Source organism: Arachis hypogaea, chromosome 15 (assembly GCF_003086295.3).
Source record: "Arachis hypogaea cultivar Tifrunner chromosome 15, arahy.Tifrunner.gnm2.J5K5, whole genome shotgun sequence".
In the NCBI taxonomy this organism is placed as follows: domain Eukaryota; kingdom Viridiplantae; phylum Streptophyta; class Magnoliopsida; order Fabales; family Fabaceae; genus Arachis; species Arachis hypogaea.
In genome coordinates, this window is record NC_092050.1 from 25,151,471 (window position 1) to 25,223,559 (window position 72,089).

Here is a 72,089-nt window from a genome sequence, read left to right on the forward strand (position 1 = left end):
GAAAAGAGGTTAGAGAGAGAGGGGATTTCGAAATGAAGGGGAGAGAGTTTGCGCTTCGAATTTTAGGGCTCGTTACCGTCGGATTTACCAGCGAATAAATTCGACAGTAACGCATTAGGGGTCACCAAAATGCAGCGTTCCGCTAATTAGGTTTATCGGCGAAAAAATTCGCCGATAAATCCCACACTACATTTTGTGCCAACTTTGTTCGTTTTTCCTCCAATTATTACCGGAAAATTTACCGTTGGTAAAGTATGCCTGCTTTTATTTGTGACCACGCTTTCATAAGCGTGACATCTAAATTGTGGCCAAATTTTAAATCAATCATCACCCACATAAAAGCGCGGTCATTGATCTCTTTAGGCCACGTTTTTAAAGAATGATAAGAAAAAAGCATGCCGATAGAACTTTTTTCTTGTAGTGAATGCACACTATAAGAAAAACGTTGAGTACCATTAGATTTACCGTTGAGAAAATGAATAAAATCCAATGGTAATATAATTACCGTCGAAAACAATCAGAGACGGTATAAACCTCGCTGGTAAATGTTTACTGTCAAAATTTTTTCGTCCAACGATACTTACTGTTGGATTTTGCAACAAATTATCAGCTGAGGCAGTCTCGCGCCAAACTGCATCTGGATCAATGACTGAAGTTGTAGAGCCATCGGTGGCGTCTTTCCCACCTTGCTAAGACTACTGAGTCGCGGCCTCTAGTCTGTGTGTGTAAAATTCTTGTGTAATTAACACAAGTTATTGTGATTAGTACGATAGATATACAGTTAATTTCTAATAATTTTATAGCAAAAGATAATAAGATGTATGTTTACTCACATAATGGTCCTGAGACCACTGATCAACAAATGTCTCTTTGTTCTCCTTCAGCGTGTGGGTGTACTTGAACGTCTCCGCTAACATCACCTCGCGATCTAACGACTTCGACTACACATGTTGCATTGAAACGATATGATTAGGATGCCTAGTAATGATATGAAGAATAATATAACTAAGTTATTAACAAAATGAAAGTCACTTTACATACCAGCCTGGCCTTAGTCTTTATGAAGGTCGCTAGGCTGCCAGTATACTTGGACAACCTGGCCGAGACCCTGTTAGCTCTGTTAGTAAGAGTGTAAGACGCCGATGCTGGAACCCCTTATCGGCCTCCTAATGAACAAACAGAGCCTTCTTTATGTCTGGTTGGAGCCACTACGTCCGGTGGCCCTGCCGCTGACGAACATCATTCAACATCTGCTGGAGTCGCCGACCCATTCTATGGTCGAATATATTCCTGATGGTAATCAAAGCTAAACTAAATTAAACTAAAATTAAACAATTATCAAACAGTCTCAACAACAATTTCTCAACAAAACAGTTATCAACATAGCAATTAACACAATTAGACAATTCTAAACACTTCAACAATTCAAAACCTAATGTATTAAATCTAACCTAACTTAATCAACCTAACTCCATTAAGATTAGAAAACTAAAATGAACTAACTTTGAAACTGATTCAAAATTAAAATTGAAATTCTATTCAAAGATAAACTAAATTAAACTAAAATTTAACAATTAACAAACAATCTCAACAACAATTTCCCAGCAAAACAGTCATCAACGCAGAAAATAATAAAATTAGAGAATTTCAAACATGACAACAATTCAAAACATAATGTATTGAATCTAACCTAAATTAATCAACCTAAATCCACTAAGATTAGAAAACTAAACTGAGTTAAATTTGAAATTAATTCAAAATTAAAATTAAAATTCTACTCAAACCCAAACTAAATTAAATTAAAATTAAAAGAATTAGAGAAGAGTTGCTCAAGAACTTGTAATAAAGAACAGAGCAGGAAATAAGGGATGAGGTGGATGTTGCAGCCTTGGTCGCCAAAGTTACGGTGGCCGCAGTTGATGGTGACAGCGAAGGAGAGAGAAAGAGAGAGAGGGGAGAAGGAGGCATCGGTGGTGGGGGTTGACGGTAACGGAGATGGGGTGACGACGGCGGTGGTCTCGGCGGCGATGGCAGATGACTGTGACGGCTGAGCCGAAACGCGCGAGAGAGAGAGGGGGATGGTGGTGAGGGTTGGAATAAGGGGGAAGGAGTTCGTGATTTGAATCTACGCCACTTTTACCGTCAGATTTACCGTCGGAATTACCATTGCGGGTCACCAAAACACATCGTTTCACTAAATTGAGTTACCGTCAGAAAAACGATAAAGGATGCGCCAATTTAATTTATTTTTCCTCCAAATATTACCGGCGGATATACTGTCGGAAAATAGAATCCGCCGGTAATTACCTAACCTTACGAATTCAATGTGGTTACCACTAGTAAATCAGACGGTAAATCTGCCACTACTCTGCAACGTTAAATCCGACGATAAATTCGACAATACTCAATATTTTTTTTGTAATGGCAACTTCAAAAACTAATTTAAATATTAACTCGCTGTTAAATTCCATGAATTGTAAATAAATAACGAAATATATAATCATTCATATACTAGGAAAATAATAATATCACTTTTAAATTGATAATGTCACTCTCTTTTAATTATATTTTTTATATTCTTCTAAAATTATCCTTCATCTTTATTTTTCATATCAATATTTTCTAATATTTTTTGTCATGTCCATAAGAATTGTGAATAATTTTGGAATAAAATAAAAACTATAATTAAATAAAGTAGCGTTATGAATATAAAAATAACATTATCATCATCTCTCTATACACAGTACACTAAGGCTGTATTATTGAGGCTTTTTGTTTGGCTTGCAAATATAGAAACAATTTTAATTTTAATTGGGCATGGCATGTGAATGTATCCGGTATAATTGCAACCGAAAGATCCTACAAGATGTAGTGTGAAAATGTGAAAAGTTTGGGAAGGTTGCAATTGGTCGGTTGCTTATAGTGTTTTTCACTGCAAATATTTTTCTATTTCAGAGTGATTACTTGAGAAATATATACGGTGATGAAGATGGGAATCTCCTTCTCCCCTTCCATAGAAAATAACCAGAAGAAGAACCAAATAAAGTCGCTGATGTCAAATCCGCGTTTCGCATCTTACTGCTTCTTTTCTAAATAGTAAATAATACAGGACCGCAGGTCCCCATACGAATTATTATCAGGGGAGGGATTGAAATACAATTAATGATTTTTTGTATATATATATATATATATATATTTGTGCATATGTTGTTAACAAATGTCCAAAGTACACTGGTTAAAAATATTACAAATAATAAACTTTAATAAAAAATATCATTCTTTTTAAATTTTTAATTAATTAAATACATTGATAATGTATACTACACAAAAGTGAGCAAATCTATCAATAATAATAATAATAAATCATTGAGAGGGAAAAATTATCAATAATACAATGCAACTAAGTTTCTAACTGTTTACATATAATTCTCTTATTATTTCTGTAATATAGCTACAACAAATGATGCTTTCTGCATTTTGATGTTCATTATTCTGCTTCCCTCTTTTTCCGGGAATCTGCTTCCCTTTTTATTTATATATGCTGTCGAGGGTGGATCCACCAACAACTCAGACAGGTCATACATATTAAATCTGTTACTGAAGAAGTGGTTGAGGAGGTGGAAATTAAAAATCCTCAATTCCTCTTAGTTGAATTGATAAAACAATTTTACTGTGAAAACATTATGATTTTCGTTGTAGAAACATTAAATAGAATTACTAATAATAGCCAAATTCTCTGAAAAAATCCTTTAAATTTGTAAGAGAAACTAAGAAATTAGTTAGATTAGTAATTTTTATTCTGTGTGAACTTTATTTGTTTGATTAAACGGTGAATGAAATCTCTTTTGTCCCTTTATCATCTTACTTATAAATTGGGCAGTAGTAGCAAGTAGCAACTGATTTTATCGTTTCTTTTTAATTTCAGTAATGTCAAACAAGAATGGACTATCATGGTGATTTTCATAACGCCTTTGATAGTTTGATGGATGCACCATTATTATATTCCAGCTATTATTTTATAAGCAATAATTGTTTTTTACTAGAAAAAAATAAATAAAAAAGGAAGACTTTTTAAGGTCATACTTGCATATTAAATGAAGATAATAATGGCCAATGGGGCTCAAGATTGCCCACTGCAACGTGCTTGTGTTGCAGCGGTGCTCATGCGAAAACTATGTTCATACTTTGCTCTGTGACAGTAATAATAAGTAAATTTAAATTTAAACTTAGGACTTGACAGGTATTATCAAATCTTCTTACCATACACTACTAGTCTAATAAGTAATAAGGGCTAAAATTATGAATTTCTCTTGTATTAATCCCAAGGAGCTAAGTAAATGAAATATTTGCGTTCGCCACTAAAATATAGATGAATTTACATCATAATTCCAAAGAAGGAAAGAACAAAAAAAATCCCGAAGGAAGATTAGTGAGCATTTTACACAGACATAATAAAACCAAGTCTATTGAAAAATTGAGGAATTTCTAATCCCTAATAAGGATGAACATTTCTACTGAGTGCGGTGGTACTAGAGAAGAACCCAAAGAGTTCTTGCCTATACGGCAAGTAAGACCGCCGTTTACCACTCTCTTTCCTCGCTCTGTTCATAACGTAATGCTTCTCGTGCGCCGAAGAACTACTAGACGACGACGACGACGACGTCGTTTTACCCTTCGTCACTTTAACTGCCTTCTTAACGGCGCCGTTTCCTGATCCCGCCTTCTCCGTCTTCGCCGTCGACGGCGGACTCAAGAACACGAATGCGTCCTTGCCGTCGCTGTTGCTCCGAAGCTTATGGTCCCTCAGCTTCCACAGCTTCGAGAACCCTGTCGAATTGCTCTTCCCCGCCATCTTCGGCGACCACTCGCAGTACGGTCCCTCCGTTGCTGCAGCCGTCGAAACCGCCGAAGACGATGAAGCCTCGTCGCGCTGTTGTTGTTCCATGAAGACCTTCTTCAACGGCGGCCGTAGTTCTGCTCCCCCGGCGTACTCGTCTGAAAAGAGAAGATTCTGATCGAAAATCGGGTACACCGGCCGGATCTGGCCGTTATCGAATACATCATCAGCGGAAACCGGCGAAACCTCGGGATTCGAAAACACGAAGCTGAACTCTTCCTCTTCCTCTTGTTCTTCGTTTACTTGTTCTTGTTCTTGTTCTACCTCTTCGGTTTTAGGTTTCTCGTCGTCGTAGATTCTGAGCTTGGCCGCGAAATCGTTTTCAAATTTTGCCGATAAATTCGGAAATGGTATAACCGAGACAGCTTGCATCGCGTTACAGGTAGTGTGAATACTGAATACTGAACAGTGTGTGTGATTTTTTGTTGGAAAAAATTTCAGTTATTGAAATGGAAACACGATAAATGGGTGATGTTAATTGTGTCTGTGGAGGGTTGGGTTTTAAAGGAGGTGGTTGGGGAGTACGATGAAGACGTTTGCAAGTTTCTCTTGGAATTGGAAGAGCCTTCTTTTTTGTGTTTAAAAATATCAGACGGTTTATTTGGTTTAATTTTTGGGGTTACTTGGTTCCGTTTTATATGTGAGGACTGTGGAGGAGGGTCTTCAATGGTGTGTGCCCTTTGATTTTTAAGTTTCTTAATTGGGCTTTGATTTCACACGCTGCACGTGTTGAACTATACACGCGGACCCTCAATCAGTAAGACAGGGAGCGCGTTACCTTCTTCGTACCTTCCAGAATGGACCACGTTATGAAGCATAACACAATTTTGCTGAAAATTTACTTTTTTTTTTCTTTTTTTTTTTTAATGTTTATGGTATGTTTCGATGAAATTTAACTTTGCTAGTTAGTTGGTGGATGAAAACTTGAATGGTGAATGCTATGGTGCCTAAGTCATGTTGCCTAACTTACTAAAAAAGCAAAGAAATAACATTTAATAAATTTTAAATATTTTATTTTTATTTTATACATTTTATTTTTTACTTATAAAAGCAAGTTAGGCAATTTAGGCACAATAATAAAAGGCACCATAGAATTCACCAACTTGAATACACAAGCTGAAAATCTTGCAGAGGAAGCAAAGGGACTTTCCATGCCGCAGAGCTCACGGGTTATGTAATGGATGTTAATATTGAGTTGGCTGTGATATCAGCGATGACATGAGCAACAAGGTAATTGCCTAGATAACTGCCTTGTTAGGATCATTTTATTTAAAAAGTAGTTTGTTAATTATTTTATGAAACTTAGTTAATTTATTTGTCTAATAAGACATACGAATGCTTTTAGAGATTATTTTTCAAGTTTAGCTAAACTAAGTGTACACAAATTTATATAAGAATTTGGCCATCAATTAACCACTTAATACTTTCTCATACAAAATAGTTTCCATACTTTAATAAAATTTTATGCATAATATAATAAAATATAAATAAAAATACACAAATACAGTTAATTTTATTATTTATAAAAAATTAATTACTCTATCAAAAAATTTATTATTTTACTATACAAAATTTAAATATTTTATAATTAATTATTCTGATATAAATTATATATATTAACTAAAAATAGTATTATACATACAAGTCTTTTTTTTAATCAAGTCTAACAAATTATTTAACATAACAAAAATTAATTATAACTAATATTATTTTAAATTTTATTATTTAATTTAATTAGACTTAATTCATAAAAAATTTAGATGTGTACCATTATTCATTAAATAATTTAATATCTAAGTATTTATAGTTTTATAAAACATTTCATACCGCAAAATTTTCCTTTTATACAAATATTTGAGATGCGTAGAAATCTATTAACAAGATTTTTTTGGTTGACATGTGTTAAATCCAAAACTTCTCTAATAATTAATAGTATATCTAGGAACTTATTTATCATTTCACCAACCTCGGATAATCATCCCAAACTTAATAATCTATTTTGTTTTTAATAAAAATTACAAAAATAAAGCACTGGGACTTGCGTGATGAACATGCAAAAGCTTATCCAAAAACAGAAAAGTATGAACAGACTCATTCATTAAGTTTCTGGATGTCAATAATAATCACCAGGTGACGCGCTCATTAATCAAATTTTGTGCGGATAGAAGCACATATGCTTTACTTGGTTAGGTGGTATTGTGTTTCGTTGACTAAAAAAATTAATAAATTAGTAACAAACATGCTTTGATTCTCATTACTTTCTATCCAAGAACTGCGCTGACCTATGAAACTTCAGTGGTCTTAATCTATATGTTTATTTGCATTGGGTATTTATATATATATAATACACTCGGCAATTCTAGAGTAAAAGCATAATCTTCATTGACTTTCAACTTCAACTAACTTTATGAGAAAAAGAGAAGTTTCTGCTTCTAGATTGAACGACCGCGAGAAATTGACCAATAATATTATGAATTCCAATCGAAAAACAGGGTCAATAGGATGGACATTTGTGATGGTGACGATATGTACAACAGGCGATAATTTCCTTCATCCATACCCGTCTCTCTTTTTTTTTTTTTTTTTTTCCCCATTTCTATATCAACATAGTTGATCCATACCAATCTTTTGAAAGGGATTTTTTCGGTAAAACAAATAGAAAAGGATAATAAAAGGGTTTCTGAAGAAAAGTAAAACATGACAATGAATAGTAACAGTTATTCTAAAAGCAGTGGTAATTTTAAGTTTTGAATTTTTTAATAATGAATGTATTAAAAATTTAATATTTGTAGTTTATTAATAATATTTTTTAACATAAATGCTTTATTAATAATTTGAGAGTAACTATTTCATTTACCGAAAATAGAAGTTTTCTTTTACAAATATGTAAGAGTGGGTAACAAGTCAAATAGAAAAATAATAAGGGTTTGAATCATAATTAATCCTAATTCTCAATTCCCACTATTTGGTGAAGTATAATTACTTTTTTCTCTCTATCCTATTAGATCCAAACCATGAGAGCCAATACTTCTAACTTTATTCGAGGAAGGAGAGGAAATGGTGTTGTTTGATGATAAAGATATCTACTGGTGGGGTGTGTTGAGACTTGTCACTTCTTTCCGTAGCCTAGTTGAAAGATTATTGGCCTATCAATCTTTTAATGTTGGCACTTTGGAATAAACACTATATTCTAATACTTTATTGCGAAGAGATGAATGATCAGAGTTGAAAGAGGTGTCTCTTGGACCTTTAAGAATTATATTCCAATTTGAGAAGATGCATGCATATATGCTTACAGAGGAGAGTGAATTCTCTGATGTTCGTATCTACAACTATATATATACATTTTTTAAAATTATAGTCTAACATTTATAAAATTAAATTAGTTTTACAAAAAAAAAATTTGTAGCTTGACAAAAATCTCTGACTAAAAAGATCAAGATATTTATAGATAAAAAATTAAATAATAAGATTTTTAGTTATGATTTTTATATGAAAAAATCTAACTTTTTATTAATAATTAATTTTATCATTCGTTATCTAAAATTTGAAACAATTTAATGTATATACTTTTATATTTAATTAGGTGTTAAGTCTATTTTTTTTTTTTACCAAAGATAGGAGACTCGAATCCGCAACCTCTTAATTGAATATGAGAAGACTATGCCATTTGAGCTATAACTCATTGGCAGGTGTTAAGTCTGTTGCACAAATAGAAATAATTAATTTTTATACTTGTTATTTAAAAATAATATTTTTTTCTCTATGTATATAAAAATATAATTAGATATTAGCATAAAAAAATTATATTGATAGTTATAAAATTAATTCAAAATTAATTTTTTTAAAACAATTGAATCTTGATTCTAATTTTTAATTATAACATTAGTATTCTCTCCAAATTATATGTAATAAATATTTGAAAGAAGAGAAATGAAAATATAGATTAAAAAGATAAGTGGTGAAAATTTAAAATTAAATAAAAAATTAAAAAAATATGTATATAATAATAATAATTTTTATTTGAATTATATTATTTTGTTAATTTTATTTTCTGTAGAACAGAAAGGTAAAAAAATAGAGAATGAAAGAAAAGAGAGAGAAAGATAAAGATGAAAAATGAGAGTAAATGTGAGAGTTTGTTAATTTTAAAAGAAAAAATTTTATTTTAATTGTAATAAAAAAATATCAGATTACATATTTTGATTTGACAAAATTACTAATATAAAATATAAATTATATATAGAGTAAAAATGATAGAGAGAAATAGAAAAATAGATAGAGGTAGATGAGAGAATTTAGGAAGGGAGTTTATTAATTTTGGAAAAAAATATTTTCGCTCAATTTTAATAAAAGAGTGTCATGTGACACATTTGATTATTAAATTAGATAGTAATATATGATATATAATATAGATATATTTTAATTTCAATTTTAATATTTTAATTTTAATTTTAATGCAATTAAAGAATGTCATGTACATTTTGATTGTCAAATTAGTAATTAGTCATTGATATTAATATTAATAATGATATATAAAATAGATAGAGTGGTTGAAGGAATAAGAGAGATAGAGAAAGAAAGAGGGAGGAGGAGAGAACTCTTTAATTTTAGAGGAAAAGATTTGATTTCAATTGCAATGAGGGAGTGACATGTGGCACATTTTGGTTGTAAAATTAGTATGGAGAAGGGAAGAATCATTTAATTTTGGAGGAAAAAAATTAATTTCAATTACAATGAGGGAGTGACATGTGGCACATTTTGGTTGTAAAATTAGTAAGGAAGAGAGGAAAATTCCTTAATTTTGGAGAGAAAGATTTAATTCCAATTATAATGAGAAAGTGACATGTGGCACATTTTGATTGTAAAATTAAAAATATATAATAGATTTTCGAAACATTGCATGAAAGAGGAATTAGACTAGAAGGCTCTTGAATCTATTGCAGATATTTAGATATTAGTTTTCTTTTGTATGAGGGGAATCGAGGATATGATAGTATACAAAGTCAACTAACTAAGCCTTTACAAAAAATTCTTGGATTATTGGTAACAACAAAAGAGTGATGAAGCTGCAATTGAAGTATGAAAAAATTGGTAATTTTTTAACTATTGTGCCTATCTACGTCATGAGACTTGAGGTTGCAATCAACAACTTCATGATGCGATGAAAAGAAAAGTGGAGAAGGAGTTATATGGAGAGCTTAGTTGAGGGTTGATTAGATGGGAAAGAGAGAGAAAGCCACAATGAACATGGAGAGATCTAAGAAATCTTTGTTTGTTAGTCTCATTAAAAGGGCTTGCAAGCTGGTTTGTCCAAGAAGATCATGGTAGAGAAGGAAGACAAGAGGAGGAAATCCACAGTTGCCCCAAAATCTTTAGTGTTTTTCTTTTGGTTTTATTATGAAAATGATAATGACTAATTTTTTAATGACAGATTTGAAAATGTTGACTTGAAATATTGGTTTTGTTGAGTTGGAGTTGAAAAGAGGGGATCTGTGATGGGTGGCAAACTCCAGTTTTTAAGAGAGGTGCTGTCGAAATTTTTCTAAAAATTTGAAGGAGTTTTAGTTATGATTTCGAAAATGAATTTGATTTGAATTAATTATCAGATGAGATAAGTTTTGAATACTTTTACGAATTTTAAAGAGAGTCGGGTTCCCTTGATTTGGTCAAATGGTTATTTTAATTCATTTGATTTTTAACAATAACGAAAAAAATTTGATTAACTAGTTAAAGACTTTAAAACAGTAATTTAAGTATAATTTCAAGAGTTTGGGAACAAGTGAGTAAGTTTGAAGGTTATGCTTGAATTAAGATGTAATTAGTGACAATTGGTTTGATGGAGGTTTGATGGTGATTTCAATATTGAGGAAGAGTCCGCAGGGGAGTATTCGTTTAAAAATGATCTCATAAAAAATGCAACGGATGATTGTGAAATAGAATTAGGCAGGGAAAGAGTCAATTCAAAACTTTTTCAATCCAAATCAAGAACCCTAGAAATAGACTGTAAGGAATGATGCATTACACCAAAACAAGCTCAGTTTATGTCAAGGAGTTACACAAATCACGTAGAGGAATTCAAGGTCAGGAACTATGATGTCAAAAATTTAAAAAATATCAAGAATATAGTCATATCATGATATACATTAGACATGAAGCAAAAGAATCAAATTACATATTTAGCTTAGTTCGAATCGTAACTTTCAAAGTTCAGGCCGCTCAAGATTTAAGAATCATGCATCGTGCCGAATCAGGTTCAAGATCAAATCAATGAGCACAGGATTCATGAAGAAGAGTAGTATAATCAATGATAAAGACATATATTTTCTGAAGCAAACTCTCAGAAATACAATCAAACAAAGTTATAGACGAATAATAAAATACGGTCGGAGAATGGTCAAATCATGGTTCAAGGAAGGAATCCGAGTCAAGGAACTTCAATGAGGATAGTAAAGAAGAAACGATATGCCAACCTAAGCGATGTAAACAAGAATCATAAATCGAAACCAAGCGCAAAAAGCAAACTCTAGCATCTTCGAACCACATGACTCGCATTGCCCATTACTTATCAATTCCAATTCGCCTATAATAACCTATAAAAGTAAAATATGTACATAATATAGTTAAAAGAAATCATATCTAGGAGCCTTGAAGAATAAGCCAAACAAAAACGAAAACAGAAAAAATCGTGTCACACTTGCATGGATAAGTGTAAAACGGATAGGCAAGATCAAAAGAAGGCCAAAAAACATAATATACATCAGAGTTCCAAAACACAGATATCAAGCTCTAGATTCGACCTGCGAAGTTAAGGCCGGCCAAAGTATATATATATATATATATATATATATATATATATATATATATATATATATATATATATATATATATATATATATATAAAACCCAAAATAAAACTCAAACTACAGAATAAATACCTGTTTCTCCAAGTCAATCTCTAGGAGGGACAAACATAAAATATATACTAGGGGTGTTCGTGCGGTTTGATTCGGTTTTTGAGAGAAAAGTCATCCGATTCAATCGTTTAATTAAACTGCGGTTCGATTTGGTTCAGTTTTTTTATCAAGTCCATCCGAACCAAACCAAACCAATTAAAATCGGTTTGGTTTGGTTCGATTTGTTCGGTTTTTCAATCAATTCAAAAAAAATACTGGCATACTATTTCAAAAAGTCATAAAATTGAAATTGACAAACACAAATACACAATAGCTTACAAAGTCTTGATCCAATGAAATTTATCGACAAAAGAAATTCAAATAAATTGTACTATTTTTGGGCCACACTCATGTAAACAACATAGTTCTACAGGGTTGACTTAAATATCTACTCAAGATTCAAGAAACAACATGAAAAATCAGTTTAATTGTATTCTCTTGTATAAAGAGGACAGAGCTTACACTTCATGCAAAGTGCTTATGTTCCCTAGGGATGAAGGAATCTCTTCGTCGAATTGATTGTTTTCCAAGTGCCTTTAAATATAGTAATAATATCCAGATAGTGAGCTTCATGGCATGAATACATCAAAGTTCTCTGATTTCAAACATTTAGATCATGGAATTGCATATAAAATGAGTTACTTACAATGTTTCTAACAGTGTTAGTGAACCTAGGTCAGGAATGTGTCCAGACAAACTGATATTCCCAAGCCAGCTACAAAAAAAAATGGTTTTCCAATTAGAACTTGTAAATACCAGAGTCAATGAACTGAGATTTAGAATTAAGCACTTACATATTAGTCAGAGCTGTCATATTGGCAACAAAAGGAGACAAAGATCCTGAAAGCTCCATACTTGTCAAATACCAGCAACTAGTAATTCATACCATAACAAGATGTACTCAATCAGACTCAAATAAATTAAAAACAAGAGCAACAATCAGCAAAAATAAAAACCAGCAAAAACACAACAACAAATAAATTAAAAACCACAACAATACCAACAACTAGCAACAATACCAACAATAAAGTAATTCAACAAAAGTAATTTAACCAGCAATCAGCAACAATACACTGATTTCAAATCTGCTCCAAATTTAATTCTTCAAATCTGCTCCAAATCTGATTTCAATATCTTCCTATCTAACATCAAACTGCATAAATGAATCAATAACCAGCAATGAATCAATAACCAGCAACAATAATCAATAATCAGCAAACAATAATTTAACCAGCAACAATAATCAATAACCAAGTCAGCAAACAATTCAACAAACAGAACAAAATCAGCAACAATGAATCAAATTACCAAAATAAATCAATAATTTAACCAGCAACAATACCTAACAAAATAAATCAATAACCAGCAACAATGAATCAAATTAACAATGAATCAACAAGTCAGCAAGTCAGCAATAAAGTAAACAATATCAATGAATCAATGATTTATCCAAATTACATACCTGACTCGGTGGCTCGGGCTCCATATCTGACTTGAATCGGTGGTTGGGTGGGAGACTTGAATCGGTGACTAGTGGGTGTTGTGTTGTGGGTGGCGACTGGCGAGGGTTGTGGCTCTGCTACTGCTGGGTGCGAGGTAACGAGGGTCGGGCTCTACTACTGCTGGGTGCGAAGGAGGAGGCTCGTGCTCTGCTACTGCTGGCGCTGGGTGGGTGCAAGCCTGCGAGGGAGGAGGGTCGTGCGCTGTGTGCGAGGGTCGTTTAGGCTGTGGTGCGAGGGTCGTGCGCCACTACAGAGAGGAAAGCGCAACGGTGAGAGGAGAGCGCGACTGTGAGAGGCTGAGAATGAGAGCTTTGGATTGGGGGTGGGAGGCGTGGGGTTAGGGCTCACTTCTGCTCAGTAATCGCGCTCAAGGGAATTGGGGTTTGGCCGTTTGGGGGTGGGGTGGGGGTGGGGGGAGTGGGTTGGTTTTTTAGGGTATTTTTACTAAACCGGTTCGGTTCGATTCGGTTAGAGTTTTTCTGGTTAGAACCAAAAATCGAACCAAACTGCAAAAAAAACTGCAAAACACATTTTTTTTGTTTTTTCGGTTTTCGGTTTTGTTCAGTTTTCGGTTTCTCGGTTCGGTTGGTCGGTTTAGTTCGGTTCGGATCGGTTTTGAACACCCCTAATATATATAAAGGAGAATCTATATATATATTTATACATAGCATAAATACAAAATACAGCATCCCAAAATAACTAACCTTCGCTTGCACAGGAAACTCCAGACGCTCAATGAGGTGCCTCTTGACCTGCATCTGAAAAACAACAAAAATATGTATGGAATGAGAACCGGAGGTTTCCAGCATGGTAAAGGTTCCCACATAGTTAATATAAAAGGTTCTGAAAAATTCAGTGGAATTCCTAGTACTCCGACACTCAGATTTCAGCTTAAAGGTCCAACTAAACCTGAAATTAAGTAAGTTATCTAAGGTATTCAAGTTCTAACTTTAACTTAACACTTTACTTTCTGTCTCCTCCAATCCTCCAAATCACCGATGGAACAACCCCCCTCTCATACCTCCGCCAAGAGGGTCTCTCAGAAAATATACACATACAATTCAAGCAAGGAAAACACAGACAGAAGTGCAGTTACAGCAAATAGAACAAGTAGCAGATAAGTAGAGTTTAGCAATTAAGCAAACTAAAACAATGCACACCCAAGCAAAACATACAAATGCACATGATGTATGCCTGTCCTATGGCTGATGAGACTCATCTGTCGGTTATATAACTAACCCGACATGTCTTGGTAGTTACCCATTGGACAGTCCCTCTATGTGCGCATCCTCAAGCTCAAAAATAATATCCATGGAGTCAAACTCCAAGCTCAAATATAATATTCCGTGGAGTCAAACTCCAAGCTCAATAGTATTCCATGGAGTCAAACTCCAAGCTCAATAATATTTCATGGAGTCAAACTCCAAACTCAATAATATAATATTCAAAATCCACATATATATATATATATATATATATATATATATATATATATATATATATATATATATATATATATATATATATATATATATATATATATATATGCCCATGGGAAAACTCGGAGAGTTAAAGTGTTCGGTCACATCTTGTGATAGAGGGTCAACAAATAATCTCAAATACACAAGCTACATAATAATCTTTATCTTTTTAAAATAACACTTGAAATCAAAACTCCAATTTTTATAGAAATTTTGCCAGTATCTCCTCTAAAACTTAAACTTCTGCCATCCTTCAAGGGTCTAAACCACCAAACCAAACACCTCTCAGTCATTTAAATCATTTCCAATATCAAATCATTTCTAAACCAAACCAATTTTAATATTAAATCTTTTTCCAAAACCAACAAACTCCAATAGCAAATTATTTACAAGAAACCAATCCTCGTTTCACTTCAAGATTCCGGGGAGCATTTCAAAAAGCATTTGGAACTCAATTGAGCTTAAGTTCCGCATACCATCCACAAACCGATGGCCAATCGGAGAGGACAATTCAAACCCTAGAGGATATATTGAGGGCTTGCATTTTGGATCAACCAACGAGTTGGGATCGATATATGCCGCTAGTGGAGTTTGCATATAATAATAGTTACCATGCAAGCATAAGAATGGCTCCGTATGAGGCTCTGTCTGGGAGAAAGTGCCAATCTCCGCTATGCTGGTATGAAGTTGGGAAAACAAGTTTGTTAGGGCCTAAGTTAGTAGATGAAACCGCCGAACAGATTAAGAAAATCCGAAACCGAATGCTTACCTCTCAGTGTCGCCAGAAGAGCTACGCTGATCAGAGATAGAAATCGTTAGAATTTGATGAAGGAGATCATGTATTCCTAAGAGTTACTCCAACAACAGGAGTGGGTAGAGCGATCAAGGCAAAGAAATTAAATTCTCGTTATATCAGTCCGTTTCAGATCCTGAAGAGAATCGGGCTGGTGGCCTATCGTATAGCTCTACCACTGCATCTTTCGAACATGCACGACGTGTTTCACGTGTCGCAGCTTCAGAAATACACTTCTGATGTAAGCCACATTTTAGAACCTGAATCAGTTTAATTGAAAGAGAATCTGACGCTTCAAGTGACTCCGGTTCAAATTGACGATACTAGTATTAAGCAATTACGCGGAAAGGAAGTCTCATTAGTAAAAGTTGCTTGGAGTCGAGCTGGAATTGAGGAACACACTTAGGAACTTGAATCAGAAATGAGAAAAGACTACCCCCACCTATTTTCAGGTAACTGAATATGAATCTTGAGGGCAAAATTCTTAATTAGGAGGGTAGGATATAAACCCCGCAAAATTAATAAAATATATTAGCCAACAAATTAATTTTTATTCAAAAAAATTAGAAAAATCAATTTTTATAATTTAGAGGAGTAAAAATATTAAGGGATAAGTATTGTTTTGGTCTCTAACGTTGAGGGTCAGAATCAAACCGTCTCCAACGTAATTTTTTATTTAGAATCATCCTTAACATTTTTTTTTCGTATTAAAATCGTCCTTTTAACTTTTTCTGGACAAAAATGCCCTACACTACCATCAGCACATTTACTTCCACCACCACCAGCACCTTTATCTCCACCACCAAGAAAGATAACATCAATGAAATCAACGCAAATTCAACAAATCAAATAATCAGAAATTCAACAAATCAACACAAATTCAACAAATTCAACAACCAAATCAACACACAACAACAATAAAATCAGAAAACAACAAATCAAAATTAAAAGCAGAGGCAGTCACAGAAGCAAAAGCAAAGGCAGTCACAGAAGCAGAAGCTCCAGCAGAAGCTCGAGCAGAAGCACAAAGCAGAGGCCAAAGCGAAGAAGAAGCAGATGCAGAAGCTGAAGCAGAAGAAGAAGCAGATTCAGTAGAAGAAGCAGATGCAGAAGCCGAAGCAGAACCACCGGCGCTTCCTCGACGGCAGCTCCTGGGCGAATAGGCGGCGACGGCTCAGCGGCGTGGTCTCCCGATGACAACGCAATAGTGGTGGCGAGCCCTAGCAGTGTCGGCGTGTCTCCTTTCCCTCTTCTCTTCTCCCCTATCGCAGCCTCTCTCTCCTTTCTTCTTTCTTTCGGCGACGGCGATGGCAGCTCCACGCTTCGCCGGTGCCGTCCCCCTCCCCCCCTTCCCCTTCCCCTCCCCCTTCCCCTTCCCCCTCTTCCTTTCCCCTTTCCCCTTTCCCTCCCCTCCCCCTTCGCGTTTCCTCCCCCCTCCAAAACGCGTTTCCTTTCCCCCTCCCCCAAAACGCGTTCTTTTCTTTTATTTTTTTTAAATTTTATAATTTTTTATTAAAAAATACGATTTTAATACGAAAAAAAAGTTGTTAAGAATGATTCTAAATAAAAAGTTACGTTGGGGATGGTTTTGATTCTGACCCTCAATGTTAGGGACCAAAACAATACTTATCCCAAATATTAAAAATACAAATTTTGACACTAATTTTAAAGATTTTGGCCCGAAATCAGACTAACGAGCCGAATCAGTTGAACCAGGCCCAAGGCCCAACCCGTTCACTCCCTTATAAGTGGCTTCAACCACTTTTCCCTCAATGAAAGGGAAATTCACGTTGTTGAAGGGACAAGAGAGAAATTGACGTAAAAGAAAAACCTAACATCTCCGAAAGTTCAATCGCCTATAACTTTCAATCCGGAGTTTCGATTGATGAGTTGTCAGTGGCCACGTATTCGTGTCAGAATTTTCTTCAATTCTATCCGAACAAAGTGGTAAGAAATTTGCATTTTTCACCCAATTTTTCTCCTCCTCAATTTTGTGATTTTTGAGTTCGGGTATTGAGAAATTGAACGATTTTGATGGTTTAAGTGAACTCTAGCAGCGGATAATCACTGGGTTTTGTCTAATTGACCCGTGGGTAAAGTAAAAAACTATTGAACCCTTGTGAATCATTGAGTTAGTGAACCCTATGATGATTATAATGATATTGTGTGAAATAAATTGTGTTCTGGTTGATTTGGAGTTCAATTGGGCGATTTGGAACAAAATTCGGGTAATTAGACTTGAGGAATTGACATTTGGAAGCTTGGAACTTGTGAAAGGAGAGGTTTTTGAGGTGTTTCGAGCTTAAAGGGGAATCGGCAAAGGTATGGTTTTGGTTTCTCTTAGTTAATGTTTAATACCACGTGAAAACTTAGGCTAGAAGACCTTAAAATATGAATGAACTGAATGAATTATTGATGGATTGTGTATATGAAATATGATGTGTGATTCGGTTTCTTGAAAATAATTTGCTATTGGAGTTAGTTGGTTTTGGGAAAAGATTTAATATTGGAATTGGTTTGGTTTTGAAATAATTTGATACTGGAAATGATTTGAATGACTTAGAGGTGTTTGGTTTGGTGGTTGGGACGCTTGAAGGGTGGTATAAGTTTAAGTTTTAGAGGACATACTGCCAAAATTTCTATAAAAATTGGAGTTTTGATTTGAAGTGTTATTTTAAAAAGAAAAAGATTATTATATGGCTTGTATATTTGAGACTATTCGTTGACCCTCTGTCGCAAGATGTGACTGGGCACTTTAACTCCCCGAGTTCCCCCATGGGCATGCACACACACACACACACACACACACATATATATATATATATATATATATATATATATATATATATATATATATATATATATATATATATATATGTATGTATGTATGTATGTATGTATGTATGTATGTATGTATGTATGTATGTATGTATGTATGTATGTATGTATGTATGTAAAAATTTGAGCTTGGAGTTTGACTCCATGGATATCATGTTTGAGGTTGGGGATACGCGCACAGCGGGACTGCCCAATGGTTAACTACCAGGACGTGTCGGGTTGGGTATATAATCGACAGATGACACTCATCAGCCATAGGATAGGCATATATAATGTGCATTTGTATGTTTTGCTTAGGTGTGCATTATTTTGGTTTGCTTAATTGCTTAACTCTGCTTATCTGCTAATTGTTCTATTTGTTGTAATTGCACCTCTGACTGTGTTTTTCTTGCTTGAATTGTATGTGTATGTTTTCTGAGAGACCCCCCTTGGCGGAGGTGTGAGGGGGGTTGTTCCACTGGTGATTCGGAGGATTGGAGGAGACAGAAAGTGAAGTGTTATATTAAAGTTAGATTTAGAACTTGAATACCTTAGATAACTTACTTAATTTCTAGTTTAGTTGGATCTTTAAGCTGAAATCTGAGTGTCGGACTTCTAGAAATACCTCTGGCTTTTCCAGGACCTTTTATATTAACTATGTGGCCACCTTTACCATGCTGAGAACCTCTGGTTCTCATTCCGTATATATTTCTGTTGTTTTTCAGATGCAAGTCGAGAGGCACCTCATTAGCATCTGGAGTTTTCTATGCAAGCGAAGTTTGGTTGTTTTGGGATGTTATATTTTGTATGTATGTTATGTATATATGTATATAGATTCTCCACTGTATATATTTTATGTTTGTCCCTCTTAGAGGTTGACTTGGAGAAACAAATGTTTATTATGTAGTTTGAGTTATATTTTGTGTTGTATAAATATAATTTTATACTCTAGCCGGTCTTAGCTTCACAGGTCAAGTTTGGAGCTTGATATCTGTGTTTTTGGAACTCTGATCTGTATATTATGTTTTTAGCCTTCTTTTGATCTTACCTATCCGTTTTATGATTACCCATGCGAGTGTGAAATGATTTTCTGTTTTTTCTTTTGCTTAGGTTCTTTTGAAGGCTCCTAGATATGAATCCTTTCAAATATATTTATATAAGTCTTTTCTTTTTGAGGTCATAATACCTCGCCACCTCTGCTTTACGACTAAGTGTAAGGCTATGTGTGGTAGGGTGTTACATTATGGTATCAGAGCAGTTCGTTCCTGTAAAACCTGAGGGATGGATTGACTATGCTTCTGGGCATACTCTGAGTGTGTGTATATGCTAATTAGGATATCTAATTTATATATGTGGAATATTTGTTTATGAATACGCATTTGGAACTTTGAAGCATTAGACTTGAGATATTGAGACTGATCACCTTAATATCACTTGTTTGGTGTGAACAGAAACCAAATGATGACTCGTAGACGCGAACGCAGTCGAGGCAGAGGCCAAAATATTAATGCGGAATCTGAAACCGCTATGAATAATCTCGTGAACTTTACGAATGCTCTGGAGAACATGGTGACTGCTATGCAGGCAACAGCTGATTCCCTTGGTCAACAAGTTAATAATGGAAACGGGGATAACGGCGGAAATGAGCCGATGACCTTAGCAACTTTTTTGATGATAAACCCACCAACCTTTAGAGTAACCACAAATCCAATATAATTTGACAATTGGTTTCAGGTAATGGAACGAGCTTTGCAAGCGCAACAAGGGCCTGAAGATCAGTGTGTTGAGTTTTCTACTTATCAGCTGATGGGTGAAGCTCAGTATTGGTGGTAGGGAACCCGACGCCTTCTGCAGCGAGATAATGTTGCAATCCCTTGGGATATATTCCAATCTGAGTTTTATAAGAAGTATTTCCCAAACTCAGTAAGGACGGCGAAGGAGCTTGAGTTGCTACAGCTGAAGCAGGGTCTTATGTCAGTGGCAGAGTACTCCAATCGATTTGAGAAATTGTGTCAGTTCTCTAGGATTTGTCAGGGTGCTCCGAGGGATTTTGAAGAATGAAAATGCATAAAATACGAAGGTGGTCTGTGGAGTGAGATCCTAAGTACAGTGGGCCTAATGGAGATTAAAACTTTTTTTGAATTAGTAAACAAGAGTAGAGTTACTGAGGATTGTGCGAGAAAGGCGGTATTGGACAAGGGTGAACACCGAACCTTTGTTAGGAGAGATCAGGGGAGGAACTTTACGCCTAGAGGAAAAAATTTCAAGTGAGGAAGCTATGTTCCACAACCACATCAGAGCCATAACACCTTCTGAAGGTTAAAAAATAACAACAACCAGTGAAGAGGCAAAGGAAAGCAGATTCAGAATCCTCCCAATAACTTGACATGTAGGAGATGTGGGGCATATCATTCTAACACCCCCACAGAGCTGGACTGGTTGTATGCTACTACTGTGGTAGAGACGAACATCTGTCCTGGAATTGTCCAGAGAGGAAGAGACAGGAAGCTGAGAGAGTTCAATAGCAGGGACGTGTGTTTACCATGTCGACGGATGGTGCTAAGAGGTCAGACACTCTGATTAGAGATAAACGTGAAATTGGTGGTAAAATCTTAATTGCTTTATTTGATACTGGGGCATCTGATTCATTTATATCGTTTGAGAAAGCCAGTGAGTTAGGATTGAAGATAACCATGCTAACCTATGATTTACAAGTACATCCTTTTGCCTCTGAATTAAGCACCAAACTTCTGTCCATGATTTAATTTGTCTGCCAATGACTGGCCTTGATCTCATTCTGGGATTGGATTGGTTATCAAAGAATCATGTTCTGCTCGATTGTTTTGAAAGATCACAACAATTTATGCTGAAAGGTTCAGAAGGACCGGTGGTGGTGAATGGATATTACTTGAATTCTGTCATGGTGAATTGTAGTGAAAGTGAGTGTTCGGGATTCATACTATTGGCTGCCAGTGTGTCAGGCGATGAACAAAGTTCGAATCAGATTCTAACTGTGAATGAGTTTTAAGAAGTATTCCCTGAGGATATACATGAATTTCTTCCTTCTCGAGAAATCAAATTTGCGATTGAGCTTGTTCCTGGAGCAGGACCAATTTTAATTGCGCCTTATCGAACGTCGCCTTTGGAGTTGGCTGAACTTAAGGCTCAACTGGGGGAGTTAATGAGTAAGAATTTCATTCGTCCAAGCGTTTCTCCGTGGGGAGCACCGGTGTTATTGGTGAAATAGAAGGATGGAAGTATGCGACTGTACGTAGATTACAGACAACTGAACAAAGTAACTGTAAAGAATAAATACCCGTTGCTGAGAATTGGTGATCTAATGGACCAATTACAAGGAGCTGGTGTCTTTTTCAAGATCGACTTAAGGTCTGGTTATCACTAGATCAGAGTGAGAGATGAAGATATCCCGAAAACCGCTTTTAGAACTCGATATGGTCACTATGAATACAATGTGATGTCATTTGGGTTAACCAATTCTCTCGCTTTCCTAGATAGATTCATCATCATCTTCATTGATGATATTCTAATCTACTCTAAGACTGAGGAGGAGCACATGGAGCACTTGCGGATCATGTTGCAAATTCTGAAAGAGAGGAAGTTGTACGCGAGACTTTCTAAATGTGAATTCTGGAAGAATGAGGTGAAATTTCTGGTCACGTAGTGAGTAAGCAGGGAATAGCTGTAGATCCTTCTAAGGTTGAGGCAGTGATGGATTGAGAACGACCTACATTAGTGACGGAGATTAGACACTTCTTAGGTTTAGCAGGATGTTATCGGAGGTTTATTAAGGGATTTTCACAAATTGCATTGCCTTTGACAAAGTTAACTCAAAAGATGCACCATTTGTATTTTTACACAACGACAATTTTCGGATGAAGAGAATTTTATGTGAACAGAACAAAGGGGATTGTATAATTTATTTTAAAAAATTAATAAAAATAAAATGATAATTTTTTTTGTTCATCGTAGCATACTTTTTTATAAAAATGGATAATGGTTGATTAATAGCTAATTTCTAGTATTCATATAAAATATTATTTGGTCCATCCCTGCTATTATAGAACTGCGACGTTATATTTTGGACAGGCTTTTGATTTAAAAAGTAAATCTTGGACCTCAACGGCTCGAAACATGATTCTCAGAATTCCAATACTAGAACGGTTACATCATGCAACAATAAATAGAGAATAAATATGAGCAAGAGAGACATCAAAAAATTAAGAGAATCTCCACTTGAGAGAATTGATTTTTTGGAAATTTAGTACTAACTTGAGCGTCGGAGTCTTTTTTGCAGATCTTCAAGTTTGGTTTCAGCCTCAACTGGACAGACGAGGAACTCACAGCATAACTCATAGGAGGAAGACGATTAAAGAGCTGCCTTCTGTGCTGACAAGCTATACCTCGGAGTCCCACATCAGGCCAGAACATTGGCACCCACCGTGGGGCCAAAGATTTATCTCAGATAACCCCACAACGACCCCTTTTTGTCGTTTTGCAGGACTATGGTTAATGACGTCCTCCTTCTCATCCCACTCATGACGAGCTCGTGGCCATGAACGCAACCCTCCAAGAAGAAGTCAAGAAAATGGCTGATCTCATAGCTGGTAGAGCCAACGGAAGCAAGAATGAGGGAGACAGAAAAGATGCTAACAAAGAAAACGATTATGAAGAAGAGCAGTCACAAACAAATACTACTCTAGATCCAAAACCTTCAAAGCCGACGAGGAACAAGACAAACCCTTTTTCGAAGGAGATAATGGAATTCCAGATGTCGAAAAATTTCACGCTTCCAACAACTTTGAAGCCATATCTTTGGTGACCCAAAAATACATGTTACAAAATTTGATTTTTTAAATCGTACTTCTGACCCAATTTTATGTCATTCTTTCCCTACCTTTTTGGACAGAGCTGCTTTACTTTAGTTTTTCAGTTTGCCTGCAGGTTCAATCACCAGTTTTGATGAGTTTACTAAACTTTTCATCAATCACTTTCCAGCATCCAAGATCTATGTCCATGACTCTGACTACCTCAGCACTATCAACCAGGGCCAGAACAAAAGCCTAAAAGATTACATGACAAGGTTTGCTAACGTGGCAATGAAGATCCCTGATCTCAACTCTGACGTACATCAGCATGCCCTGAAGAGTGGCCTCCGACCTGGAAAGTTCCAAGAAACGATTGCCGTCGCAAAGCCCAAAACATTGGCCAAGTTCTGGGACAAGGCAACCGGACAGATAGAGATTGAAGAACTTCGGGAGTCCAAGAGAGCTGAAAGACAAACACCTAGAAGGGATGAGGATAAGCACATAAAGCCAAATCACATGCGAGAACAAAAGAAGCCATTCAAATTGACACTTAAATTTGACTTATATACACATTTCAATACGAAAAGAGAAGACATCATCAAAGAAATCCTTCACGCAAAACTCATAAAATCACCTAGTAAAGCAGGTACCTACCAGGATCAGAAGTACGTGGACAGAAGTAAGCATTGCACGTTCCACCAAAAGTTTGGAATTACTACTGACATGTGTGTGGTCGCCAAGGATCTATTAGAACGACTAGCACAGCAAGGATTATTGGGCAAATATGTAAGCATTCGAATACAAAAATATATCACAAGCCTGACAATAGCAGATCACCAAAACAAAACTCTGGGTACCAACAAAGAGCAATGGCCCACTTCTAGTCAACCACATCCAGTAAGAAAAATAATCAACTACATATCAGGAGGATTCGCATGTAGCGGAAAGACAAGCACAATAAGAAAAGGGAGTTACAGGACCATGCTTACCCTGCATGGAGAGTCAACACCACAACAGCCGATTTCTCCTACTCCTAGTATCACTTTTACAAGTTCGGATTTGCAATCTCAAAGTGTAACCTCGATGACCCCGTGGTGATTTCAGTAACCACCGGAGAAATGACAATCCAAAAAGTCCTCATGGATCTCGAAAGCAGCATTGGCGTGCTTTTTTTATCTACCTTTAAGAAAATGCAGTTAAACGAAAAAGCACTCCAACCCTCATCTGGTGAGCTAGTTGGCTACTCCCGAGAAAGAGTCCCAATAACAGGTTATGTATGGGAGCGGACCACCCTAGGGGAGTATCCTCCCTCAAAGACTTTGGACATTCAATATTTGGTAGTTGACTACATTAGTCCATATAACATTATACTAGGGAGACCCTAAACTCTTTTGGAGCTATTATCTCTATGATTTAATTGTGTGTTAAGTTCTATGTACAGGATGACATTATTGCAACTGTTCATTTTGACTGCAAGGAGGCAAGACAATGCTACAATGTGGGGCTCAAGATCAAACAAACCGGAAGATCAATTCCGATGATCAATTTGGTCTACAATACAAATGACATGCCGAAGATAAATGAGCTAGATCCATGACTAAATGGAGAAGAGTGACCTTCCCTAACTGATGATGAATTGCAAAGCACTAACATCGGTTATGCTTTGAATGCAGAGAAACACAAAAACTGTTGCCCTTCTTCGAGAAAATGCTGACTTATTTGCATGGATTCCACCTGATATGCCGGGAATCAATCTGGACGTGATATGTCATAAGCTCGCCATAGATCCAAGAGCTAGCCCAGTCAAGCAGAAGAAACATAACCTAGGTTGGGAAAAGAGGGAAGCCGCCATCCAAGAGACACAGAAACTATTAAGTGCGGGATTTATACAAGAAATCAGATTTATGTCTTGGCTAGAGAACATGGTCATGGTAAAGAAAAACTTTGGCAAATGGCAAATGTGTGTTGATTTTACAGATATGAATAAAGCCTGTCTGAAAGATTCCTACCCTTTGCCGTGCATTGACAAGCTAGTCGACAACATGTCAAGTTTCAAAGTGCTGAGTTTCATGGATGTCTACTGATAAACCACTATTTTATGGTTTATCTTGTATTGAATTGAGTGGATTTTATCCATTATTCTCACACTTATTCATATAATTCGCATGTTTTACATTTTCCTTCCTAATTTTGTGCTATGATTGAAAACATGCTTCTTTTTCCTTAAATTTGCTAATTTTAATCCTCTCTTATTACCATTTGATGCCGTGATATGTGTGTTAAGTATTTTCAGATTTTATAGGGCAGGAATAGCTTAGAGGATGGAAAGGGAGCATAAAAAAAGTGGAAGTAACACAAGAAATTGAAGTTTTCAGAATCTGGTAGCGACGCGCACGCGTGGATGACGCGTACGTGTGACTGGTGCAGCAGACATACGACACACACGCGTGGCTGACGCCTATGTGTGGCCAGTGCCGAGTTCAAGCAACGCATACGCGTGGGCGACGCCTACGCGTGACAAAGCGTCACGTGCTGCAATTACAGAAAACATTGGGGGCGATTTCTGGGCTGCTTTTGACCCAGTTTTAGGCTCGATTAGAGGCTGCAGAGTGAAGCTGGAAGGCATCATTCATTCACACTTTGATTCACACAATTTTAGGTTTAGATGTAGAATTTTAGAGAGAGAAGCTCTCTCCTTTCTCTAGGTTTTAAGGTTTCTTTTAGTTTTATTTCTTCTAGAATTCAGATTTTCATCTTGCTTTAATTTAGTTTCTCTTCTACATTCTATTATTTTAGCATCTTAGTTTATCTTCTCTTGTTGATTTATTAATTTTTCCAATTTAGATTATGAACTCTTCATATTAGATTCAATTTCCGTTTGATGCAATTTGAGGTATTTCATGTTTATTGCTTCTTTCTTCATTTGTTATTATTGATTCCTTGCAATTGTCGGTTTTAGAGTTTACATTCTCTTATTACTTTTGTTTGCTTTTATTTTGTATCTTCCAAGTGTTTGATAAAATGCTTGGTTGGATTTTAAATTAGAATTTTGTATTCTTAGCTTGGATTGAGTAATTTGGAGACTCTTGAATTGTCAAAGTCTCTTGTTGGTTGGTGATTGAAAGTTGCTAGTTGGTTTGAGCTTCACTAACTCTAGTCTTGGATTAGGACATGTGAACTCAAGTTGATTTGCTCACTTGACTTTCCTTCAATTGTTAGAGGTTAACTAAGTGAAAGCAATTTGCAATTACCATTACAATCGACAATGATAATGAGGATATGAATTCCGATTCTCAACCCTTGCTCGGACTTTTCTTAGTTATTAGTTTATTTTCTCGTCATTTTACTTTCTTGTTTCTTATTACAAAACCCAAAAATATACTATTTCATAACCAATAATAAACACACTTCCCTGCAATTTCTTGAGAGACGTCCTGAGGTTGAATACTTCGGTTAATTTTATTGGGTTTGTATTTTTGACAAACAATTTAAACATTGACTGAGGTTTAATTGTTGGTTTAGAACTATACTTGCAACGCGATATTTTTGTGAAAATCTTTACCGACATTTTTCCTCCGTCAAATTTTTTGCGCCGTTGCCGGGAAATTACAAATGTGTGTGTTATTATTGGTTATTGTGAATATTGTGAATATGTTTGCCTTTTGTTTCTTTGTTAGTTGTTTATAGTTTTAGGAGTTTATTTTCATTATTTCTTGTTAGTTTTTGTTTTTATTTTCTCTTGTTACTATGAATTCTCACCCCTTTGGCTATGAGTGTGGTTACAATTATGTTGTAGGAAGTAGAGATTACAATGAAGGCCTGCATCAAGGATGGGACAATCAAAGATGGGAGGAGTCACAAGGATTTGATCAACCCTCTTGGCAACAACCTCCTCCAATGTACTATGAGCAACAACCATTCTATGATGCATACCAAGACAATGGTTATGGTGGATCTCCTCGTGACTACCAATAACCACCACCATATGCCTATGAACCCCCTCTTTAACATAGCTTTGAACGACTATACTCACAAGCCCCCTACGACCAAACACCTTCATATGACTCTAATCCTTATCCACCATACCAACCACCTTATGAGCCAAATGAACCATACATAGAGCCACCCCAACTCCAACACAGCTACTCCCAAGAACCACCACCTCAATATACACCACCTCTAATGTATGAAAATTTTCAACCACAATATAAATTTTCTTTTCCACCACAACCCTCCATAGGAGCATGTCCATATCCATCAATCCAAGAGCACTATGATCCTACTTATGATAGCCAAGTGGAACAAGAGCCAATGGACCGTCTCAAGGAAGCAATGGATCAACTTCACGCAACCATCCGTCAAAAGTTCGACCCATGGGACTCATGCAACAAACAAAGCATTTTCCACGGATGAATGTGTTTTGCAACAAGTAGAAAAGATGGAGTGTTGAACCGCCACATCCTTATCATGATGAACCACCCTCTTATCATGAACCTTTCCTCCCAAGCAATGCACCCTCATATCCACTCCAATCTCCAATGAATGACACTCTTGGTGTTCTTCTTCAAAGGCAAAGAGAGATGCAAAAGATGACACTAGAGTTTATAGCTACCTTGACTGAGGTAGTAGATAATTTAGCTTCACTGCGCTTCAACACTCAAAGTACCCCTATGGCCGCTTGTGGAGAATCTAATGAAGAGCATAGCATGAAGGAGAGATTAGGAACTCCGGTGGAAAGTGAGGAATGTGACTTTATATTGGAACAATTGGAGGAAGATGTAATTGTTGAAGAGGAAGAAGTGGTCGAAGACTTAGGAGATGCTGAACCTCCATGGGAATTTAGAGTTGCAGAGTATTTCTCTAAGAAGCTTGAATTTAATGTTGAGGAGGGTATTGCACAACCTCCAAGGCATGTTCCCTATGAAGAATTGGATGGAATAGATCAAAAGGTAAGTTCCCTTAGTAATGATGATCATAAATCAAGCCCTCCTAGTAATAAATCTATATCCACAAGTGAAATCCTTGAGTTAGAAGAGCCTTCTCCCAATGACATTGAAAGCAACATTAAGGTAGATTTCTCTCAACCTCATATTTATGATTTGAGTGATGGAGAAGAGTTGGATGAATTCGGTGAGGAAGAGCTTCAAAGTGAAGAATCTTTTCAAAAGGTGGAAGTCCGTCGGCAAGGTTGGACGGGAGTTGAATATGCTTTGTCAAGATCATTGGAGACTTCTCCACCTAGGTTGCCGTCTACTCCTTCATTTGAGTGGGTAAAACTTATCTCTCTTAGCTTTATTGCCCCACTTGAGTATGGTATTCTTGAAACGGATGGCCAACTTAAGAGGCTTTGTGGAATGAACCGTAAGAGAAGGATGTTTAGTGGTTGGAGTTGCAAATCAAGACTCATCAAGGTTGAGCTTTCAAGAGCTAGATGCAAGGGTTGGACTAGTGATCAATTGGTTGGATCTAAAAGAAGAGTTTGGTACTTTATTGAGAATTCGGATTGCTTGCCACCCGGTTGGAACAATGATGATCCATTTAAAGACTGGTGTAGAAACAAGATTTGGGATCCCGGCATACAAGAGGATCAACTTTGGGAGCTCAAAGCTTGTGAAGAACTTCATCAAAGCTTGGTGAATTCACTTGGAAATGGTGGAGCTTATTGGAAGTCTAAGCGTTGGTGGAAGTTTCAAGATGAGTTCAAGCACAAACCACCATGATAAGAGCTCACCAAATGTCCAACTTAAGGACTTAAACTAAAAGTGCTAGGTGGGAGACACCCCATCATGTTTAATTATTCCTATTTTCCCTTTTACTTATATTGATAATAGGTTAAATTTTCATTTTTAGTTATGTTTTTAGTTAGTTTAAATTATGGTTTCACTTGTTTAATAATGTTGGGCATTACTTTGATAGCTTGTTAGTTACTAAAAAAAAGGGGGGCTGTCACGCGTACGCGTGACCGACGCTTACGCGTCAACGCCCGAAATTGGGTTCGTGCCCAAACCGTGCTGGAACGGCACAACTGCGCGGCCTGGACAGAGAGTTGTACCAAGACCACACTGGTGGGGTACTAGGCGCATAGCCAACCCCACGTGTACACGTCACCCATCAATTTTTTCCTACCCATGCGTAAGCGTGATCGACGCGCACACGTCGCCTAGTTGATGCTGCCACCCAGTACTGATTCCAGAGAGTTGTGCTGGAACCATGCAGAACTTGTGTGCTGGGCACTATTTATGCCCACGCGTACGTCACTTCACTTTTCTTCATTCCAAGCGTACACGTGGAGGACACTTACGCGTCGCTGCCCTTTTCTACTTTTCGCGCACATGTGTGGCCCATGCGTGCGCGTCACCTCCGCATCGCATCTGCCCTGCTTCTTCTCTCTCTCCTTTCTTCTTTACTTCTTTCTTTCTTCTTTCTTCTTCTTCTTTCTTCCCTTCCCCCATTTCTTTTCTTTCCTTCCACTCTCTCCTTCTCACTTCCCTCCTTTATTTCTCACTCACCTTTCTTTATTTTTCTTTCTCCCTCTTTTTAAAATTTTACTTCTCATTTTTCTCATCTCTCATTTTCTTTTGTTTATTGCCGTTGCATACTTTCAATCATTACATTTTAATTTTGTACTTGTTTTCATGTCCTTTTCTAAATTTGCTATTTTTTCATTGGTGTTGAATTTTCTTACTCAACTGTTGCATATTTCTTCCATTATTTTGGTGCTTAGTGACTTATTTTATATTATTGGGTGAATTATTTATAGGTCAATGCTAATCTTTTATGACACTTGTATTCCTTGTGCATTGATATAACCTTATATTGTCTTTCATGACCCACTCTCTCTCCCTCATTGTTGCAATTCTTGCACTATTAATATGCCATTTATCTATATTGTTTTCTCACTTGTATGTTGTAGCTACCATGTAGTTGAGAACCTCATTATTGTTTGGCATTAGCCCACCCATATTTTATTTGTTTGCATATCTTGTTTGTGGGTTATTCTTCTTACTTTTTCTCTTCTTTCAGAATGGCCACCAAGAAGGGAAACGGAAAACTTCTAAATGGGGCGACAAACAAGTCCCTCCGCACAATCTTTGGAGACAGCATATTAGTTGTAGCAACCCGTCCACTTGCACATCTTTGCAGGTACCGAGGACGGTGTAATCTTTAAGTGTGGGGAGATCAGTCGATACCAACTTCCGTGGGTTAGTTACTTTCTTTTCAACACCAATGTTTAGTTTTCTTTGTTACTGAGTTGTTGCATTGCATGATAGATTGCATGGTCAGTTAGTTGCTTGCATTTAGCTACTACTTGGTTGAAGTAATATTTTCTTTTTCAAGAAACTTTCTAGAGTATTTCATTAATTTGAATTAAAATTTTTGTCAAACTTGCTTGAAGAAATTTAATTTGGAACATGATTTTAGAGCTATAACACACAACCTTGTGAGATTTTGAGCCTAACTGATTGGTTGTATCTTATCAACCAATATATTTTGTTTCGGTGTGTGTTGTTCTCTTTAAAATTGTGATCTTTGTCTTGCTTGATTCTATGTTCCATTGTTTGATGTATGCATGCACTTACGTGATTGAGGCCCTTGTTTCACCAAGCTTACATATCCATATGGCCTTACCCTTTAATTATCCTTTGCAAACCAATGTTGAGCCTATTTTACCCCATTTGTTCTTTACTTTAGCACATCATTAACTCTAAGCAGAAAACAATAATGTCCTTAATTTGAATCCTTGGTTAGCTTAGACTAGTTAGAGTGTTCATGATTTAAGTGTGGAAAAATTGGGTTTGGAAACATTTGGTTTGGGAATTGGGTATTGTATATTTTTGTGAAAATGTGAAAAAGATAGTTGAGCACATATTCTTGCATTCAATACCTTAATCATATGCATTGAAAAAAATAAAAAAAATAAAAAGAAAAAAAAAGAGAAAAAGAAAAGAAAAAAAAAGAGCAATAAAAAGGGGACAAAATTCCCCAAAGTAAATGAGGGTAGCAATGCATATGTATTGTACTCAAATTTGGGATGCATGAAAATGTGGAAAACATAGTTAATGGGTAGTTAGATTTTATATTCTGATTACATGATTGTCTTAAGTTAGGTGGGAAGTTTGGGTTAATCAAGGATTCATATTTTTATCCACTTGACCAAATACAATCCTACCTTGACCCTAACCCCATTACAACCCTTGAAAAAACCTCTTGATATGTGTATTCGTGCATTAAATTTTTGTAGATTGGTAGAAGAAGAGTAAGTCTTAGAATGCAAGATTAGTAGAGAATTGAGAGAATCAAACATTAAACACTTGAGGATTCGAGTGTATACACTTCCAGTGAGGGTTCGATGCTCGATTCTTTGTTCTCGACTTTCACGAGCTTTCTTCTTGCAAGTTTATTTGTGCTTCATTTTATGATTTGAATTAGTGGAATCCAGTTCGTATTTGTTCTTGGAGAATTTGATTTACTTTTAATCAAGTAGGTAGTAGCATTTTCACATGTAGTTGCATTCACATAGATAGGTTGCATTTAATAAGTCCTACCATCCCTCTTCACTCTTTTGGTTCTCTTGAGCTTAGCATGAGGACATGCTAATGTTTAAGTGTGGGAAGATTGATAAACCACTATTTTATGGTTTATCTTGTATTGAATTGAGTGGATTTTATCCATTATTCTCACACTTATTCATATAATTCGCATGTTTTACATTTTCCTTCCTAATTTTGTGCTATGATTGAAAACATGCTTCTTTGGCCTTAAATTTGCTAATTTTAATCCTCTCTTATTACTATTTGATATCGTGATATGTGTGTTAAGTGTTTTCAGATTTCATAGGGCAGGAATGGCTTAGAGGATGGAAAGGGAGCATGCAAAAGTGGAAGGAACACAAGAAATTGAAGTTTTCAGAATCTGGTAGCGACGCACACGCGTGAACGACGCGTACGCGTGACTGGTGCAGCAGACATACGACGCACATGCGTGGCTGACGCCTTCGCGTGGCCAGTGCCGATTCAAGCGACGCGTACACGTGGGCGACGCGTACGTGTGACAGAGCGTCACGTGCTACAATTATAGAAAATACTGGGGGCGATTTCTGGGCTGCTATTGACCCAGTTTCAGGCCCGAAAATACTAATTAGAGGCTGCAAAGTGAAGCCGGAAGGCATCATTCATTCACACTTTGATTCACACAATTTTAGGTTTAGATGTAGAATTCTAGAGAGAGAGGAGACCTCTCTCTAGGTTTTAGGGTTTCTTTTAGTTTTATTTCTTCTAGAATTCAAATTTTCATCTTACTTTAATTTAGTTTTTCTTCTACATTCTATTATTCTAGCATCTAAGTTTATCTTCTTTTGTTGATTTCTTAATTTTTCCAATTTAGATTATGAACTCTTCATTTTAGATTCAATTTCCTTTTAATGCAATTTGAGGTATTTCATGTTTATTGCTTCTTTCTTCATTTGTTATTATTGATTCCTTATAATTGTCGGTTTTAGATTTTACATTCTCTTATTACTTTCCTATGCTTTTATTTTGTGTCTTCCAAGTGTTTGATAAAATGCTTGGTTGGATTTTAAATTAGAATTTTGTATTCTTAGCTTGGATTGAGTAATTTGGAGACTCTTGAATTGTCAAAGTCTCTTGTTGGTTGGTGATTGAAAGTTGCTAGTTGGTTTGAGCTTCACTAACTCTAGTCTTGGATTAGGACTTGTGAACTCAAGTTGATTTGCTCACTTGACTTTCCTTCAATTGTTAGAGGTTAACTAAGTGAGAGCAATTTGCAATTACCATTACAATTGACAATGATAATGAGGATAGGAATTCTGATTCTCAATCCTTGCTCGGAATTTTCTTAGTTATTAGTTTATTTCCTCTCATTTTACTTTCTTGTTTCTTATTACAAAACCAAAAAATATATTGTTTCATAACCAATAATAAACACAGTTCCCTACAATTCCTTGGGAGACGACTAGAGGTTGAATACTTCGGTTAATTTTATTGGGTTTGTATTTGTGACAAATAATTTAAACATTGACTGAGGTTTAATTGTCGGTTTAGAACTATACTTGCAACGCGATATTTTTTTAAAAATCTTTATCGACATTTTTTCTCTGTCACCTACTCAGGCTATAACCAAATAGTTATGCACCCCGCGGACGAAGACAAAACTGCATTTATAATTGACTAGTTAAATTTTTATTATAAAATAATCCCTTTTGGTCTCAAGAATGCAGGTGCAACCTATCAGAGACTGATGGACAAAGTTTTTCAACAATAGATCAGCAAGAACATGGAAGTGTACATAGATGACATGGTGGTCAAATTAACGTTGGAAGAAAAATATCAAGCCGACCTCTTGGAAGTTTTTGAACAACTGAAAAAACATAACATGTGATTAAACCCCAAAAAATGTGCCTTTGGAGTACAAGGTGGAAAATTTCTCGGTTTCATGCTAATATATCGTGGAATAGAAGCAAATATAGAAAAATGTCAAGCCATAATACAAATAAAGTCGCCTATAATGGTCAAGGAGGTGCAACAACTAACAAGAAGATTGGAAGCCCTATCACGTTTCCTACCAACATCGACGGCAAGATCATATCATATCTTCAACAGTTTAAAGAAGTCCAAGAACTTTATATGGTCGGACATATGTGAACAAGCCTTTGCCGAATTTAAAGAACACCTCGCCTCCCCACCTGTATTACATAAGCCAATACAAGGTAAGCCTTTATACTTATATCTGTCAGTATCTACTTATGCAATTTCTTCCGTGCTTGTCATAGAAACAGGCAAAGAGCAACATCTAGTGTACTTTGTCAGCAAAGTCTTACAGAATGCAGAAACGCGATACCCGGACATTGAAAATTGGCATATTACTTAATCATTATAGCAAGGTGTCTTTGTCACTATTTTCAGAGCCATGAAATCATAGTTCGGACTCATCAACTATTACGACAAGTGCTAGCACGGTCTGACCTGGCAGGGAACTAATCAAATGGTCAATCGAATTGTCCGAGTATGATATCTCATACCAAGCCCGAGGCTCATTGAAATCCCAGGTCCTCGCCGATTTTGTTTCAGAATTTACTGTAATAGACATACTTTATCCTAATTAGGAGTTGTACATCGATGGAGCCTCCAACGAGGACGCCAGCGGAGCCAGGATCATCCTTAAGGACAACTCAGGAGTGTCAACTGAACAATTGATAAAATATTCCTTCCCAACAAGCGATAACCAAACCGAATATGAGGCTTTGTTGGCTGGACTACGCCTAGCTAAAGAAGTTAATATCAAACATGTGAAGGTCTACTGTGACTCATTGCTAGTAGTCCAACAGATAAATGAAAACTTCCAGGTACGAGACCCTTTGCTAGATAAATACTTATATAAAGCAAAAAAATTTAATACAATAGTTTAAACATTTCCAAATAATACATATACCTAATGAAGAAAGTCAGAGAGCAGATATTTTGTCTAAATTGGACACTTCAAGAAAAACAAATATCGCGCTGACATTATCTCAACTAATATTGAAGGAACCGAGTATATATGGTATGTTTATTTTGAGTTTGTCACATGAAGAGGAATGGAGAGCACCATATATCATTTACTTAAGAAACGGGAGCATACCACCATTAGAGGGAAACCCGAAACTTTTCCGAAAAAAGGCAAGCCTCTTTACCCTAATTGGTGACGACTTATACAAAAAGGGGTTCTCTAGGCCACTTTCAAAATGCCTCGGGGATGAGGATGCCAACTTAGCAATATTAGAAGTACATGAAGGCATCTATGGCACACATATGGGAGGATGAAGTCTGGCTGCAAAGATCTTACGAGCAGGATACTACTGACACTCCCTGAAAAAGGATTGCATGGAAAAAGTCAAATGCTGCGACAATTGTCCAAAATGCGCATTAGCAATTCATAATCCAGCCGAGCTATTACATACTATAGAAATTGGATAGCCTTTTCACAAATGGGGGCTTGATATCCTCGGACCATTTTCTGTTTCAAAAGGGCGGGTAAAATTCTTACTAGTTTTAATCGAATATTTTACAAAGTGGATAGAGGCACAACCGCTTGCCAAAATCACCTCAGACAAGGTAAAATCTTTCATTCAGAAATCCATTATATGTAGATATGGAATACCCGTGGATATCGTTTCTGATAATGGTAGGCAATTCATTGACAAAAAGATAGCATCTTTCCTACAAAATTTAAACATAAACCATCATTCTCATCGATAGAGCATCCACAAACTAACAGGCTCACCGAAGCTGCTAACAAGGTTATTTTGCAGTCACTAAAAAAGAAGCTCACAATAGCCAAAGGACTCTGGGCCGAGTTAATACCTGAAATACTTTGGGGATATAACACAACACCCCCATTTAGTTGAGATCTCCCAAGGGCTATTGCAAACCGACAATTTCAATAATAACATTAACGAGCATGCACGGAATGCCGAACTTGACATATTAGATGAAAATCACAATAATGCCAAAGTTTGACAAGCAGCAATGCAGATCGTTATTCAACGCAAGTATAATAAAAAGGTGAAACCTCAGAGACTATATCAAGGAGACCTCGTCTTACGAAGGCTTGAAGATGTCAGAAAATCCCCTAGACAAGGAAAACTAGCCACAAACTGGGAAGGAACTTTCAGAAAGTCAAAAGTACACGAACAATGAGCATATTCTCTACAAACTCTAGAAGGAACCGAACTGCCAAACACTTGGAATATATCATCATTACAAACATATCATAGCTAGTCAATTATAACAAGTGAAGGGGGCGATACTCTTTTTCCTACCACCGAAGTTTTTCCCACATTGGGTTTTACTCAGAGAGGTTTTAACGAGGATGACCACTTCACATTATGTACAAACAAAATATCAAATAAACATCACAAATTGCATGTTTATCCCTCTATGTCTACTTTACATGCACAAAATTCAGATAAATTTTTATATATAATATATTATCCATCAAAGTTCATATGAAAATATCAGAAAACGAAACAAGGTTAATTACATCCAAATGTCAAATGTTTAGCAAAAAGCATACCAAAAAACTACCAAAGTTCAGATCACAAAATGAAATACAAATTAAGGCATTATCAGCCTTTTTTATCGGCCACGGCCGCTTTTTCATCTTCAATCTCGTCAGCTTTGTCATCCACAAGTTTTCCACTAACAACAATCTTGGTGACATCTAGTTTAGCAACCTCAAAATCAGGTGAAAAAACGACCACTTAGCTCACACAACGGTCAAAACCCGCGGCAAATATCTCCATAACTTCAGTTTCAAGCTCATGAACACGATAGGTCATCTTCCTTTTATCAGCATCTGCCTCTTTAATTTCCCTTGCAAGGTGCGGATTTGATTTCGCAGAGTTTCCACCTCTTCTTCCTTATCCTTCATTTTTTTTAGTCACATATGCAATCATTGTATCCCTCCCCTTTAAAGATTTCTCCAATTCCAAAACCTTTTCAATTTCTTTCTTCTCTTCCACTCCCAGCAGCTCAGTTGTACAATCTATACACAATATTCTTGCGGTAATTACCTACACGAAATAACCAATGATAAGACTGCAACCATACAAAACACCAAATGTATACAAATATTATTTTACCTGAAACAATTGCACGACAGTTTCTTTTCCTAAATTCTTTAGCAAATGAACATCACTTGGATACTGAGTAACTTTCTCAGCCAATTCTAAACAAGGAAATTGATCACTCCACACAGATCTCGGATCGGCACCACGAACAAACGCATGCAATCGCATTTATTTCGGTCTTTCATACTGAACACGTGAGCCAAGATTAACATCGGCATCAGATAAGACCTCCAATGACTTTTCTGATCCAACCCTTTCCTTTTACCACTTTATGGGTGCGCACTGAACTGAGCCGCCTAAGGGATAATAGTCTTCTTAGAACCATCTTTCTCATTTTTCTTCCTTGAATCCAAGAAGGACCTCATGCAGGCTGAAGACAAGCTCAGCACTTTGCCACCTAAAAGAAAAAGAAATACCTTAATAACACTCTTAAAATGCGAAAGGTGTCCAAACTTCAAACACATTACCTATGTATCTAGGCAAAAGTAAATTTATCAGACTCATCTTTTAATATTTCAGGAATCGAAAGCAAATTCCTAGGCAAAAAACAATCAATAAGGTAATCTAAAATGAACTTCTCATCATCAGTCCTACTCATAGCTTCTAAATTCTGCATAGGTTTTGGACACCAGTATAGTGGAAAATTTTTCGCCAGTTCATCATATAAGTAAAAAGGGTATTCGGTCTCTTTAGAACGAACTTTCATAAACATCTCTTTAAAGTTTTTAAAAGAGAATTTGTATAATACGAAAAGGGAATGGCCAGGGTAATTACTGAGGTTTATCCATAGACCTTTCTGCACCCCTTTCGATTGAAATAAAGAGAAAAAAGTTAAGAGAAGGGACAGACTTCAAGAAAATCCATAAGGCATTCAAAGGCTCAGAGAAAATCCCAAGAATTAGGATGCAACTGCGACAGAGCACAATTCAACTGAGTTAACACTTTGAACTCAAAATCAGTAAAAGGAAACTTACATGAAATCAGTCAACCCACGACTGTAAAAGTAAAAATATGTCCAATCCCCCTTTCTTTTTCGCACACCCTTTCCTCACCATTATAGGGAAGAAATTCAATCCCAGTGTGACTACCCTCCCTCACCCAGTTAGACCCATTCAGAATAGTTAAGACTCTGTATTCTGGAACAGTGATTCACGACACTTCATGTCTGCATGAACCCAGTGGTACCAATATTCTTTAACCTAAAAAACTTTGTCTTTTCTCATCAAACAACAAGCAAGCACGAAGTGAAAAAGTAAGAAAAATTTACATCCTTTGGATGTCATTTTTCTTGATAAATTAGAAGGAACAAAGAGGTGGTGAATTTTTCTAAAAAAAAAAACACAATGAAAGAAAAAAATTAAAAAGACCCAATTAAGGCCACTACCACACGATAAGAGACACACAATCTCTAACTTTTAAAAAGTTTTAAACCCCAAACTTGACAAAATGCCACATCCGCAACTTAAGCTTGGGGTATAGGAGGACGCAAGCCGAAGTATAACATCGGCATTTTAAGTATAAGATCAACTAGCTTACAAAGCATCTATAGCAAGTCAAGCTTGGGGGCTCTGGTCCGTCTTTGCTATTTCGGAACCGTGACGTTATACTTTGGAACAGGCTTTTGATTTAAAAAGTAAATCCCAGATGGCTCAAAACACAATTCTCGGAACTCCAAGACTAGAACGGTTACATTATGCAACAATAAATTGAGAACAAATATGAGCAAGAGAGGCAAAAAAAATTAAGAGATATCCCACTTAAGAGATTTGATTTTTCGAAAATTTTGTACTGACTTGAACGTCGGAGTCCTTTTTGCATGTCTCCAACTTTGATTTTAGCCTCAACTGGACAGACGAGGAACTCACAACATAACTCATAGGAGGAAGACGATTAAAGAGCTGCCTTCTGTGTTGACGAGCTATATCTCGGAGTCCCACATCAGGCTAGAACATTATTAATTAAGAAGTTTATAACTTTTAAATTCTTTTTTGATGTAAATTTTATAGGTTTCTTTTAGTATATATTATGAGCAGTAAAGGTTAAATTTAAATCTAGAAGAGTTGTTTTACTACTTCCAAACTTGATTACTTTTTTCTTGTGCAATTTTACCAAATTATATTCAATCTTTATTATTTTATTTTTCATGGTGATAGAAGAAAATTTATATATTTAATTGTCGTATATTAGAGCTCTATTTAAGGATTAAATTGTTGTTTACATAAGTCGAGATTTAAATTTTTAATATTAATAAATTAACTACTAAATCAATTTAAGTTAGTTATTGGTTAGTGAGATTTGTTTGGTTGGATTTAGAATACTATTACCGAGACTAGATAAATATTTAAAGCCCATTTCTTAGTGGGTCAAGCGTGCGTGACCAGGAAAGTTTAGCTCCAAGAAAAAATAAAAAAATGATTGGAAGTCAAAATAGAACAACTCTTTTTTGGGTTATGCTAGGTAAAAGGTAAAATTATCCTTAATCATTTTTAAAGAATTGACAAATTAATCATTTATTTTTCTAAAAAATAGTCTGATTGAAAGATCAACATCGTAAATGTTTTTGTTAAAGACTAATTTATTCAAAGATAATTATTCGCACATTAATTTAGGTATAAGTCAAAATTATATGATCAAAGTGATACAAAACATTCTGGTATAGTAAAAAAAAATATTTTGTCAATTAAGAATACACTTATCATAAAAATATGACGTAAAATAAGTATTGAATTAACTGTATATTAATTGTATATAATATTTTTAGTTAATTATAATCTATGAGTCAGTTGAGAGTAGTATTTATAACTAAGAGATATAAATAATATTAGAAAAAATATAACATATCTCAAGACGAGTGTTCTATCTAGGTATTAATAATATATATCTTTTGAAAAAATATGATATATTTTATAGCTCAATTATATCAAAAATACAGTTAAAAACATTATTGAAAGATAACAGTGATTCAAAAGCACATTTTGAATCAATTACTAAAGTAGAGTGTTGATTAACATAAAGGATAATCAATCATTAATACCATATGAATTTTCTGTGGTTATTATTATAAAACATGCAAGCCTAATTTGAAGCTAAGTTGACTGATGATGATGATGATGAATATGTCAACAAACTCAAAAGATATATAGATTGGTGTATAGTTTGTTATTTGTTAATTCTATTTCTATCTTACTATCTACCATCTTGTTCTCACTATAATAATAATAATAATAATAATAATAATAATAATAATAATAATAATAATGAGAGATTTCATTAATTTTTTGTACAAACCACTTTAACTAGAAATATATGTATATTGTTCTTAGAAGTAGAAATATTTAGGCAGATTAAAGTAGAATCAAATTAGACATACTTTAATTTAGTTATTTATGAATTCTATTTACCTCATTAATCTGCTACCATCTTAGCCAGCTAGTTTTTTTTATCATATTCATAATAAAATACAACATATATATGTCTCTATATAGCTAGTAGGTGTGTGTATTTAGGGAATAATGAAACACACATAGAGACCTAGCAGCTTAATTGGTTAACTTTACACAATGCTAGCTAGTAGGTGCGTGTATTAGGGAATAATGAAACATGCATAGAAATCTACCAGCTTAATTGGTTAACTTTACACAATGCTAATATAATAATCAAGTCAATTAATTTCTAAACAAAAGTGTATTATAATTTTCCATATCTGATAATTAAAGTGACAAAGCCTAACTATTTTATTGATTCATCATATCACAACAATAAGAGGGGTTTTCTTCTATAATGCTATCTGAAACAATTATATTCATTTCAATCGCATGATTGAAATTATTATTTGTGTTTTATGAGCAGAACACAATAGCCTAACCACACGTAGATACCAATATTACATACATACTCCTTCAACTAATAACTAACAGAAGATGTTTAAGTATGCTCATATCCTTCTTGAAATATGATATTCTAATAACTTTAACTATTTATATATAATAATACAAAAAATACAAGGTCTAGATTTAGCGAATGAAAGCCATTTTTTTTCTTTTCTTTAACAAATTTTGTGTGATTGAAGTTGTCAGCTTATCCTCGTAGACAAATTTTAAAAGCTATTTTTTCCAGCCGTCATATGTGATATGTCTTCTTGATCTCCATTAAATGGTGTTATTTTTTTTTCTTTTTTCTTTTTTGTATTAAAAGCTATTCCTCCTCCTCCTCCACCTCCTCCTTCTCCTGCTAATTAACTCCATATAATCTGCTATTCAAGAGTCCACAGTTCCACATAAAAGGTATTGTAAAGTAGAAATTCCAGACTTAAGACAAATTTGGAAACCATTTAAAAGAGCAATACCTGAAATGGGTAGTTGAGTATCCTCTGAAGACAACTTGAGTTTGGTTGGCATCAATATTTTTATCGACCCATCTAGCCCAAGTCGTCAAAGCCCTTCTAAATGCATCCAAAACCTTGAGTCTTGGGTATACATGGTTGCCTTCTTGATAGTAGTCTTCTCTGTGAGTTAAGAGAACACAGATTAATATCTCAAATGGGAAAGCAATCTCACATTACAAAAGCACAAACTATGATAATTTCATATGGGAAACATGAATTACGTAGATCATGTTATTCATCTTTGCTTCTGAGCACCGACCAAACTCACCCCCTTAAATGTTTTTTCATGCGTCCACCAGTGGCCAGTATTGAAGACAATGATATCAGCATCATGATATACAGTAGTTGTCTGGTCCATCAAATCCAATCTTAATGTCTCAAATGATCCATTTATGCCTTTGAAACATTGACTCTCGAACAATGAATGGTGGACTAACAAAATCTACTGAGCAATTATAATCCTATCAACACAAGAAAGTTTTCGATGAGATAATACCATTACAAGATATCTGCATCACAGAATCTTATATATGTTCCGAAAACTTGCCTCAAATCTAAAAGCATAAACACCTTTCTTCTTAAATTCATGTCTTCCAGAAATTTCAAAAACACGTTTCTTGTCCTTGACACTTTGACGTAGTATACACACCATCGACTCCCACATGTTCCTGTTCAGTGAATCTCCCACAAAAACTAGCCTCTGACATTGCAGCCTCTCCAGAAAATCAGTTGCATTCAAACTGAAAGATCACGTCAGTAATTAATAAACATACAACAAAAGCATTTGGATATTAATTTAAGATGACTGGCACTAGTCTGCTTATAACTAAAATTGATAGTAAACCAAAACTGCGATTAAAACATATGGAACTATATCATGAGAGATCCACTATTTTACCCCAGTTAGTTGTAGACTCTGGTTGCAGAGTATTTACCAGTGGATCCCATAATTCTCTACCTTTTAAGTCAATAGAATCAAGACTTTACTGAACATTGTTAATACTCCATAATCCATATGAGAGTGTTAAGGGAACAACTCACCTCTAAATGGTAAGTAGTGCACTGGCATTTACATTTTACCCAGAAATTGAGCTAACTAAAGGAAATTATATAGGTCGTATTAAAATTTCATAGAAGTAAACTAGCATTTCGGTACTTGTAAATATAACTAAGCTGTAACTAATCCCTTCATAGAAAACAAAATAATATTGCTAATTTAGGAATCTCTTGTCGGTGGTAATGTGAATGACTCGTAATTTAAGATCTGGATCAGACACATAACTTTAATCAGGAATCGGTTTTCCATGGATGGAACCATTTTACTGAGTTTGACAGAAACAGTAACCCTTTTCCCTTTCATCATGTACATCTAAGCCACCCCTTTATTTCCCTCTTTTAGTCCTTCTCCATTCTACTCCGTTTTCTAAACCTTCATACATCTAATTTTTCAGCAATACCAAGTTGCAGTTTAATATTTGGGTTCACTCATTAATTTAATATAATTACTACAATTACTATTAATAGACAACTTGCATTTTTCTAATAATAACAATAAAAATAACAATATTTCGCACATGTTACTGAAAAAACCACAGAAAAGAACAATCATACCTTGAAATGTCGCATTTATGTGGCTGCCATTTCCATTTCACATAATCACTATCAGGTCTTCCATTAAGGTGGCAATCAAAATCCCTATCGATGAGTGGACATGAACCTAAGGGGTAATATGGCTTTGAATCATCCCTTATCCACATACCATCATAGATATCACAATTCTGATCATTTAAACTAAAACGACCCTCCATCTTCACATCTTGTGAAGAAGAACCACCAGCATCAATAACCACAGTTACATTATCGTTATTATTATTGTTACTATTATTATTATTAACAGAAGTCACGTTTGATTCACCAGAAGAAGAAACAGTTGCATTCGCAGCAAAGTCCACATCTTTGACAACCCTATTATCAGGGAAGTTCCCAATCTCAGTGACCAATGTAACGTTCTCACCGTTGGATTTCAGCGGAAACTGTTGCACTTCACTACTATTAAGCGTTGCATTCTCACCACCGACGGTGAAATTCGCAAACCGTGTGTTCTTGTTCAAACCCTGACTTGAAGCATTCACTCCGCGAGTTTTTTCAATTCGTTCTTCATCCTTCTGCGGAGAACTTTGACACTTCACGTCTGCATGAATCCAGTGGTACCAATATTCTTTAACCTCAACAACTTTGTCTTTTCTCATCAAACAACAAGCAAGCACGAAGTGAAAAAGTAAGAAAAAATTACGAACCTTTGGATGTCATTTTTCTTGATAAATTAGAAGGAACAGAGAAGTGGTGATTTTTCCTAAAAAAATAATGAAAGAAAAAAAATTAAAAAGACCCAACTAAGGCCGCTACCACACGATAAGAGATACACAATCTCAAACCTTTATAAAGTTTTAAATCCCAAACTTGACAAAATGCCACATCCTCAACTTAAGCTTGAGGCCTAGGAAGACACAAGTCGAAGTATAATATCGGCATTTTAAGTATAAGATCAACTTACTTGCAAAGCATTTTATAGCAAGTTAAAGCTTGGGGCTCTGGTCTGTCTTTGCTATTTCGAAACTGTGACGTTATACTTGGAAACAGACTTTTGATTTAAAAAGTAAATCCCAGATCTCAACGGCTCAAAACACAATCTTCGAAACTCTAAGACTAGAATGGCTACATCATGCAACAATAAATAGAGAATAAATATGAGCAAGAAAGGCATCAAAAAATTAAGAGACATCCCAATTTGAGAGATTTGATTTTTCAGAAATTTTGTATTGACTTGAACGTTGGAGTCTTTTTTTTACAGGTCTCCAACTTCGATTTTAGCCTCAACCGGACAGACAAAGAATTCACAACATAACTCATAGAAGGAAGACAATTAAAGAGCTGCCTTCTGTACTGACGAGCTATATCTCGGAGTCCCACATCAGGTCAGAATATTATTAATTAAGAAGTTTATAATTTTCAAATTCTTCTTTGGATGTAAATTTCATAGGTTTCTTTTGGGTTATACTAGGTAATCCATAATTTTTTTGAACAACATGAACAATCATCAATCAAATCAAAATGTACTACACTTCCTATATATCTTGTTCACGTTGTTTAGTATTTTCATTGTTTACTTATATTTTTTTTTATAGTCAAAACAAAAGTATAACCCCTAAAATTTTAAAGAGCCCATTGGAGGTTGCGCGGTAACCCGAAATTCAAGGTAAGAAGCAGGACAAGACACACAAACTGACACTTGGCTCAATAAGAGACCCTAACCCCAAAATACCAAAAAAAAAAAAAAAGAAGCTAGCTCCATGCATGCATGCACGCACGCATGCAACGATTGCAACTTGCAATCTGCGGTTACATGGTGAAGCGAAACAAACCACCTAAAGCAATGTCATTGAACGATGCTGAGAGCTTATGATTCATGTATGACATGTGATCAGAGGATATTGTTGTTGTTGTTTATGCCTATGTTTATTGATCTGGGGAAAGCAATTTAATTTGTCATCATCAGTTTCTGACACCATTTTCAATTTCAATGTTCTTTGATTGTTAATGACTACGGGGGTTCTGTATTTTGTTGCCATTTCTGAGTATCATCCAAAAGTTGAGATCTCTTTGAGATGGCTATCCACGACCATTCTTCCAACGTGACACCATCTTCGTTCTCTGATTCTTCAAACTTTTCTTCGCCGCCATCCCCTCATGCCTCCGACTCCTTCCGTAGATCACTCAAGAAAAAGTCCGATTCAAATTCATCGTCTGACGATCCATCACCAAAACCGAGTCCACGGCCTCCGCGTTCTCCGCCACCGCCGAAATCTCCACCACGGCCATCAAAGTCTCCACCACCACCACCCTCTCCGCGTCCACCAAAACACTCGCCTCCTCCAAAAACACCCCCGCCGCCGCCATCGCCAGTTCCGTCACCTCCGCCACCACGGGTTACACCTCCTCCACCCCCAACTTCAATAACGCCACCTGATTCACACTTTACTCCACCTCAAGTTACTCCTTCTCATCCTCCTCCTCCTCCTCCTCCTCCACCACCACCGCTGCCGCCGACAACTAGTTCCCCTCCAAACCACCCTACTACGCCGCCACAATCACCTTCTCCGCCTTCAAGATCAGGCGGTGATTCATCTTCTTCGAAGCGCCATTCTCCCCCAGCGTCGTCAACTTCGAATACACGAGGTTATAGTGATCGGATAGGCCAACATGTTGGTTTTGCAGTGGCTGCAATTTCCATCATTGCACTCATTGCTGTAATTCTCTTCTTTTTTTTTAGGAAGAAGAAAGATCGAGGCGATGCCGGTTGGCCACAAGGTAAATTATGTTCATTTTCATTTTGGTGGAAACTCACCAAAAAAAATATTAATTAAAAATTATTAAATAATTTAATAAATTTAATTAAATTATTATTTAATAATTTTTTATTATTAACGTGCTTTTATCATTTTATTTTTTGAATTTATGTTTTATGAAAAGATATTGTTCGATCTCTTATTAATATAATTTATATAGAAAAGCTAAGGCCATAATTTTATGTATTTTAGCCAATAATTTAATATATTTAATTTAACAGTTTAATAATATATTTTTAAATATTATAAAATTAATTATTGATTAAAAATAATAAATCATGTTAGTCTATAACATTACTGTTATTTATATGTTATTTTTAAGTTAAATTTTAATCATAAATTATTTTTATAATAAAAAATTTGTGTTTTATTATACAAAATAAAATAGATGAATTTTATAGTAAACTTTGTATCAATATTAGTAGCAATAAAATTTTAAGAAGACTTAAAAATATAATTAAAATTAAAATTACAGATTTTACTATTTATATAAAATAACATTATCAAAAATAGAATAAAATTATCATTTCCCTAGAGACATTATGATTTATTTTCAGCAGGCCTGCGTGCGTATCCCAATTTTTTAATCTATGTTTGTTAGTTGTTAGTATCTAGACTTTGACTTTCAAATTTGACGAGTCAAGACTAGTAGCCAGAGGATTTGGAGTTAGTCTTTTTTTTTTTTTTTTTTGCACGGAGGAGTACGTAGTATGAATTAAGCATTAGTTACTCATTATGTTCGTTTTTTGAATGATTGCGATGATGATGATAATTAGGTGGAAATGTACACTACTACTACAAACAACCAGGCGGGGCCAATGGTCCGCAAGTAGGGATGTACGGTTCACAAAAAAAACAGTCTACTCCGGTGAGAGGCTACTATGGAGGTTACGTGAGATCACCTTCAGAGCTACAACAAATGAGTGGGGGTATAATGGCTTATAGCTACGAAGAAATCGTGGAAGTAACGAACGGGTTTTCGAGTGAGAACGTAATAGGAGAAGGTGGGTTCGGGAGTGTGTACAAGGCTTTAATGCCCGATGGTAGAGTAGGAGCAGTGAAGATGCTGAAACCTGGTAGTGGCCAAGGAGAGAGAGAGTTTAGGGCTGAGGTTGACATTATTAGTAGGATTCATCATCGTCATTTGGTTTCTTTGATTGGTTATTGCATAGCTGAGCAACATAGAGTTCTTGTCTATGAGTTTGTTCCTAATGGGAATCTCAGTCAGCACTTGCATGGTAATGTGAGTTTCTTTTTTATTCTTTTTTATTTTTATGTAAAAATTAATTACTTGTTACATAATAATATATCAACCGGTTTTCTTTGAAGACTAACCTGTTTTTTATGCTAACAAAGTATTGGATGAATCAAAATTAAGGATGAGAAAAGAATTGGTACATATTTCATAATTTTTTCCATAATCAATCATATTGTCTAAGCTAAGTAAGCTTCTATTATTCAATTGACATTTACTAAGATTCACAACCGAATAGGATAATGAAGCAACTTTTGTAGCAAAATATATCCAAAGAAATAAAGATATAGAAAAACTAATTTTTATATACGTAGGAATTGATTTGGTGTGTGGTGATCTGTATGTAGGAAATAACTTACCTGTTTTGGATTGGCCGAATAGGATGAAGATAGCAAATGGCGCTGCAAGGGGCATAGCGTATCTGCATGAGGGCTGTAAGTATCTTTTTCATTATTTTTTTTTTTAATAGTATACAGAGATTTTTAGTATTTTATGTTTAACATGCTTAAGATGTTTTTGTGGATTGATTTTGTTATTGTTGTAACACGATTTTTTTTTGCTTAATTTTTATTTTAACAAAAAATATTTACACACAAATTAGGAAAAGCTTTTCCAATTTCATAAGCAGCACCATCTTTTTTTTTCTGGAAAATTATTAATGTGTGTTAACATGCTACTGGAATAATTTTTTTCTAAAAAACAAAATCAAAGTCTAATACAGTCAAACAGTTGACCAGGACATAGTAAGAATGAGAAAATCAACTCAGTTTTATCTAGAAAAAGAGACTAAAAATAAATTTAGTCTTTGTATTATTTTTGATATAAAATGTACAAAATTAAATTATATTTTAGTATCTTATTTGATTCAAGAAGAATATAAAATGAGAATATTTATTAAAATATTTTTAATATTAAAAAAGTATTATTAAAATTTTAATTTCTGATATAAAAAATTTTAGTTCTTTGTGTTTTTATTTTCTAGAAATATTAAAATAACTAAAATTTTATATTTAAAAATAAAATTTTAGTCTCAAATATCTACCACCAAATATAATATTAAATTTTAGTCCTTTAGTTCCAATTCCAATCTCTTTGGGAACATACACTACTTGTAAAGACATTTTAGGCTTGTCATATTTAAACAAGCTAGAAGCTCCCTAATTATACGTATATATGTCTTCTGAAGAGAAGAAGGATGTGAACATACATTCAACTTCAAGCACAAATATTGACACTGATGTGTTAGTTTAAATTTTCTGTTTTCTAGGCAACCCAAGGATTATTCATAGGGATATTAAGTCCGCAAACATACTTTTGGATGGTGCTTACGAAGCACAGGTATATATAAGCATATATATTCTTTCTAAATTGTTATCTGTCTAAATTTGAAGTCCAGAGTGGTAATTTAGCCTTATATAATTATTAACACACACAGGTTGCAGACTTTGGACTTGCCAAACTAACTGATGACGCTAACACCCATGTATCAACCAGGGTGATGGGGACCTTCGGGTAGGCATATAAAAGAGTAACATTATAATGTTGTAAAACATGTTTTCCTGGTAATAGCTAATGTTGGATGATTATCCATTGTTGTGCAGATACATGGCTCCAGAGTATGCAACAAGTGGAAAATTAACGGATAGATCAGATGTTTTCTCATTTGGAGTTGTCCTGCTTGAGCTCATAACTGGAAGGAAGCCCGTTGATCCAAAGCGGCCCATCGGAGAAGAGAGTTTGGTTGAGTGGGTATGACTAAACTTGAAGAAACGTTAATTGATTTCTCTTATTTTGATCTTTCCTTATCATCACAAATTAACATGCATACAGGCTCGTCCACATCTTCTTCTTGCAATGGGGACGCGTGCGTTTGGTGATCTAGAAGACCCAAGGCTTCAAGGACGCTATGTTCATTCTGAAATGTTAATCATGATTGAGGCTGCTGCCGCATGTGTTCGCCACTCTGCTCCTAAACGCCCCCGTATGGTTCAGGTCATGTATTTAAATTTTAAGAAATTTGACTGATGTTGGCTAAAAAAAGCTAGTTATCTAATATTATTCTTGTATAAATATTATCCTTTACTAAATGCAGCAGCTTCTTTTTTGTTATGTCCAATTAGGTGGCAAGAGCCTTAGAGTGTGGAGAACAACTAGATCTATCAAATGGGGTGAAATATGGTCAAAGCAGAATATATGATTCAAGCCAGTACATTAATGATATTATGAGATTTAGAAGGATGATGGCTGATGGCAATTTTAGCGGTTACGACTATGATATGTATAGTACAGAACACAGTTCAAGAGAGTTGTCTCCTTCTTTAGGGATGCCAACTAGTTCAGGTGGTAATTCAGAACCTAGATCTTTCAACAACCATAGGAGCTTCTCTGAGTCTGAGCAACCATAAAACTCTTGATGGGGACTCACCTATGTATTAGAACAGAGCAATGAGCATTATTGGCATAATCAAGTTTAAGGCGCACCAGAAATGTCTCTCTTCACTCAATCCGTGGCTGTGGGCAAAGATTTACTTCTAAGTTGTTCATGGTGAATTTCACGTCAATGAATGGGTGAGGCAGTACGACCTATACAAAGAATGAATCATTTTAACACACTTTCGGTTTATACTGTGATATTAGTTAAAATATCCAAGACTGTTAGGATGTGTTTGGGATACAATAGAATTGAAATTGATTTAATTTTAAAATTACGTTTTTTGTTTATAATGGATAAAAATAGGAATTGAATTAATTTGTAAATATAATGGGTTTATTTCAATATTTATCTCAAAATTTTTTCATTTTTTTAGAATTTAATTAGAATAATAATTTATTGTGTCAAAAATGTAAAGAGTTTAATTTTATTATTTCGATATTAATATAGAGGATAAGAGATGAGGATTTGGAGAGAAGAAGAGATGGTATAGGTCCAACGGAAGTTTGGCACCGGCGGCAATGGAAATTTTATTATATTAATTTGTGTTTTTTCAATTTTTATTCTAGTTTCTTTCTTACCCCTAGTCGTTTTTAGTTGGGGTCGTTGAATGATTGTAAACTATTACTAATTTACTATCATATATAAATAGATCTCTCTTATTGGCTGAAATAGGTTTCCTCATAATTAAACTAACATCAGAGTTAAGATCCGAAAGGACAATCCACACAACTTGATCAATGGTCCTTCGAACTCCATATTTAGCAAGTCAATCTGCAGCTTTGTTGGCTTTCCTCAAAATCCATTCAAACTACACATTCCAAGCACGGAGGAGGAGCTCTTGAATCTTGAGAATAAGATCTGTCTCCCCTCTAACAAGAAGGCTCAATGTTCTTGAGGACTAAGCAATCAGTTTCACAAATGAGATCCTTAATATTAAGAATTTGTATTTTCTAGTAACTTTGTTCAAAAAAAAATTCAATGGTAAAAATATATGTCAAGACTTTTATTCTAGTCATTTACCAGCAAGAGCAAAATATTACCGGGCCAATAGGTAACCGCTTCTCATATCTGACTAACATGGACCTAATTAAAGATAAAAGTAAAACTAACTAGTCCAAAACCATAGTTCTCTTTAAAATAACCAGTCAATCCATTAATTTCAAATTGAACTAGTTGTGATTTTACATTGTGTTTAATTTTACAAATCCATACTGCAGTTGCAGAGAACAAAGACAATAGAAAATATAGGCAAAAATAAAAGCACAGAAGATAATTATATTGTACATTTCATCATCTCTTGTTCTTGTAGTGGGAGATCTAATAAGAAGAGATATTAAGACACAGAAGATAATATATAGAAAGTATAGCCAACAATAAGGTGGCATATTCTACTTAACATAATCATAATAACAATGTTACTCTCAAATTATTCCCTTGCATCATGGTCCTCCTGCCCTTAGTTTTCGAGGGGGGCCAAGTTTTAATTCAAAACTTTTCATATTCATATCAGCACCACCACCACCACCACCATGATGAGGAGGACCAAGTGGCTTAGGTGGTCCTCTTCCTCCTCCTCCTCCTCCTCCATGACCATAACCATGTCCATTCATAGGCTTGGAGGCTGCAATCTTCTTGTCAAAGCCAAATTCAATGTCCACTTCCTTAGTAGGCCGGAAGTCATGGTGGTTCTGATTCTGCTTCTGCTGCTTTTGCTGCTTGGAATGTTTCAGGCTGTGGCCGTGGCTCTTGCGGCCGCAAAGGCGTCCGAGGCAGCATGCGACGGCGGAAATGACTATGATTATGGCTAGAACAACAAACACTGAGCCAAATGAGCCATTTGAATGGTGAGGGGGTGACTCATATGTGTAAGTGGTTGGATACACTTGTTGGACAGGTTGTTGGAATTGCTGTGATTGTTGTTGCTGTGGCAGTGGTTGAACTTGTAAGGACATTTTGAATTTGAGGGGTGACTGGTGAGGGTGATGAGGGAATTGGTATATTAAGGGTTCAGCTCTTGTTCTTTGAGTGCAAACTAAGGTAGATTTTTTGGATTATTAACCTCCTCATGCACTCAAACTCAACTACTAGCTTGCTAGCGACTAGTGTGCTTGATATATGTATAAGTAAGATATTTCTTTTTCTTTTCTTTTCTTTTTTATTTTTTGAATTTGTAAAGGGAGCAGAGGGGGAACTTGCTTTAATAAAGAAGGCCAACAACAACTAAAGATATTCTTTTGTGATCTTTACTTGTTGTTTATTTTTTGCTTTGTAAGAAGAGAAAGAGAAAGTGAGATCTCTCTTTCTCTCTCTCTCTCACTAGGCCCCATGAATGTGCAGCTTTTGTTTACTGGAGGAGTGTTCTCGCTGACAATCATTGGAATGATGAGATAGTGCAGAGGGAAGCAAGAAGAGCGAGCAAAGCATTTTGGAAGCTTTAATCATACAATATCATACATAGTATTAAATTAAATTTCTTTAGGTGGGTCATCATTCACGGATCAAAAGGCCATCCATGTTGTTTTTTTCATTGGGGCAGGGAATTGTTTTCTTGCTACAAATTAACAGGGTAGAGCCTTAGCGGAGGACATTTTCTAAGATTATAATATAGAATTTTAATTGATTCATTTTTTTCTGTTATTTAGTATAATATAGAATTTTATAATATTAAATTATTAATTAAAAAGAGAAGTGAATTTGGATAGCAACTATATGTTATTTATTCTTCAGTGGTTATTAACTTATTATGCCGCAGAAAGTTACTTGTCTTGCATATACATATTCATACATTGTTGATGCTTTTCGGAATTAAGAAAAGAAATGGGCATTATTGCTGTTTAATGTTTTAAAATTATTGAAGACTATTTACACAAGACGTTAACTGGATGCATTATGCAACATTATTTGTCGTAATTTGAATAAACTACTATTTTTATTTTTAAAAATTCAAAATATTGATAAATTTATTTACAAATAAATAAAATTATCTAAATTTTAGAAAATTATTTAAAAATTTAAAAATATTTTTAATATCATCTTGCTATTTAAATATTAGAAGATATTTTAAAAATTTTAAATATTTTTAAAATTTGAATAATTTTATTAATAATTTTTTATAAGTAAGAATAATAATTTTATTTATTTGTAGATAAATTTATCAACCTTTTAAATTTTCATAAATAGAAATAGTAATTTTCTCAGTTAAGTTCAACAAATAATGTGCTTTAGCATGTTCATGATGAAGTTCCAAATGTGAAGGCTGTGATGTGAGCACTAAGCATAATAAGTAGACCCTGGTCAAGGATTACTCCGAAATCTGTGAAAGAAGGAACAGAGTGTGAGAGAGAGATACCATTTGTTTTATTAACATAGGGATTGGTGCAAAAGCATCAAAGCAATTCCAACAAACAAATACTAACAATTACAAGCGCTATCTTGTAAAGATAAATGGGGTCACCCTGTTCCCTTTAATTCTTTTTGACGGAGGGTGGTTCCCCTTGTTACTTTCACACAGATTCTTTGTGTACACTATATATGAATATCGATATCATGTACATTCAAATTTATATTTGTTAATTAATCATTTTCTAGATCAAAGTGCTTTTTAATTTAGGTGAACAATTTGGGGTTTATGTTACGTCCGTTTGAGTGTCTTGAACGTCCTATTTTTATATTTGGCAATTTGTTAAAACTCTGAATCCAAAAGTGTTTTTACCTCTGAACGTACATTGACGTGAAGCTAAAATTTCTAGCTTCTGCGTTCATGTTGAGAAAGTTGATTACCGTTGGAGGAATTAAGTGACAAATTTATTCCTTTTCTACCAATTCTACCCTCCATTCTCTTCTATAAAAAAGATGCAAGTAACCATAACTTTCACAGTAGTTCTTCGTTCATTTGTTGTGTATGTTATTTGTTCTGAATTTTTTTTTTCTATCAAAATTTTTCAGATTTGTATCAATCATTGCCAAGGTAAAAAAATTAATTTTTTTTATTATTTTTAGTACTCTTTTCCATATTTTGATTTTTATATTTTTTATTATATTTTTTTATTTATCTGATAAATATTTTTTATATTATTTTTTTAGTATTTTAAGTTTATTTTTTTAGTATTTTATTATATTTTTATTGTACTTTTTTTTATTCATATGATAACTATTGTTGATATAAATTCTTATTTTTATTTATTTTTATGATATTTTTGTTTTTATTGCATTTTTTACTGTATTTTATTTTAGTTTTTATTATATACTAATTATAAGTAACAAAAGAGTCATAAATAATAAAAATGTATATTCCAAAATGATATAAATTAAAGAGTAATAACGTACTAAAAAGATTATAGAACATTTTCTTTTTGTTTGACATTATAGAATGTATAATACGTACTCTTTTTTATAATTTTATTTTTGATTGTATTTATTTATTTTTTCTCAAAAGATAGATATTATTTTATTATTATAAAATAATAATGTTTATTTATATGATAAATATTTTTATTATAAAATGAATTACTAAGATCTATTCAAATATCTAAAGTAAAATGATATGATAATATAAAAAATTATTTAAATTGATGTCTCTTTTAGTAATTTTTTCTCTAAAAGTGATTTTGAGTAGCATAATCCAAACAACATTTATTTTACTATAATCCATTTTAATATAAAGATTGCCAAACATAAATCACGTTAACACAAACTTTTTATCAAAATCAAGTTTGCAAAATCAATTCTATGCAAACTCTCGTTTACAAACTGTAATCCAAACACACACCTTATAGGTAGAAAAGATGGCTAAATTCTCAAAGTAGTCCTAGGATTGATGCTGTGCATTCAAATCGTCCCTCAGATTTTAATTACGCTAATTATGTTTTTGAAATTGAAAAAATTACACTATATTAATCCTTGATCCGTTTTCCATTAATGACGCGCTGACGTAACGTAATGACATGGATTTTTGGTGATATGTGTCATTTCATGGTTTATCCACGTGTAACAGTATGATGACGTGTCAGTCAGCGACACGTGGCATGCTAACGTTAATGGTTATGCCACTTGTCACAATACTATTTTGCTACATGTTAGATTATGCCACGTCTCACAATATTATTTGTTCACGTATCATCTACTATGTCATCATTACATATACACTAAATTAGTCCATTTGGATCAAATGACTCATTTTAGTTGCTGAAATTGAATGTCGTGCACCAAATTAGTCCCTTCATCAGTTGTTCTCATTTTTTTGTAAATTTAAAATTCTCAATATTTTTTATACACTAATTTTAATTGTATTTTTTATTATACAATTTTTTATAATAAATTTTTTAATTAATAATTTTAACTTGTATCATTAGAACACATGTTAGCTAAATCTAAAATTTTATTATTATTTTTTGTGTTTATTTATATCTGTTTTAAAACTGTTCAAGTCATGGTTATAATAAGTGCTTATATTAATTAATAGTGTAATATATGAAAAGGCTGCCTAGCTAAGTTATAGATCAAAAGAATTATTATAATCGACAATATAAATCTATTTTATTAATTTAGTGAGAAGTCAATTATATGGAGAATCAAACATTCTTAAAAACGGATGGGAATAATAAATTTATATTAGTTAAAAAATATTTTATCAAGTATTCTTAAAATATTTATTAAGGTGTTAAATATTAAAAAAAAATTTGTATTAAGAAATATTATTATACTTTTAACTTACACTCTTTACTAAATCAATATCAATATCTCATATAATTCTTTTAAATAAAATATTGTAAAAAAAATTTTGTATAATTAAAACTAACATTTTAAAAATATTTTATAAAAGTAATTTATATTTAAATAACTTGTGAAAAGATAAAATTAAAATTAATGTATTCAAAGATATTACAAATTTTAAATTTATAAAAAAAAACTGATGAAGAGAATAATTTGGTACACGACATTTAATTTTAGAGACTAAAATGAGTCATTTGATGCAAAGTAAATGACCAATTTAGTGCATACGTAATGATGATATAGTGGATGACACGTGGACAAATAACATTGTAACACGTGGTATAATCTGACATGTGGCAAAATAGCATTGTGACACATGGCATAACCATTCACATCAGCATGCCATGTGTCGTCAACTGACATGTCATCATACCGTTACACGTGGCCAAAATCATGAAGTGACATGTGTCACCAAAGGTTCACGTCATCAAAACATGTGAGCGTATTGTTAACTGAAAACGGATCAGGGACTAATATGGTACGATTTTTTCAATTTCAAAGACGAAATTGGTGCAATTAGAATTTTTGGGACGATTTTAGTGAACGGCGTCAATCTCAGAGACCACTTTCAGAATTTAGCCTAAAAAAGATATATACCTGAACACTAAACACAGGATGTGGTTTAAGTATTAGTTTTTATTTTCAAAAGTATTATTTTTAAGCATATAATATTTTAGAATAAAATTATTTGACATATAATATTTTTATGTTTGATTTATAAAATTTAATATTTTAAATATTATATAATAATTCTAGAAATGAATAATTTATTATTTAGTTAAATTTAAATTTTTTAATTATATTATATAATATGTTAAAATTACTCTTAATTATTCAAATTAAAAGATTAATAACTAAAATTAAATATAAACCTAATTAAATATTATCATTTTTTTAATTTATAAAAATACCTCTAGAAATAAATTTACTAAAATATCTCTAATAATAAATATATTTAATTAAAATCATTATTGATCCTATTTTTTTTTAAATTTACTAAATTATTTTTAATTAACAAATATGTTTAATTAAAATTATTATCGATTCTAATTTTTTAAAATTTTCTAAAATATTTCTAATAACAAATATCTCTAATTAAAATTCACATTATCACAATTAAATTTACTAAAATATCCCTAATAACAAATATGTTCAATTAAAATTATTATCGATTCTAATTTTTTTTAAATTTACTAAAATACTCCTAATAACAAATATCTTTAATTAAAATTCACATCATCACAATTAAATTTGTTAAAATATCTCTAATCAAGTTAGTGAACTCATAGTTTACCTGGACTCATTAAGCTAATTTAAAATCGTAATTCATTGAATCGTAAGTCGAAACGTAAAGATAACTCGTAAAATATAAAAATAAAAAAAAAATTGATAGCAAAAACTAATTTCACAGATAATAAAATAAATTTCAAATAAACTAAATTACCCATAAGATTATAACTAATATATACCATAACAAGTCAAAAGTCACAATTCAACACAAATTCACAACTTAATTCACAAATCAAAACACAAATTCACAACTCACACGTTTATACGACACTAAAATAAATTTAAGTAGCAAATAAACCAACCAAACTACTAGAATGAACAACTAATTAACTAAAATCTAAACAAGTCATTTAATAATCATTTTATTCATCAGTCATAAAATCTTCACGAGTTTCACAAGCTTCCGCATTACCATTTTTATTATCAGGAGTAGGAGGAAGAGGTCCTTAGAAAAGTTCTTTAAACTCATCATCATCAAAGTAAGGAATTGCCAAAGGATCCTTAGAGGCACCAACAACTCTATTACCACTTGCTCCATCATTTAAATCAGGATATGAAATTAGAGCATCTAAATCTTCTTCTTCTCCATCTTCGTCAGCAATAATCCACTCTTCGTCACTCCAACTCATCAAGACTATAGTCATAATTAAGACTTCTTCTAGTTTGTTTTTTCTTTGCCAATTTTGAGTTTATCATCACAAACACAACATCATTAATGGTTTTAGCTTTTAAATAATTTTTTCTTTTTGTGTGAATCTTTCAAAAGTATATAAAAAGTATTAGTCAAATCTTTTCCTCTAAAATTTAAAAGTTCTCTCATCTTCTCTCACTCTTTCTCTATCTCTCTCATTGTTCACTCACTTTATCTCTTTTATCTATCATTATCAATGATTAATTACAAATTTGATAATCAAAATATATAATATGACATTCTCTAATTGTATTTAAATTAAATTAAAATTAAAATTAAAATATAGCTATATTATATATTATATTTATATATTACTAACTAATTTAATACTAAAATGTGTCACATGACATTCTCTTATTAAAATTTAGAGAAAATATTTTTCTCTAAAATTAGTAAATCTCCTTACATTCTCTTATCTACCTCTTTTTTTTTCTATTTTTCTCTATCCTTCTCACTCTATATATAATTTATAATTTATATTTTATATTAATAATTTGACAGATTAAAATATGTTACCATATATTTTTTTATTATAATTAAAATAAAAAATTTCTTAACTTCCAAAATTAACAAACTCCCTCTTTCATTCTTCTTCTTTATCTTTCTCTCTTTTCTCTCATTCTCTATTTTTCTCTACCTTTCTGTTTTACAAAAATAAAATTAACAACATAATATAATTTAAATAAAAAATATTATTATCTGCATATTTTTTATTTAATTTTAAATTTTTACTACTTATTTTTTTAATCTATATTTTCACTTCTTTTTCTTCAAATATTTATTACATATAATTTAGAGAAAATACTAATATTGTGATTAAAAGTTAGAATCAAGATTCAATTGTTTTAAAAAAAATATTTGAGTTAATTTTATAACAATCAATATAAATTTTTTTTATGATAATATATAGTTATATTTTTATATATAGAGAGAAAAATTATTATTTTTAAATAGCAAGTATAAAAATTAATTATTTCTATTTGTGCAACAAACTTAACACCTAATCAAATATAAAAGTATACACGTTAAATTCTTTTAAATTTTAGATAACGAATGTTAAAATTAATTATTAGTAAAAAATAAAACTCTTTCATATGAAAATAATAACTAAAAAGTTTATTATTTAATTTTTTTATCTATAGAGACTTTGGTCTTCTTAGCCGACAGGGACTTTTATCCCTTACAACCTTTTTGTAAAAGTAGTTTAATGCTATAAATTTTGTGTGTCATAATCTATAATGTCAGAACCGACATAGTTTTAAAAGATTTATATTCCCGTAATATTATTACGGGTAAAAATACTAGTTTACTTAAATAGTGACATGCACATGGAGTTTAATAGTACCTTAAACCACTTCCATCTAAAATCTATGCAGTCATCTAGGACCAGATCTGTCTTCGCAAATGAAATACTTTGGACACGTATAACCGAGCATAATACTTTGTGAAACTACATAACTAATTGTTTCACCTGACCTATAAAACTTAATTTAGGGTCCGTTTAGGAAATTTTAAAAGTAATTTTTTTGAGCTTTTGACTTATGAAAAGTAGTAGTATTAATGTCTGATGCAATTTTCAAAACCAAATTGCAACTTTCTAAGAAGCTATTTAGGAGCTTATAGAGAAGTTAAAAAAATGACTTATCTCATAATACTACTACTTTTTATCACATTTCTATAAAATAAGCACTTTTAGAATTAAAAACCCAAACACAAAATAATTTATTTATAAGCTACTTTTAATATAACCATTTATTATTTAAGCTATTTTTTCAAAAAGAACTTAATTAAACTGTTTACCCAAACTGGGCCTTAAATGCTACGGTTTTTAGTAATATGGGCTAGAATTAGTAAAAAAGTTGCTACTTGTTCATCAATACAAACAAATTTATCTTCACTTAACCTAGCCTGAACTTGAAGTAACTCACACAATAATGCAAATGCATTGACAATGTTGACTAAGATCAAATCAAAATCAGATTCCTAATTTCTTTCATGAATCTTTTCTGTAAATAGAATTAACTATAATATCCTTTCCTTTTTAGTTTATCTTAATTTTACGAATTTTATGATTAGAAATCTTTCCTTTATTTTAGTCTAGTATTTTTTCTATTTTCTAGTTATTTCTATTTCAGTAATTCCTCTATAAAGAGGATGATTCCCTATACATTTGATATACATAATATTCAAACACTTCAAGTTGGTATCAGAGCAGGATCTCTACACTGTGCCTCTGATTTGTAGCTATGGCTGACAGTTTCTCAGTCATTAATCATGAACTGAAGGAGAACACCACTCCTACTCTATCAGATTTAAAATCTTAGCAACAGGTACTAGTTAGTAGTGACTCTCATTCAGTTCAGATCACCATATTTCGACTCAATGGGTCAAACTACTTAGGTGGTCTCAATCAATTCAGATGTACATCCGTAGAAGAGGAAAGATTGGATATCTCACCGGTGAGCGAAGCCAGCCTAACGTCACTGACCCACAATATAATGTGCGAGATACCGAAAATTCTATGGTGATGACATGGCTGGTGAACTCAATTTAGGAGGATATCAGTAGTAACTTTATGTACTATACCACTGTCAAAGAATTGTGGGATAGTGTCAAGGAGATGTATTCTAATCTTGGGAAAAAATTCCAGATTTATGAACTTACTCTAAAAGCAAGAAAAATTCAACAAGGAAGTGATAATGTCACCAAATATTTTCACATAATGAAACGGGTGTGGCAGGACCTTGACCACTTTAATAACTACAAATGGAATTCAGGTGCTGATGCCAAATATCACCAATAAACAGTGAAAAAAGGGAGGATATTCCAATTTCTTGTAGGCCTCAATGTGGAGCTAGATGAAGTACGTGGCAAAATTATTGGAAGAGCAATCTTACTCTCAATTGGAGAAGTATTTACTGAAGTTAGAAGAGAGAAAACTCGTAAAATTGTGATGATGGAGAAAGGTAAGACTGAACAGACTTCTTTGAAGTCTAATGCACTCTTAGTGGCACCTGATGCACTTAAAAGTTCATCAAATCAGAAGCACCCCTCATATCTTTGGTGTGACCACTGCAATAAATCTTGTCACACTTGATAAACCTATTGGAAGATTCATGGAAAACCAGCACATCTTAAAGGCAGCAAACTTGGTCCAAAAATACGTTCTACCCTAACTGCTCATGAGGCTGAAAATTCATCCTTGAGTAAGTAACAAGTTGAGCATCTTATAAGGATATTAAATTCCAATTCTGTGTCTAGTACTCCTAGTGGTTCTTTGGTAATTGGTACAAACAGGTAATTTTAGTATTTTTATGTTCCTTAACTGCACCTCAAACTTGAATGCACCATGAATTATCGATTCAGGTGCATCTGACCATATGACCAGCCTCTCTCCTTTATTTAAAATTTATTCTCCTTGCTTTGAAAATGAGAAAATTAGAGTTGCTGATGGTAGTTTTTCATGTAATGACCCAATTCCCATTATGTCATGATCATACTGGAAACCGAGTGTCACCAACTTGCTTACCCAAAACTTTAACTATTTATTATTAAGCCTGTAATCGAATTAGCACACTATCAAATTTTTTTGAAAAACTTTTACTTTATAAAAGATTTGCGAGGATAGCTAATTAAACATACACCAGCCACAGTAAGCAATCAAATAAAGTATACACAAGGCCAACATAATATATAGACATAACATATATCATAGATCATACATACATATAAAGGTGCTATCATATATATCATGAGTTAGTGTACAACCCTTCATATCTTGCTACTATATACATAATTAACGCTCCGGGCCCTGGTCCATATAGGAAGCCCCTAAGCTGGCGTTCGAAACTAGCCTAGCCAGTATTTACAGCTCCTAATCTCTCGGTGGATCTATCCAAAAGTGAGAGACTAAACCAAAATTTCTACGCTATACTATAGGCGTTAGCCAAAACACGCTACCAACTCTTACTGTCTCTGATCGATCATTGCAGCCAAAAGACAAGATCTTTATCACCTTCATATCCTTCGTTGAGTCCTCATATGTATAGGGGTAATCTTAACTAGAGTTCCTGTTTTCATCTGAAGGGGAAAGAGCAGGGGTAAGAAATGGGGAGTTCTTAGTAGGGTCGGGGTGGTTAGTTAAGTCCGTTTTAATACTATACCCAGTCAGCAGCAACAACCGAATCATGCATCAAACACAATAAATAAAGAACATAAAGAGAAAACAAACACAACACATACACAATTACAGAAAATAGAATTCATAGAAGATATGCTCAAACAATCATGATGCATGTTTATCCCTAGTGCAGGTAATGAGCTTATCTGTCGGTTTCGACCTGCTCCCGACTCAACTCAGCAATCTTTGTTTGAGTTTGGTTTTCAATGTCATAACCTCTGTAAGCAACCTTGGTCTTATAGGTGAGGCTCTCTCTGGCCAATGTATGTATCGATAACCTCTGTAAGTAACTTCTGTCTTACAGGTGCGACCATCCCCTGGATTGGCCGATGTATCTCTGGAAGAAAATCTCGGTGGACTCACCATCATATCTCTGCTCGATTTCAGCAGGTACATAATCATCTCAGCTCATTCTTAAGGCCAAATAATACTTCTACTTATCCCCTTTTCGTTTTGTTCTTCTTTCATTTCTTTTATTCCTACTCTCTGCTCTCCTGTGACAGAGGTTCTTTAGATTCTTTTAATCTTTTCTTTTTGCTCTTCTGTGGCAGAGGTTTCTTTAATATTTTTCTTTTCTTTTCTCTTCTTTCTTCTTCTTTCTTTCTTATCGTTCATGATATAAATCATCCTCACATTATTCTCTCGTCTTTCCCTAAGTGTCTTAAATAAAATAACATCTTTTAAATAAAATACTAATGTATTTGATAAACCTCATTTTTAGGGTTTATCTTGTGCTTAATTGAATGGATTTTATCCATTATTCTCACACTTATGCATATAAATTGCATGTTTTATATTTTCCTTCCTAATTCTGTGCTTTGATTGAAAACATGCTTCTTTGGCCTTAAAATTGCTAATTATTAATCCTCTCTTATTACCATTCGATGCCGTGATATGTGTGTTAAGTGTTTTCAGGGTTTATAGGGCAGGAATGGCTTAGAGGATGGAAAAGAAGCATGCAAAAGTGGAAGAAACACAAGAAATTGAAGGAATTGCTAAGCTGTCAATCCTGACCTCATCGTACTAAATCGATCATAACTTGAGCTACAAAGGTCCAAATGAGGCGGTTTCAGTTGTGTTGAAAAGCTAACATCCGGGGCTTCGAAATGATAGGCAATTTGCCATAGTTGCCTTGCAGTTAGGTGACACGTACGTGTGGATGACGCATACACGTGACCAGGATTTTGACATTCAACTTGAAAATAGTCTTGGGATGGTTGTTCCTGTGCCTTGCATTTCGGGTAGACTCAGCTAGATCAGTGATCAGTTGCCATGCTTTTGTCGCTGTCTTGTACTTAGTCAGAGAGCCATTACTCACAGCATCTAAAATAGTCTTGTCTTGAGGCTTCATGCCTTGACAGAAATAGCTAATCAACACCAACTGGTCAATCTTGTGATGGAGACATGAGTCTAGGAGATTCCTAAAGTGTTCCTAATACTCATAAAGAGTTTCTGATTTGCCTTGGATAATGCAGAAAATTTCTTTCCTCAGTCTATCTGTAACTTCTGCTGGGAAGTATTTGTCCAGGAACTCCTTTCTGAGCAGATCCTAATTAGTAACAACTGCTTCAGGTTGAGTGTAGAACAGATCCCAATTAGTAACAACTACTTCAAGTTGAGTGTAGAACCACTCCCTTACCTTTCCCTCAAGAGAAAATGGGAAGGCATATAACCAAATAGTAGTCTCATCCGCACCATGCCGCCTAGTAGTTGAGCAGGCTATCTGAAAATCTCTAAGGTGCTTGATCGGCTCTTGAGCAGGTAAGCCATGAAACTTGGGCAGTAGATTAATCAGAGCGGTCTTCAGTTCAAAATCCGCAGCCAAATTCAAATGACGCGCTTGATATGGTTGCAGTGTAAAGTCTGGAGCTCCTGCTTCTTGGAGAGTAATCCTTCTAGGCTCCGCCATATTACTTGCACTTAAATCAACAGAATCAGTGTAGAAGAGAAGCTTGTTTCTTCCTCAAGTGATGCTTCAGACTCAACCTCAGATAAGACTGGTGAATTGGTAGAAACCCCTTCACCACCCCCAGAGGCTAACCGACGCCGAGCTCACCTAATACGTGAAATAGTTTTTTCGATCTTAGAATCAAATGTGGCTAAGCTCGGATACGGTAATGAACGCGTCATTCAATGAAAGAAACATTGAGCTTATGGTAATAAAATATAATAAGAAAATTTAATAATCAAAACTACTAATAAATAAAAACACACAAATAAAAATAAAATAAAATAAAATAAAAAATGCAATTATGTAAATATAAAAATATTTATACCAATCAATAATTTAGCACACTGTTGTAACTCCCCGGCAACGGCGCCAAAAATTGATGGGCGGAAAAATGCCGGTTAAGAATTTATAATAAAAATAGCGTTGTAAGTACAGTTCTTAACCGACGAAAATTTCACTTATCAATTTAAACAGGGTTGTCACAATTTAGAATCAATTAATTGGGAGTAGAATTCCCAGGTCGTTTCCCAACAAGTTGACACAGCAGTGTAAATTATTGATCAGGAAATTTTCTGAGAAATTTTAAGGTTTGAGAACGGAAAAAAATAAATAACTAAAATCAAAGCAATGACTGATAGCAATGGGTGTTATGTATTTGAATTAAAAGGCCTTGACAAGGAAAAGATTAATCGAAATTTCTATCCTTGTTGACTTCCTCAAGTATGATAGTAAAAGGTTATTGCTTCTACTTAGTTATCCTCTAACGAATAAAGAAAAGTCAAGTAACTAATACCAATTCTGATTTACAAGTCCTAATCCCTTCCAAGGAAGGATTAGAGTTAGCAAAAATCTAGTTGGCAGCAATTTCCAATTACATATTAACACTTGAGTATTCCAACTCAAGGGTTTCTGATGAGAGAACTTTTGCGTGGTCTAGAAATTTGCGGATAAATCCTCGTTGCAAGTATAGTTTCTAAACCTTCAAAAGTCCTTTCATACAAACGTTTTGGTTGTCACAAGTAACAAACCCCTTAAAATTGATAACCGAGTATTTAACCTCGGGTCGTCTTCTCAAGGAACTGCAGGGAAGTATGTTCTTATTATTGGCTATGAAAATTGTAGATTTGGGGTTTCAAGAATGAGGAACAAGTAACTTAATGGCGGGTAAACTAAATGGCAATTAAAATAAATAAATAACTGCACAGCAAACTTTTGGCAAGGTATGAGAAATTGGAAGTCCAACCTTAGTTATCCTTATCAATAACAATGAAAGTTGAATTTTAATTACTTTGTTAACCTTTACTCAGATAAAGGAAGGTCAAGGGATTAATTGGTTTGATCTTTAAATCCAATTTATTTCCTAAGAAAAGATTGGGATTATGGAAGTTCAATTTAATTAACAAAGATAACAATTATCAATTATGCTGTTGAATTGGATAACTCCTGAGTTACTGATTTCTTAACCAAGACCAAAAGGAGAAAAATAAATCTACTTGGAATAAAAATGTCTTCAGAGTAAAAGTAACAATAGCATGAATAAGAGAAATCAATATTAAACTAAAATACCTCAAATAACATTAATTCAAATAATCTGTAACATGAAAGGATTCATAAAGTAGCTTGCAAAAGTAAATAAAAGGAATATTGAACCTGATCAAAAGAGATAATCCTGAAAGTGAATAAAAATCCTAAATCTAAATCCTAATCCTAAAGAGAGAGAGAATCTCTCTCTAAACTAAATCTAATTCATGGAAAGCAAAAATTGGCGAGCTCCCCCTGAATCGATGCATTCTCTCACTTCATAACCTCTGGTCTCTGCCTTCTGGACTTGGATTTGTGCCAAAAAGGGCTTCAGAAATCGCCGGGAGCGTTTTCTGCAATTTTTGGTGCGTGGCCTCTGTCACGCGTCCGCGTGGGTCACGCGGTCGCGTCATTCGGAGCTTTTCTTGTCACGCGGTCGCGTCAGTCATGCGACCGCGTCATATTCATTCTGCTTAAGGCGCGCGGTCGCGTTAGTCATGCGGCCGCGTCGCTGTTGATCCGCACTTGGCACGCGATCGCGTCATCCATGCGGTCGCGTGGATGCCAGTTTCTTCAGAACTCCGTTTTGCACTTTCCTTCCATTTTTGTATGTTTTCTTTCCATCCTTTGAGTCATTCCTGCCTTAGAAGATCTGAAACTACTCAACACACTAATCACGGCATCGAATGGAAATAAAGGTAATTAAAATAATTAATTTTAAAGCATAGGAAACATGTTTTTCACATATATCACATAATAAGGAAGGAGAAGTAAAACCATGAAATTAATATGAATAAGTGGGTGAAGGATTGAATAAATTACTCAAATTAAGCACAAAATATATCATAAAATATGGGTTTATCAGTTTCCTATTAATCAACTCCAAAGTCAAGTTGGGAGTCTACTCCATTGACATGAATGCTATTTTCACAAACATGTAAAGGGAGTAGATGGAAGACATGGTAATTAAAATAAATTAATAAAAGAAAATTTTGAAGCTGATAAATAATTGAAGGAAATTAAACATGAAATGGAATTAAAAATAAAAATTGTTCATTGTATTAATAAAATTCTAAAATAAAAAATATCCATATATGACTACGAACAAACTAATTGGAAAATAAAAGAGTAAGGTAATAGGAAAGCAAACTATAGTGATAGAGACTTCAAACGGAGGTAGCAACTCTTCCCAATATCCAATCCAAAAGCATAAAACTCCAAATCTAAGAATGTGAAGAACCCTAGAGGAAGTAGTGTTTTCTCTCCAGAATTCAAAAAATTAAAAACTAAACTAAGTGAATGTGAATGTGTGTTGAGTCTCTGCTTGCCCCCTGGCTCTAGTTTGTGTTTTTGGAACGAAAACTGGGTCCAAAACCAGTCCAAAATCACCCCCTGCGAGTTCTGATTATTGCAGCACGTCGCTCTGTCACGCGTACGCGTCGGTCACGCATACGCGTACGCATCACTCATGTGTACGCGTCGCTGTGAAATGCTCCAAGTCACGCGCACGCATCAGGCATGCGTGCGCGTCGATTCTCGCTGCTTAACTCCATGATTTATTGTGTTCCTTCCACTTTTGCAAGCTTTCTCTCCATCCTCTAAGCCATTCCTGCACTATATAGCCTGAAAACACTTAACACATAGATCACGGCATCGAATAGTAAAAAGGGAAATTAAAAATTGACAATTTAAAGGCTTAGGAAGCAAGTTTTCAATAATGCACAAAATTGGGAAGGAAGTGAAAAACATGCAAATTCAATTGATAAGTGTGAGATTATTTGATACAAACCACTCAATTTAGTCAAAAATACATCACAAAATAATGGTGCATCAGTGTTATAATGATACAAATAATGCTAGTTTTAAGAATAAAAGAGTGTTATTATTACTATTTTTAGGGTAAAAAACTGAAATAAGCCATGGGGAGATGAATATTACACGAATAAGCCAAAAAAAAAAAAAATTGATTCAGCAATCAACCAATGTACAAGATAATATAGTTCGAATCACCTCATTTCGAACTTGATTTGAACATAATTCGAATCCATGCAATTCGAACTACATACACGCATGAACTCTACATAATTCGAATTGGTGCAATTCGAATTAGCTTTAGTTAATTCGATACATGGTGATTCGAATTAGCTTGAGAATGAGACCTATATAATTCGAATCTCCTTGCTTTGAACTATGCACGTTTCGCCACTAGTAGTAATTCGAATTGAGGTGTTTCGAATTACTCTAGATTTTCCTATAAAAGGAGTTCGAATCCACCCCATTCGAACCACTTCCTCACTCTCAGACCCCACCAAATCCCAGAGAAAACGACCCAATTTTGCTCTGACAAAGGCTCGAGCACAGTATTTAGCTGATGGAGGACGATCCAGGTAGACTATATCGGTTGGATGGAGTGGCTCATATTGCTGGGGTCATCAACGACGAGGTTAGTGAATTTTTTTTCTTGTGCTTTATTTTTGTGATGTTGCACGTGGTTTTTGTTGGTGGTATTACATGTGGTTTATTGAAGTGGTTTTGTTTCCGGTTTGGTAGGCGGTTTAATTTAGCGGTTTCTGTTACTGGCTTTGCATGTGGTATTGGTAGTGGTTTTTGTTTAGTGGCATTGCATGTTGTATTGTGAGTGGCTTTCGATGTGGTTTATGTTAGCGGTTTACGTTAGCAGTTTGTGTCAGTGGTTTTTGTTAGTGGTATTGTGTGCGGTTGATTTTAGTGGTTTTGTAGACAAGTTTTGTTGATGGTTTATGTTAGCAGTTTATGTTGCTGGTCTTGCATGTGGTTTATTTAGTGATTTTGTATGCGGTTTATGTTAGCGGTATTGTATGCGGTTTATGTAAGTGGATTTGCATGCAGCTTTGGTAGTGGTTTATTATATTGCTTTTGTATGTGGTTTATTATATTGCTTTTGTATGCGGTCCTTGTTTTGGCAGCCCCAGCGTTGCATCTCGAGCATGTGGCAGCAGCAGGACATGCCCCTCGAGGTTTCTGACACCCTTGAGGATTGAGTTCACACACTCAGAGATATTCGTCGTCATGTGCCTGAATCTCCGCCCCTCATCACAATGCTATGTCCACAAGGAATACTCAATCCGGTTCGCTCAGTCACACATCGCCGGGTCTTCAAACCGCAAAATATCAAACCAGTAATCGAACTCTACCTCGGTCTTAGCATACGCCGCATTGACAAGAAGCCTCCTTGCGTCTTTGCCCTTGAAGATTAGGGCGAAATTTGCTGCTACATGTCGAATGCAGAATGCCCGGTATGCAGATGGAGGTAGCCAGCCTCCGTCGGGAGCCTCCAGCGTGGCCTTGATGCCGTTATGCCTGTCCGATATAACCAGCAGACCCGGCTGCGGTGTCACGTGCTGACGCAAGTGGGAGAGAAAGAAGGACCATGACTCAGCATTCTCACCCTCGACTAGTGTGAATGCAAATGGGAGTATGTTGGAATTCCCGTCTTTGCAATCGTGACAAGCAACGTTCCCCCATACTTGCCATACAGATGGGTCCCGTCAATACTAACCAGCGGCTTGCAATGACGGAATGCCTCGATACACGGTGGAAACGTCCAGAACAGTCTATGAAAATAAGCTTGCGACTCGTCCAGCTGTCCACCGACTCGAACAGGGCTCGTCCTAAGGACTGCAATAGTACCAGGCATCGTCACCTGGACTCCTAACACCCACCTAGGGAGCTCGTTGTACGACTCATCACAGTCACCATAGATGAGGGCAACAGCCTTCTGCTTCGCCAACCAGACCCTCCTGTACGTCGGCCTAAACCCAAAGTGTGCGGCCGTGGCATTTAGGAGCACCTTGTACTGCACCCCTCGGCGGATGCTATAAGTCTTCACACTTAACAGGGCCTCATCTTTATCCTGAAATTGCTGACCAACCTGGAACTCTGTCAGACCTGCAGACCCTTCCGCATCTCTAGCGCCAAATCCAGCGGACTGCCCAGGAACCCCCTCCTGCCTCATGGCATCCAAGTCCAAAGATGAAAAATGTGGAAGGTACTGCTATGTGCTAGAGCTAGAACCACCTCCCGCCCCAGCAGGCTCACTCGCTCCAATATCATCGCCACTGTCATCAGCAATCATATCCGGCTCGACATCATCGTCCTCTGGATCATCCAACAATCCATCTCCAACCCAAACCGGTGCAGCACACTGTAAAGAGGTAGGCAGAAATTATCCTGTTCCAACCTCGTCGCTTACACTGCTGTTGAGATCAACAATGAACGAAGGGGATGCGACAGGCTGGACAGGTGGCTCGTACGCAGGGACGGAGGAAGAAGTAATGGCAGGTCTGGAGCTAGAACCGGCTAACGTGGCTAAAGTGGTGGTATTCCGCTTCAAACCCCCCGAGCTGGATACCACATCAACCAACTTTGCCAACAGCTCTGGTGTCCTCACTTTTGGAAACTGCCGACGACAATGAAACATGACCTGCAAGTCCTCATCACTCCCGATCATGAAACAATCATACTTCACGGTTTCTTGGAGCACCGTGATTGGAATGCGATAGAAAAACTTCTTAACCCGTTTCACACATTCCAGACCAAGTTTCAGCAGTACAGAGCTAACAAGGTCATCATAGCTCGTCGTAGGCCTCACGATAATACAAAGAGGATCCTTATCAGTGAACTTCACACCGGAACAAGTTTTTCTCTTAATCGATCCTCTGTGGTGAACCAACACTACAAAAATCTCCTCACTAGCCATCTTACCCCTCTAATGAGAGCAACTCACGTTCACACCATATATATACAGGTCTGGTCCTCACTAATTCGAACTAGCCTAATTCGAATTGTATAATGTGTAATTTAAATCAGCATCATTCGAATTACATAAGAGTAATTCAAACCAGCTCAATTCGAATTATGTTGAGATCACATTTCATAGTAATTCGAATTGCTTCAATTCAAATTATGCTTAGTTCAAGTTTCATAGTAATTCGAATTGACTCAATTCGAATTATGTATGTTTCAGCTTTGCATGTAATTCGAAGTAGCACAATTCGAATTCATTCATTCCAAGTTCGAAACGGTTTGATTCGAACTACATATATTTGTGCATTGGTTGATTAGTGAATCAGATTTCGTTTTGGATGATTCACGTAATTCCTTTCTCTCCATGGCTTATTTTTGTTTTTTACCCCTATTTTTATATCAAAACCTGCTTATTAACGTTCTATTCTTTAAGCTTTTAAATATTTTACTTTTAACCCAGCATTATAAAAATTACTAATTTAATTTCGTATTTCTAAAAATAACCCTGATCTTTTATCAAACTACATTTTCATATTCAAAAATAATATTTAAGTTGGTGACAAGAAAATATTTTCTTGTGACCTTTTAAAATATATAATTGATTTTAAATCCATTTTTCAAGCTTTTCCGATTACCAATTTTTTTTTCACAGCTTTTAATTTAATTCCTCGACCATTAATCCTCACCCATTTTATTCAAACTAACACAACTACAGTCCCAAATCAATCTCATTATCACGGTTTGGGTAGCACAAACATAACTAAATCACAAGCTTAATCACATATAACAATATATCCACAAAATTCAATATAAAGTCAACCAAACTCCATCAATAATTAATCACAACAATCATTTACTTATCCAACTCAAATTTAATCAGTGAGAATTTACCGAAATCCTACCTCCGTACGAAATTAAAATATTTGAAGTTCTGAAAAAACTTTCTGACCAAGCTGCCGAAGAAGAAAACGTCTGGAATCGTCTGTGCCTCCTAAAACTCTAATTGGCCAGTCCTAAGGGGTAGGAGAGCTATGTCACTGTCAACTTTCACCGATCAAAAGTGACGCCAACACGTAGAGGAGGAGGATATGAACACTTTTACCGGATTAGATTTTTTATTAGTGTTACGGATCGCAAAAAATCAAAGCCAGAAGTTTGGTGGGGGTTACAGTTCTCTCTCTCTCTCTCTCTATCACTCTCTTCTCTTCATCACCGTTTGCTTGCAATGAATAATGAGGCTGGATGATGAAGATTGATATGAAGTGAATGATTAGGTGTCATGCCTAATTGATCTATGGTTATATATATACACATGTATACAAGCCATTCTATTTCTTTCTTTGGCTTTGATCATATATATACATATATGTATATGCATGCATAAGCTTTATTTAGTTTTTCTTTCTTGCCTTTTGTTTCTTTAATGAAACCAGCAATGAAACTAAGGATAATAATAAGGAAAAGTATAGGAACCAAGTTAGAGTATGTCAAATTTTACCAATAATAATTAATTATTAATTTTAAATTTTAAAATTAATAATTATTTAAAATTTTTTTAAAAAAAATTAGATCTGAATAATAAGCATTAATTATCATTTTGAATTATAGGAATTAGTAAAACAAACCTTGAATCCTGCATTCTTTTCTTTCCCATCGGAATACCGCTCTGCGATCTCACTCTATCTTAACTCGAACTATTCTTCCCGTCGTCATTCCTTGCAATTGGCACCACTGCCAACCACCGCAGCGCCTCCCTCGCGATTCGCAACGCTGCCAACCATCACAAAGCCATTATCATCGCGATTCGCCACGTCGCTGACAACCAGAGCACTCTCCTCATTGCGATCTGCAGCCTGCCACCACCACAGCGCCTCTCTCAAGATTCTCAGCGCCGTCGACCTCCACAAACACCAACCACCACAACACCCGTTACGATTTGCAGCCCGCCACCACCGCCGCAACCCTTTCACACGTCTGAGGGTAATAATAATAGTGATAGTAATTAATGCTGCTGCTAAGACTCAAGAATTGGCTATTCTCAAGCATGATCAATTGAATACACCAGTCAACTATTATTGTGGTTTGTAATCACTAATATTTTTTAATATTTTATTATTGTTCATATCTATACTTAAATATTAAATTCTACCCATTCAGGTGTCAAACCCTGATATTTTTACCATTAAATTATAGTTCATTTTGTATTATTATGGAGGAATAAAGCATTGAATCCTTGTTCAAATTGTAATAAGAAAATTATAAGAGATGAGTCTTTACTGTGATAATATTTGTAACATCATGTGTTTTTTCAGGATCTCAAAGTTTTAAAGTTAAAAATTAAAAAATGATTTTGAAGACATATAATCATAAGAATGGTTTTCTGCATTTTTAGGATTCTGTTTCAAATGTATTGGTCATGAAAGAAAATAAAAATGTTATTTTTATAGTGGAATTTCTCTTGTAGTTACAGATCAAACTTGTGAGTTTATATCAAGCAAAGATCCAGATTGTCAAGAGCATG

The 72,089-nt window shown here is 34.7% G+C and overlaps 2 protein-coding genes across 2 annotated transcripts; one reads left to right on the plus strand and one right to left on the minus strand.

Moving 5' to 3' along the window:
- Window positions 1–4,297: 4,297 nt before the first annotated feature.
- On the minus strand, window positions 4,298–5,899 carry LOC112750010 (uncharacterized). Its single transcript, XM_025798490.3, has one exon. It carries the CDS (start codon window positions 5,267–5,269, stop codon window positions 4,493–4,495), a length of 777 nt encoding a protein of 258 aa, XP_025654275.1. The 5' UTR covers window positions 5,270–5,899; the 3' UTR covers window positions 4,298–4,492.
- A 38,690-nt stretch (window positions 5,900–44,589) lies between these two features.
- On the plus strand, window positions 44,590–49,649 carry LOC112750011 (proline-rich receptor-like protein kinase PERK15). Its single transcript, XM_025798491.2, has 8 exons — window positions 44,590–45,651; window positions 46,466–46,927; window positions 47,292–47,378; window positions 48,212–48,282; window positions 48,380–48,456; window positions 48,546–48,693; window positions 48,775–48,936; window positions 49,065–49,649. Exons 1-8 carry the CDS (start codon window positions 44,949–44,951, stop codon window positions 49,347–49,349), a joined length of 1,995 nt encoding a protein of 664 aa, XP_025654276.2. The 5' UTR covers window positions 44,590–44,948; the 3' UTR covers window positions 49,350–49,649.
- The last annotated feature ends 22,440 nt before the right edge of the window (window positions 49,650–72,089 follow it).

Bases quoted from the DNA above. Each gene is read 5' to 3' on its own strand.
- LOC112750010 (XM_025798490.3), bottom strand. From the start codon at position 5,269: ATGCAAGCTGTCTCGGTTATACCATTTCCGAATTTATCGGCAAAATTT.
- LOC112750011 (XM_025798491.2), top strand. From the start codon at position 44,949: ATGGCTATCCACGACCATTCTTCCAACGTGACACCATCTTCGTTCTCT. The intron at 48,283-48,379 runs GTATATATAAGC...TAACACACACAG, and splicing joins ATGGTGCTTACGAAGCACAG to GTTGCAGACTTTGGACTTGC. The intron at 48,694-48,774 runs GTATGACTAAAC...ACATGCATACAG, and splicing joins AAGAGAGTTTGGTTGAGTGG to GCTCGTCCACATCTTCTTCT.